We start from the raw sequence: 72,089 nt of genomic DNA, 5'->3' as shown, positions 1-72,089 counted from the left end.
GGAGACTATTTATAGGGCAGGGGGTTTCACACTTTCCGATTAGTTGGGCATGAAACAATCGCATCGCGGTGCATCTGTTCATCATTGTCAAAGAAGATTCTTTTGGGAATCTTAAACACGTTCCATTCCAGATAAACTGATTTCGAGATCCCTTCTCAGATATTACGTAAAATTTGAGAAACGCAAATTGGATTGTACTTTAGATTTTTAGAGAAGTTTATGTTAAAATATTGCAGGTTTCTTGGAACTTGTTTAGTGACGGATATTTGAGAAAAATATTACCATTGAAAGTATTGGTAGGCTTTTTCCATTATTCTTAGCGAATACTTAGGAAGGTCCTTGCTGGAGTTTCGTGAATCATGTAAATTTTACTTTTGACTCTTCGGTACTACTTACACGGAAAAGTGAAAGTACTTATTTTTGGGTTTATCGTTTTTTCCGTGTGCCGTAATCCGGGGTAACATTGATCAAAATTTTAGATATTTCTTGAATAATTCTCTTGTTGAAGCAAACGTTACAATCTTTATATTTTTAAAACAAGTACTGGCCCTGTCAGTATGTGTTAAGCTACTCGAAAAAGTATTGGGAAACATCAAAACATGTTAAAATAGGCCTTTTATTCTAATTTTTGATTTTGCAGATTTGGGGTAACATTGATCATGTCAGGGATCAATGAATGTTCGTTTTTGTTGAAAATACCCTTACTTACTAAATTTGGGGTCTCTCTTTTCAAATATGTTGTTTAAATTATTACAAGTTATGTACTTTTTGAGTTATTTTAGGATTAAAATCCTATAAACCGCGAATAACGTCTCAAGGTAGGCAACGGCTCAAGGAATTGATAGCATACTTTGAATAAATCGTATATTTTATTGCACTTTAATAAAAAAAAATCGTTTATAAAATCTAACTATAGGATTATTATTATTATCTTTATTATCGAGATTTTCAGCCAGGGGCTGGTTCATCTCCGACCAACTCTAGGATACCATATTGAAGTTATATAGTGATTTCTAACTTAATTTTGTATCTAGTTTTCATACCAAGCATGAATGTTTGGCAATGTATCTCATTGCGTTATGAAACGCAGTTATGGAAAAATCGATTTATTTCAATGTTTATGAAATTAAATTTTCAGGAATTCCATGTTATTTAATAGCAGATTACGAAATATCATTGGTGAGCAGATACTGATTCAATTAAAAATGTTTGTTTGAATTTCATGAAGTCGGTCAAGCCGATCAATGTTACCCCGTTGATCAATGATACCCCGTTTTACGGTACATTACTTTCAGTACTGAGCACACATGGTGGTGTAGAGGGCCTAATTGAAAGATCTCCTCTCCATGCTGGCCGCCATCATCAAGTCAAGTTTTTGTTGACTTAATTTATTTCCTTGTTGAGGTTGCGCCGCCTTGAGCCTTTGGGTCTGCTTCTGCTGCGATGTCCAGCTAGGTCCCAATCTAATGCTTGTTTACATATTTCATTTTCGCTCCTGCATAGAGTGTGGCCGACTCACCTCCACTTTCGCTCCCGAATTACATGCATGCCCGTGCACAGGGGGGGGGGGGGGGGGTGTTTGTTAACCGCCCCCCCCCCCCGCTTCACCGATGTCCCATACACTAGGCGCCCCTCCGCCTTTTGCTGAAATCAGGAAAAACCCCTCCCTTTGCCGTCGTTTCTGTGCACGGGTCTGACTGCAGGCATCTATAGAGGCATACAATTAAGTATCCAACCTTGGTTCGTACATTGTTGACTGTTGTAGGGTTCCAATTCCATGGAATGGAAGAAACTTCTAGAACTTTCTACAGCAGCGTTTCTCAAACTATGAGTCGCGACCCACTGGTGGGTCGCGGGCTAATTTTTGGTGGGTCGCGAATTCTTGGGCGATATTGTAATAAACGTCCTAATTATTTTATGTCAAATGATATTGTTAAGCATGTTTTAAATTTATAAATTCTCATGGAGAAGTGGCAGTTATCTCAAAATTATGAGTTTTCAGTCAGAAGGTTTAACCTTCCAGGACGCGCGCCATCATGCAACCGAAACTGCACCGCGCTCGCGCTGTATACGAAAATCGAGGTTTTTTGGTAGTGTTGTACTTTTTACAACAGCGCGCGCACTGAAGGGTTAAGATTCTGATGAACTTTTACATTTTCCTTGTCTTCTGGAAAAAAAATGAGTTCAAATTGTTGCTTTAAGTTTACATTTTCAGTAACTCAGCTAGTTTTACACGGTCAATAGTTAGAGTTTCAGAAAGAAAATTGAAATTCCAAAAAAAATGCAGCAAAAGCAAGCTAATGAACGTTTGGTAACCTCCACCGAATTATCTTTTTATTTTTCAACGTTTGATTGCTTTGAGATTCATACACGAAACAGAAACACGTGTTTGAAGAACAAATTGAGATTTAGTTTATGAAAAAAATGCACGTGCTCCGGTGGGAATCGAACTTACGACTCCCAATTCGCTAGATGGGCGCTTCTTTCCTCCAAGCTACGGAGCCACTTTGACCATCCCCGTCCCCTGAAGGCACAGAACTAAACTCGATTCCACGAATGCACATGGTTTGTTCCTTTTTTTTTTTTGAAAAATTTACTTGATATTTACCCACACGTCGAAAATATACAACAAAGGAAATTTTGAAAGTTCTGCAGAAGCATAAAATTGCCACTATATTTTCAAAGACTTTGTATGAGTTCTATGTTTCCTTTGTTCCTAAGAGAATACCTAAATTCTGTGGTGGTATGTAGCGTTGCATGGAGCCAGACTGATTAAATTAACTTATCTTTAATTCTAGACAAACAGTTTGTCTGATACTGATCGCCAACCTTATTTTGAGTAAAAAAAACTTTAAAACTTGAAAGATGTAAGTGTAAATGCTACGCGAGTTTATAAAAAACAAATAGGAAAAGGATAGAAGGTATTTACGCAAAAAGTCCGAATTTTGCACAAAAGACGTATGATTTGCAAATTTGAGCTGGTGGGTCGCTCAATTCCATGTAAATCAAAAGTGGGTCGCTAGCCGAAAAAGTTTGAGAACCCCTGTTCTACAGGATTGATGCAGAAATGCAACGATGTACCAATGCAACGATGTATTGTCGTCGCGGTTGAAACCCGAAGTTTCCCCACCCCGACAATCGAATTTTCTCAAAATCCATACGTGAAACCTAACGTCGGACGTAGTGCGCTGGACAGCGGACCTGGCCCTCTATCCAGCGCACTGTGCCCGACGTGCGTCCGACACACGGTTTTGGAGAAAAATCGATCTTCGTGTGTCAAAATTTCCGATTTTCAACTGCATGAACAATACCTATTCACGATGGCACGATGCAAAGATAGGTGCATGTACCAATTATGACACTACCTAAGGAAAGCTATTTATACAAAAATAACGAGAAGACCAACGAATGTCATCAATAAGTTGAAAGACAGCTTAGTTTCCATACTTTACAGGAAAAATATAGAAACGGAGCCAAAACTACTTTTAGTATTTATTACAGCGTGTGCCAATGATAGGAACCTTGTACCAGTTATGGTAACATTTTTTAACTTTGGTTCCTTTCGGCACTATTTGCATGCATTCCTTATGGGGTTATCCATAACTGGTACACTATGGCGAAAAAGGGTGCAAGGAAGCCAAAATGTTAAGGAAAATGATTTATTTCTACCAAGATTTGAGCAAAATGTGGAGTTTAAATGAGTGCGACCATCTTTTGTGAACGTGATCTGTTTATTTTATTTTATTTATTTTATTTTATTGATGCACAAGGGGGTCGTAGGGCCAAGTCTCCAATGCAAGTCCGAGAACTTGCATTGTCCATAATACACCTTTGAATTTGGGAGTAGGCATAGCAACCTCTTTAGCTCTGCGGCTTTTAAGTTTTGCGTGGCCTTAAGGATTGGGAAAGGTGGGAAATCGATGTGGTGTATTGAGCTGTAAGAGAATGTGTTGTTAGTTAAATGGTCAACGTAATTTACCTTTGGGTCGCTTGTTTGGGGTAAGCGTTTTGAACATACATACTGGTTTTGCTGGGTTGCTCTTTCCTATTTTCGTTCGATCGTGTTGTTTTTTTGTGGTAGGTAGTTGTGATTAAATTTTGGTTATGTTCTTGGAATGCTACTTCGTCCTCATCGCCATCTCCATCGAAATACGATAAGCCTATGTCATTTGCTGCCTGCGGTTTCTAGCAAATCGTCTTCGTAGTCCAACTTCACCATCTCCTGCTACAATCGCTTCGTCGCTTTCTTAAATTCGGCTGTCATTACCAATGTCCTTCCAATTCCAACGAACATCCGTCCATATCTACATCTTGTCTACCGCTGGATTTCCACGTGAAATAAGGTTTTTCAACTTTTTCCCGGGATTTTGTAGATTAGTGCTTTATGCATGCTTCCTTTCCTGAGACTTCGGAGCACGTCTTAGACATGGCTGAGTACAAACAATGCTCATCTCCAGCGAAATTTTTAACCAGCATCGCACCACCGTCGTACTGCATTACTTCCATTTTTCACTGCTATCCCTGCTTACTGCTATCACTCATGATACTCAGATACATGAAAATATTAAAGAAATGTTAGTAGCGCTTTTGGTGATACTTTCACGACGGCCATTCAGAATGGTTCAACGGATGCAGATGCGAAGATCATCCCTGCTGACTAGCAGCGTTCATGAAACTCAGTTGAAGATGAAACTTAAAATATACGAACACGAAGAGCAACACATAGACGAACGCGAATATTCTAAAAAAAAAGAATGATCATCCATCCGATCTTCAAGTGATCCTCACAAGCAGCATCTTTCGTTCAGGCACTTTTGAATGTCCGTATGCAACTTGTTCTCACATGAAATCTGCCTCGACCAAGTTGGCAGAACGCGCCCATACCCCTTTCTGAACCGAAGGGCAGGGATCTCTTGTGAACGTGATCTGTTGTTCACAAATTTTTTCTTGTTGATTTACATCGGTAAATGGTGAAAATCAACTATGGCGAATAATTGGTACTATGTATAGCCATAATTGGTACACTTACCCTAATGTAATTGTATAACTGTCATACTATGTGAAACATTCAAAGCGTGACAGAGGAAGAGCGAAACGAACGGCGGGTGGTGTTCGCCGCTGCAAAAGCCGCGCTCAAGACTGAGATAAGAGCAAGCTAAAAGGCCTGCTTTGAGGGTATCTGTCAGAGTGCCAATACGAACCCGTGGGGTGACGCCTACAGGATCGTTATGGCCAAGACGAGAGATGTGATGGCTCCTACAGAGCAATCTCCAGAGATGTTGGAGGGGATCATTGGAGGACTTTTTCCGCGTCATGATCCTAGTCCTTGGCCTCCTTTCGTAGGACAGCTGGGGACTGGGGCTGGTGATGAGGAGAGGGTCACCGATGTGGAACTTGCGGGGATAGCTAAGTCCCTTAGCGTAGGTAAGGCCCCAGGTCCGGACGGAGTTCCGAACCTGGCCTTAAAAGTAGCTATTGCAGAGGCTCCCGAGATGTTCAGGTCTGCTATGCAGAAATGCCTGGACGAGGGAGTTTTCCCAGAAGCTTGGAAGAGGCAGAGCCTGGTACTATTGCCAAAGGCGGGGAAACCACCCGGAGACCCGTCGGCATATACATCAATATGCTTGATTGACACGGCGGGGAAGGTGCTCGAAAAGATCATCCTCAATAGAATGTTGCGGTTCACTGAGGGCGTAAATGGTCTTTCGAGCAACCAGTATGGCTTCCGGAAGGGGAGGTCCACCGTAGACGCTATGTTGTCGGTTACAAAAACCGCCGAGAAAGCACTTGAGCCTAAGAGGAGGGGAATTCGCTTCTGCGGGGTAGTGACTCTGGATGTAAGGAATGCATTTAATAGCGCCAGTTGGGCTGCTATTGCTGATGCGCTCTTGCGTCTGGGGATACCGGAGTACTTGTACAAGATTCTCGGAAGCTACTTTCAGAATCGCGTACTAGTTTACGACACGGAGGTGGGTCGGAAGTGCTTTCACATAACCTCAGGAGTCCCGCAAGGTTCCATCCATGGCACAAATTTCCCGAATGGAGGAGAACGTGCCTCTAGAGCCGACCTACTGATACCTGAAGGTTCTGTAACCAGCGGTTACAATTTTTATTTGTCGGCTCCACCGCAATTTGATATTCCCTCTTCCCAATAGAATAATACGCCCTTTAAATAAATACACATCCGACTAACACTAAATGGGTCAGTGGCTGCACACAGTGGCTTGATGTGTGTAGTGATCGCTGCTCCACTCACAACACTCTATCGGTATGGGTGGGTGCTTTTGAGCAATGTAAGCTACTCTCCGTGACAGGATAACATAAAAATCCCGCCCGGATTTGCACTACTGTCCCATAGGTGGAACCAAAATCAATTATGGCTATGTTTAGAGCATAACTGTCAAAAATCGTTCCCGAATGTACGACGGGAACGATTGATGAACAACTTCGGCTCATCCATGATTTGCAATTTTTATAAAAAGGATAAAATCGCAGAGGAAACTCTCTTATTGCCTGGAAATCCTGAAAGTATTAGAAGTGCGCGAAGTTTATTAGAACCGTTTTTGAAAAGGTTAGAGTAAAGTTAAGAAGAAGTGGAAGTGTTAATAATTAGTGTTTTGTTTCTTTTGTTTAGGTGGTAATTGTACAAAAAACAATAGTTATTTTGTTAGTTGTGTTAAAAGCGTGCATTGGTTAGAAATTAGTACGGTTAGTAAAGAGAAATAGTTGTTAATTGTTAATTGTGAGTTAATGTGATTAAAACTGTTTATAGAATGCGTACATCCAAACGTTAGCCGAGATAGTGATAATCTACAACGTTTATATTAGGAAATACAGAAGAAAAAGGTAATTGTTAATTGTTAAGTGAAAATGTGTCAAAATTGTAAGAGGCTAAATCTATGACGTCACAGGGTACTAATTTGGTGGGCAGGTCCACGAAGCGGGCCTTTTTCTGTTTATTCGCTTTTTTCCGGCAGACAACGTTCCGGAGGACCGAGCAAGACACGGTGTGATCGGAAGAGGCTCGATACGCCGCGCATCCAGGTTGAAACAGCCACGTGACCCTTGCTGTTGGAGCGAATCCCGTCTCCCGTCCGGCCATTGCCAAGCCCGGCCAAGAATTGTTAGCCACCGCCGCCATCTTCCAAGCCACTAGCCGCCGTAGTCCACCGCCTCGCCTTCGCCACGTCGCCGATACACCACGCTTTCGTTTCCGTGTCTGGGATACGGTACGACATCGTCATCCGACCCGGGTGGTGATTCCCCGCCATTTTGGAAACCCACCATCAACCTTTCAAGTGCGTCGCGGGATCCAATCCGCCAGCCCCCGGCCAGTCCCGTTGACCATTACGGCCGTCGGTATCCCCATTCCGATTGCTGGTCCGGTAGACCGTAGGAGCCGTCGACGCCTACAACCGCCTGCCACCGAAACCACCACCAAGCCCGCCAGGAATATCCGCCCAAATCACGCAAGTACCCCTGTGACATGACGTCAATAAATTGTAAGAATTATTACCGTAATTAGCCTCAGTAGCTATTCTTTTCAAGGAACATAGCCCTGGTAATTAATAGTTCCACTTCTTGTTGTATTTCCGCGTTGTCGGGTTCATAGAGGAATCAGTTTACTTCCACTTTTGGATTTCCCGTGCAATTTCCTTTTATGATTTGAATTTTCTCGGTGTACAACATTGTGTACAACATTAATTGCCGTTAATTTTGATCCAGGTAAAGCCCAGTGGGTAGAAGTGTAATTCGAGCAGTTGCTTGCTCTTCGTGAGTGCCCTTCCTCTGTGTGGGTGTTGAGGGAACAAGTCAATAAGCGACCTTGAGCATATTAACCCTGAGCTGGCAAGTAACAATTGGCGCCCAACAAAAATTTAAATTTGAATCCTTTTTCATCCCCCGGTAGGGGTGGTAAAAACAGCTTACTGTTTGGAAATTTATCTTCGTCCTCCAAACGAAGGAGAAAGAGTGTTTGAGAACTGTTGAATTTCATTCACATCCAAGATGGATGTGGAATTTGATTTGTTATACACCGGTTTGTCGATTCATCACCTCGATCGTGAGGAGATTGAATATGAATTGAAAATTCGAGGGCTTCCATTCACCGAAACCGAGACGCGCGCGGCACTGATGAGACGTTTGAAAGATCGGTTGAAAGAGGAGAAGGGAGCAAATCGCGATCTAGAGTTCGAACGGTTGAACACTACGGTAGATGATGAGATTAAAATTATCGATACGAGGGTGAAACAGATTAAAGATTTTTTAGTCAATAAATCAAAGTTTGATGGAATTCGAGAAAGCCTCAAAACGCGACTCGTACATTACTTCGCACGTGCGAAGCGGTTGCCAGATAACACGGACAGAGAAGATGATCTCGCGGATATAGACTCGTTGATAGCGAGTATTCGTGGGGCCTTTAATACACACTTTTCGTTATTTTCGGGACAACGAGACGTAATCGAACAACTTAACCAATCGTTTTCGAGAATGCTTTCAGTCAACCAGAACGCTGGTGACAAGCAAAATGAAGAGATAGAATCAGTCGTTTCTTCGAACCGTTCTAGCAAAAGAAATTTAAAATCAGTCGACAATCCCGTCGCGAGTCAAAATTTAGCAACAAATTTCCTTCCATGGATGATGCCACCGTGGATGTTTGGGAACCCCCAGATGCAAATGTGGGCCACTCAACAGATGTTGGGAGCTGGTTCTATGGGTAATTTTTCTAATCAATTGAATGTTCCATTCGGTCCTGGACAGGTAGATAATTCGAACGCGAAACTGCGAAAATCGTCCCGTCGCGTTAGACAGAGGGTCAGAAGTACGAGTTCTGAATCCAAAGATTCGTCCGGTACAGAATCCGGATGGCCATCGGATGAGCCTCCGAAACCGGTCCGCGAAAAGAAACGCGAAAGCAAACCGCGAAATCGTCCAGTGTCTGACTGGAGACTAAAGTACGACGGCGCGGATAATGGTCAGAATTTGATGAAGTTTCTTAAAGAAGTTGAATTCTACGCGAAATCCGAGGACATGTCGCCGAAAGACTTGTTCCGATCGGCCATCCATCTTTTCAGTGGAGCCGCCAAAACTTGGTTTATGACCGGTTTTGAAAACGAAGATTTTACGTCTTGGGAAGAACTCAAGGAGGAGCTGAAGCGCGAGTTCTTAAGCCCCGATCACGACCATACGTCGGAAATACGCGCGATCGCGAGAAAACAAGGTCCACGCGAAACCTTTCAAGATTATTTCATCGAGTTGCAAAAGATTTTCAACTCGTTGACCAAACCGATGACCGAACGTCGAAAATTCGAAATCGTGTTTCGCAACATGAGAGCGGATTACAAAGGCCACGTTGTTTCGTCGGAAATTGACAATCTGGCCGATCTTAAGAAGTTTGGTAGACGGTTAGACGCGACGTATTGGTACAAATATCATACACCCGCCAATGACTCGAATACACGTAGTAAACCTTCGCAAGTGAACGAAATCAATACGGGGACGAAGCCTAAAACGAAGGCCAAGTCAGAGGAGAAACAGAAATCGCGTACGTTCCATAATTCGTCGAGAGATCGACGCGGTTCTGATGAAGAAAACGATTCGCGGCCGCGAAAGTCCAAAAGTCCTGTCCGGCCGAACGAACAACAAGATATTTTACAGGTACTAGTCGAAAAATATAAACCTCTCAAGGATGGATATTGCTTCAATTGTCGTCTTCAAGGTCATCATGCTCGCGACTGCGACAGACCGAAGCACAAATATTGTCAAAAATGTGGATTCCTCAACGTGGACACAGCCTCGTGTCCATGGTGTGCAAAAAACGCGTCGAAAACTGTTCCCGAGGGCAGACAGTTCGACCGACAATAAAGTCCCTCAACTCTGTTGCCGAAGTCAGAGAGGCTTTGCTAAACTTTGGATTAGACAAAGTTTCTCCTACCGAATATGTCCATTCACACAATTTTCAAACGTACGAAACGATAATCAACTTAGCCAATGACGACAGACCGTTTGTGAAAGTCTCCGTTTTCGAAACGCCTATGGTTGGTCTTTTGGATAGCGGAGCCCATCTGAGCATCCTTGGGATCGGTGCTCTGAATTTGATAAGAAAATGTGGATTAAAACTTTTTCCGTCCGAGGTGAGTCTGCGGACCGCCAACGGTGAGGAATTGGAAGTCACTGGTTTAGTATACTTACCTATCACGTTCAATGGGGCTACTAAAATGGTCGATACTTTAGTAGTTCCATCACTCAAAAGAAGAATTCTCTTGGGAATGAACTTCTGGAGAGCATTTAAAATCCGTCCCACGATTGGCCAAATCCAGGTTGAAGAGGTGGCCGCGGGAGAAAATCTAATACCGGAAAATCAGTCCTCCTTGGAAGGCTCGGAGACAGATTTATCCGAAGAACAAACCGCAAGCCTGGATAAAGTTAAAATGCAATTCAAAATTGCCACAGATGGCGTTCTGGATACGACCAACTGGATTGCCCATCGTATAGAGCTTACTGAGGAAGCTAAAAAGCTTGCTCCAGCCCGAATCAACCCATTTCCCACATCACCGAAGAAGCAAGAGCAAGTTAACATAGAACTAGATAAGATGCTCAAGTGTGGAATCATAGAAAAATCCTACAGCGACTGGGCCCTGCGTTTAGTCCCTGTGGATAAAACGGATGGATCGGTCCGCCTTTGTCTAGATGCGCGTAAACTGAATGAGCGTACGGTCAGGGATTCCTATCCCCTCCCACACTCCGACCGAATTTTAAGCCGACTAGGAAAAGCTAACTACATCACCACGTTGGACCTGTCTAAGGCCTTCTTACAAGTTCCCCTTCATCCTAGATCGCGCAAATACACTGCTTTTTCTGTGTTGGGACGGGGATTGTTCCAGTTCACCCGGATGCCCTTCGGTCTGGTGAACAGTCCAGCCACACTATCACGGCTGATGGACCGAGTTCTGGGCAGTGGTGAACTGGAACCAAACGTTTTCGTCTATCTTGACGACATTATAGTCGTCAGCGAAACGTTTGAGGAACACCTGACCATACTTCAGGAGGTTGCATCGAGACTAAAAGCTGCCAATCTGTCCATCAATATGGACAAGTCTCATTTCTGTGTACCAGAGGTTACTTACCTAGGGTACATACTAGGAAGAAACGGGCTGCGACCAAACCCAGATAGAGTAGCTGCCATAGTCAACTATGAGCGACCTACTTCCTTGAGGGCCTTGCGAAGATTCTTGGGGATGTGTAATTATTATAGGAGGTTCTTGGCCAACTATAGTAATTACACACAACATCTCACAGATCTTCTCAAGAATAAGCCGAAGTCTGTGTGTTGGAATGATAAAGCAGAAGCTTCATTCAACAAAATCAAAGAAATATTAATTAGCGCTCCAATCCTAACGAACCCCGATTTTAGTCTTCCATTCACCATTCACTGCGATGCAAGCGACGCCGCTATTGCTGGTGTGCTAACGCAAACGCATGACGGTATAGAAAAACCCATCGCATACTATTCCCAAAAACTGACCACTACCCAACAACGGTACTTCGCAACAGAAAAGGAAGGTCTAGCCGTACTCAATTCTATTGAGAAATTCCGTTGCTACGTAGAGGGCAGTAAATTCACGGTCTACACAGATGCTTCTGCGTTGACCTATATCATGCGAAGTAGTTGGCGTACTTCATCTCGCCTATGCCGTTGGAGCATAGAGCTTCAAAAGTATGACATGACTGTCCTACACCGCCGAGGTGCAGACAACATCGTGGCCGATGCTTTGTCTCGTTCCGTTGAGGAACTAGCCGTGTCCAGCAGTGACCATGGTTGGTATGCTGACATGGTGAAGAAAGTCAAGGCTGACCCTGAAAAGTTTAAAGACTTCCGGTATGAGAACGGACTCCTTAAAAAGTTGGTTTCCTCACAGGACGATCTGCTTGACTATCGATTCTCCTGGAAGACCTGTGTGCCAGAGTCGTTGCGAGAGAAAATCCTCGTGGAAGAGCACGACGATAAAATGCACCTTGGTTGCGAAAAAACCTTAGCTTTCGTTAAGAAGAAATATTTCTGGCCTAAAATGTTAAACGACGTGAAAAATTATATAAGAAAATGTTCAATGTGCCTACAAAACAAACCTTCAAACCAATCTCAGACTCCAGCGCCGGGTCGTCAAAGATTGACTAGTAAACCCTTTCAAATCATAGCGCTAGATTTTATACAATCCCTCCCCCGCAGTAAAAACGGGAATGCCCATTTGCTCGTGGTCATGGACCTCTTTTCAAAGTGGTGCTTGCTCACACCTGTTAGGAAAATTTCGGCTACGTTAGTCACCAAAATTTTAGAAGAATCCTGGTTCCGAAGATACTCAGTCCCAGAATTCGTAATTACCGACAATGCCTCAACATTTCTGTCATCAGAGTTCAATACTCTTCTGACGAAACATAAAATCCAACACTGGAAAAACGCAAGACATCACAGTCAATCAAATCCTGTCGAGCGTCTAAACCGTACGATCAATGCTTGCATTAGATCGTACGTCAAAGAAAATCAAAAGCTCTGGGACACCCGAGTGTCCGAGATTGAATACTGTCTTAATAGCACCCCCCACACAGCCACCGGATTCTCCCCCTACAAGATTCTTTTCGGACATGAGATAGTAGGATCTGGAGAGGAACATAGGATGGATAGGGAGACGGACGAAGTGTCCGACGAGGAGAGGTTGGAAAGGAAGGGAAAAATCGACGAACGTATTTATTCCATAGTGCAACAAAACTTGAGGAAAAGCCACGACAAAAACATCCGCACGTACAATCTCCGCTCTAAAACTTCTGCGCCGGTCTATTCTGTGGGCCAGCGGGTTTTCCGACGGAACTTCCGTCAATCTTCCGCAGCGGACTCGTACAATGCCAAATTGGACGCCTTGTACGTACCCTGCACCGTCCTCGCTCGAGTTGGCACCAGCTCGTACGAACTGGCCGACGAATCAGGAAAACCAATCGGAGTGTTCTCCGTTTGCGACCTGAAGCCAGAAAGCTAGAAAAAACGATTCGATTCACTCTTCAAAACACTCGTTTTATTTGATTCACAACTTACCATTCAGTAAACACGTCCGGACGTTCATTGAAAAACAAAACCGTCGGTAAAATCGCCGAACCCCGTTAACAGCTGAAAACGATTGAAAATCAAAGTCAAGGTCACCGTCGACTAACGAAAACATAAGAAAAACAAACTTACCTGGCTAAACATAATCGCTTCCCCCAAAAGAATCATCTCCTCATCAGTCGATCCCCCCAACAGCAAGTGCCATCACAACCGGTTAATGCACCTTTTGATCGCGGATATTTGCGCACCCCGAGATTCTTCTTTCGCCGGACGAGATTTTGTTGCGAAACAGCCGGAAAACTCGCGAAAACTTCGTGGAAAACCCGCGGAAAAGTTCGACGACTCGCATGCACCGTAGTTCGATTTCGCGTCGGTATGTAAACAAACCAGTCGATGATTTGACAGTTCTCGACACCCAGTGGTGTTGGTTGAGTTACTTTGAGTTCCTTTTCTTTTTCGTGAGAGCGAAAAAGGTGAAAGACTTTCGAAAAGGGCCTATTTTGGTCAATTTGCTTTAATCAAAAAAAATTTGATTATGAATCAGATGAAAATCATAAAAATGAATGAAAATTCTTTTCATTCAAGGAGGATGAGGGGGTAATGTAACCAGCGGTTACAATTTTTATTTGTCGGCTCCACCGCAATTTGATATTCCCTCTTCCCAATAGAATAATACGCCCTTTAAATAAATACACATCCGACTAACACTAAATGGGTCAGTGGCTGCACACAGTGGCTTGATGTGTGTAGTGATCGCTGCTCCACTCACAACACTCTATCGGTATGGGTGGGTGCTTTTGAGCAATGTAAGCTACTCTCCGTGACAGGATAACATAAAAATCCCGCCCGGATTTGCACTACTGTCCCATAGGTGGAACCAAAATCAATTATGGCTATGTTTAGAGCATAACTGTCAAAAATCGTTCCCGAATGTACGACGGGAACGATTGATGAACAACTTCGGCTCATCCATGATTTGCAATTTTTATAAAAAGGATAAAATCGCAGAGGAAACTCTCTTATTGCCTGGAAATCCTGAAAGTATTAGAAGTGCGCGAAGTTTATTAGAACCGTTTTTGAAAAGGTTAGAGTAAAGTTAAGAAGAAGTGGAAGTGTTAATAATTAGTGTTTTGTTTCTTTTGTTTAGGTGGTAATTGTACAAAAAACAATAGTTATTTTGTTAGTTGTGTTAAAAGCGTGCATTGGTTAGAAATTAGTACGGTTAGTAAAGAGAAATAGTTGTTAATTGTTAATTGTGAGTTAATGTGATTAAAACTGTTTATAGAATGCGTACATCCAAACGTTAGCCGAGATAGTGATAATCTACAACGTTTATATTAGGAAATACAGAAGAAAAAGGTAATTGTTAATTGTTAAGTGAAAATGTGTCAAAATTGTAAGAGGCTAAATCTATGACGTCACAGGGTACTAATTTGGTGGGCAGGTCCACGAAGCGGGCCTTTTTCTGTTTATTCGCTTTTTTCCGGCAGACAACGTTCCGGAGGACCGAGCAAGACAAGGTGTGATCGGAAGAGGCTCGATACGCCGCGCATCCAGGTTGAAACAGCCACGTGACCCTTGCTGTTGGAGCGAATCCCGTCTCCCGTCCGGCCATTGCCAAGCCCGGCCAAGAATTGTTAGCCACCGCCGCCATCTTCCAAGCCACTAGCCGCCGTAGTCCACCGCCTCGCCTTCGCCACGTCGCCGATACACCACGCTTTCGTTTCCGTGTCTGGGATACGGTACGACATCGTCATCCGACCCGGGTGGTGATTCCCCGCCATTTTGGAAACCCACCATCAACCTTTCAAGTGCGTCGCGGGATCCAATCCGCCAGCCCCCGGCCAGTCCCGTTGACCATTACGGCCGTCGGTATCCCCATTCCGATTGCTGGTCCGGTAGACCGTAGGAGCCGTCGACGCCTACAACCGCCTGCCACCGAAACCACCACCAAGCCCGCCAGGAATATCCGCCCAAATCACGCAAGTACCCCTGTGACATGACGTCAATAAATTGTAAGAATTATTACCGTAATTAGCCTCAGTAGCTATTCTTTTCAAGGAACATAGCCCTGGTAATTAATAGTTCCACTTCTTGTTGTATTTCCGCGTTGTCGGGTTCATAGAGGAATCAGTTTACTTCCACTTTTGGATTTCCCGTGCAATTTCCTTTTATGATTTGAATTTTCTCGGTGTACAACATTGTGTACAACATTAATTGCCGTTAATTTTGATCCAGGTAAAGCCCAGTGGGTAGAAGTGTAATTCGAGCAGTTGCTTGCTCTTCGTGAGTGCCCTTCCTCTGTGTGGGTGTTGAGGGAACAAGTCAATAAGCGACCTTGAGCATATTAACCCTGAGCTGGCAAGTAACAGTTCCATCCTGGGCCCGGTGTTATGGAATGTCATGTACGAAGAGGTGTTGAGGTTGGAGTACCCAGTGGGAGTGGTGATTGTCGGATTCGCCGACGATATTACACTCGAAGTCTACGGTGAAACGATCGAGTAGGTAAAGTTGACTACCAACCACTCGATCAAGGTTGTGGAGGCGTGGATGCGGTCCAGGAAACTGGAGCTGGCTCACCACAAGACAGAGGTGACGGTTGTTAACAACATGCAATCGGCGCAGCAGACGGAGATCAGTGTAGGAGAGTGCACTATCATGTCTAAGCGCTCTGTCAAACACTTGGGCGTGATGATCGACGACAAGCTTACCTTCGGTAGCCACGTCGATTATGCCTGTAAAAGAGCCTCCACAGCTTTAGGACGCAATCAGAAAGTACTAGATTTGTAGTAATGAGCTGAATTTTTGTATGGTGAGAAGGTGAATTCTCCTTTTCTGCAAGGAAATGGTGCAAAAAGCGTGGGTATTATGAATCATTGCCTAATTTGATGCTGTTTGAGCAAAACTTTGGGCAACATTGTTGTTGTTGTCTCCATTTCTTGCAATTTAAAGAATACAGTTACCCAAAGTTTTGCTCAAATAGCATTAAATTAGACAAGGAATCATAATACCCACGCTTTTTGCACCATTTCCTTGTAGAAACGGAGAATTCACCTTCTCACCATACAAAAATTCAGCTCATTACTACAATTCTAGTACTACACCGAACGTGTCCTATTGCGGCACTGTCCCGGATGATGTCCAATAGCTCTGCGGTGTACGCCAGTAAGCGCAAGCTTCTGGCTAGTGTTGCTACGTCCATACTTAGGTATGGCGGCCCGGCGTGGGGCACGCGTTAAGTACTGAATGCTAGCGACGGAAGCTAGAAAGTACTTACAGGCTTATGTGCCTGCGGGTTGCGAGCGCACCGTACCGTGTCACACGACGCTCTCTGCGTCATTACTGGTATGGTGCCTATCAGCATTCTTATCAGTGAGGACATGGAGTGCTTCGAAATGCGCGGCACAAGAGGCATACGCAGGACTGCCAGGATGGCCTCTATGGTCAAATGGCAGCGCGCGTGGGACAGTTCCACCAAAGGAAGGTGGACCCATAGGCTGATACCGAGGGTAGATAGTTGGATTAATAGGCGCCATGGGGAAGTTACATTCCACCTGACACAGGTCCTTACAGGTCATGGTTGCTTCCGACAGTATCTACACCGTTTCGGGCATGCGGATTCTCTTGAATGCCCAGTGTGCAATGGTTTAGAGGAAACGGCGGAACACGTTTTGTTCGTGTGCCCGCGTTTTCGCACAATGCGTGACCGCATGCTTGCCACATGCGGGGAGGACACAACTCCGGACAATTTGGTCCAGAGGATGTTTAGGGATGAGTTTGGCTGGAACGCCGTTTCAACGGCTATTACCCATATCGTCTGGGAGCTACTACCTACCTTACGGGCAGGTCAGATCGGGTTGCATGTGGTCATCAGTTCCTGATGGCCGCTCAGCAGTAGGGCGCGGGCGGGGTTGACCCTGCCCACCTTCCGAGGACAAAGGGAGTGGTGAGGACCACTCGGGAAACTGGCTAAGCGCCAGCATGTTACCGTGATGGACTCTCCAAAGCGAGTCATCGATGTTCGTTGCTGCAGGCTACGCAGCTAACCTTGAGGGTGCAATATGCACTAGCCCCTCTCTGAAGCAATACCTTCTTGGTGGTTCCGGAGAGACGTAGGGTTTGGCGACCATAGGAATGTGTTTAGTGGGTCGAGGAGAGAGTAGTCCTGGCTTCTACTATTGTAGTAGAAGACGGCCTCAGCCCCACACTATCCTAACCTTCCTGTTAGGGTGTCTGTTTGCAGATTATCCCCCTATGGTTTAGAAGGAAAAAAAAGCGTGACGGAAGGACAAGCAGACAACTCTGGAATTTCATATTTATGATGTAATATATATAGATTGGTGAGCTCGTTTTATGCAATTTATGATGTTTTCACTAAGGGCCAAATTTGTTAAAATAAGTACAACAACGGTTCTGTCACCAACGTCGACAATTTTCCACGTAGAAAATGAAAATTCATCACATTCTCCTCTTTTGCTGTGAAGTGAAAACCGAAATATAAAGGTATAAAGGTATAACAGTATTTGCGATCGCCTTTGCTCATATTCCACAATGTGCAACGTTCATCCAGTAATGTGCTCTTCCGGTTTTGAACGAATATCATAGGAGTTAAATTTGCATTTTACAACACAATCAAGCGTATAGGCAATAATTTTGCCTCCTCCGCATCCATTAGGCATAGCAGCACATTCCATACTACTTGGAGGGAAAGATCCGTACGTCTACTGCATTGTATATACATAGTTCATGCATAAATATGGATGCCAAGAGACAAATCGACGCGACGTCAGGCTATGCAATGAGTTTACGGCAACATAATGCAAAATGAGGCGTAAATTGTGACAGTATGCGACGATACAGTGCACATTGGGCAAAATCAAGCCCAAAGGTGGAAAAAATTAATAACTTTCTTAATACAAGACCTTATGTGATCATCAATGGCTTATTCGAAAGAAAATTTTCTCAAGAATTGGTTGGTGGATGATTCCTGTACGGGCAACTTCTCTGAAGCGAGTTATAGAGCCCGTTTTACCCCAGTTCCCCCAAAAATTTGTGAATTTCTGTTATTTTACGGCACTTGTTATGATTTTAATGATTATTTCGCTGGGATACCATCGCCCCACTCCCATTGAGTAACGTTACATACAAAAAGTTATTAAAATGTTGGAATTTTAGGGTGTTGTGGGGTCAATTAGGCAATGATATATTTTCAAGGTAGAAATTCATTTTTTATTTTTATTTATAATTTTTTACGTGACAATAACTAAATAAATGATCGAATACACATGGTTTATTCCTAAAGAAACCATTTTTGGCGAGTTCGATCTCAAATTATTGGTTATATTTAAGTTTTCCCGCATACAAATATGAGTAGTTCCCATCCTTATACCACCGATTCCAAACATTTCCAAACGATGAGCCATTGCTTATATACTCCAAAAATATCCTAAATGTTGTTTGCGCATAGCCCCATAGACGGGAGGTGACGGCAGCATATAGTTTTAGAGCTTAGTTTACCCAAACTCCCCTATAAACTTATTTTTTTATTGTTTTTAAATTAAACAACTTTAACTTAAAACTTCTATGCATGATATGCATGAATATTGATGAAGAGCTAACCAGTAATATCTCTGCATCCTATGAAATTTGGAAATCAAGGGTACAATGGGGTTAAATGAGAAAAAAAAACATTCAAAAAGCTTGAATGACCATATAAGTTGACAAATAGCTTGTTTGGCAGATAATTTCTATACGAATGATTCTTGTACTTACGACATTGCTTCAGCGGGGTGTAAAGCCTGTTTCACCCCGATTTCCCTAAAAGTATAATCAAATTGTTCCATTGCAGTTAATATAATATATCATTCATATTATAACATTTTGATTTCAATGAGTATACATGAAAGATGTTTTAAATATGACGTTTGGGGGATAATGGGGCAATATATGCTGCTACTTATTTCTCGGAATTTTGGTATTGAAGAAAAAGAAATTTATAATCAATACGTGAAATAATATTTATAATCCATGTCGCACACTTCCAGTATTCACCATTCCAAGAATTTCATGATGAGGAGCTGTAGCGTGAATAGCATAGCATAGCATAGCATAGCATAGCATAGCATAGCATAGCCGACCGTACACATCCTGGGGTGGCTGTCGATAGAGACGTTCAATGCGCCAGAAAAGTTGCCTGGGACTTGACAAACCTTCCATTGAACGATCGACACCTGGCCAGGTCCTTACGATCAGCGGGGATGGGGAGGAAATGTTGATTAGATATCTACTCAGAATATGTCCAAGAACTTGGCCCACTTCATAGATATCTGGAGTTGGATTTTGGATAGGAATTTATGGGACGCTTTTCTTGGCGAAAAAGCAGAATTTTGGCATATTTACAAATATAGTAGGATATTGAAATTTTCATTTACCTGAATTGATCTGAAAGCAACAATAATTCAGTTATACATAAATAATGGATAGATCTCACCAAACTGGATTTTTTTCTGCTGATTGCTTCCGAAAATTCCCTTTTCTTATAATTTGGAGAGATCTTCCTCAACAGGCCATGTCGTCTCAGCAGGGGGAAGTGCCGGTCTCAACCAGAAAATGTCCTTCCAGGAATCGAGATTTTTGAACTTCAGCGTTGGAAAGCTTGCAGCTTGACGCTGACGCCAATTCGCAGCAGACCGGATAGAAGGAAGTCCATCTTCTTCATATGCAACTGGTTTACCGGTGGGGTCCTCTTCTTACCGCTTGAATTTACCGACATCGAATCGTTTTTCTTTGTTAAACAATCCATAGCTATATGCCGTTTCGTGTGACGAATTTTGCAAACGTCTTTCAATGGGCTTAGGTGGAATATTTATGTTAAAAATAAAACTTTTAATTCAGCTGAATCTAGTATCTACGAAACAGGTGGAAAATCACGAACGCGAAAAAACTGGCAGCCGAAATTTTCGATACGTCAACACGCGCGCCTTTCATGATGAGGAGCTGTAGCGTGAATTTGAGAATATCCAAACTGCTGCTTGCCGATAGACCTTATAGGGGTTGTAGTAACACATTGTAGGAGTAGTCTCCAAAATGCATTCGTTATATTTTTGTTAACGAAATAGCAACTTAAACATCAAATAGGTATTTATTTTGTTTTGCTATACACTTATAATATGACAGTCTTATCCCACTTAGCCAAGTACACTACTCGTCATAAGTATATACTCAAAAAAATGTATTGCAACAATATTGTATCGCATTTACTCACCTTGATATCTCCAATACCTACCTTACAAAGATGCTGTCTTCATCAATGTTATTCAGAAGCCCAAAAGCAACAACTTTTCTTAAAGCGGAATTTTTGTAGGTGTTCTGGTTTTAGAGATATCGAGGTGAGTTAGGGTGATGTCAATATTATTGCAATACTTTTTGTGAGTCTCTACTTATGACAGATAGTGTATGTCGTTTAGTAATAGATAATAGATTTCCTAAGCACATCTCTTTGCACATCTGATCATAATCGAAGTCACCTTCATCTGGTGTTGCGTTCATTGGAGCAGAATCTTCCCGTTTGTGGCGGTAGTACAATTTCATCGTTTTTATAAAGACATACTGCTATTATATTTGACGAATTTTGCTCTGGGGATGATTTCCTTGCCCGATGTTCTCGAACAAACTTATGTCGTATTTGCAGTCTTTCGCCTGCTTGTTCACTAACGAAGATCAGTGGTGGATATGGTCAATGCAAAAGAAATGTTTAGTAATTAATCAAGTTCAATTGTACAAAAAACAAAACTCTTCAGGTTAGATATAAATTACTCAAGATGTTGGTATTGACTTTATTTTTTTTCTATTCGGCTAGATACTTTGCTGTACGTACTGTGCAAAATCGGACACCCTGTCCAAAAAGTCTTGCACCCTACATTACATACACTCAATTCTTTCTTTGCATGGGTTGTTTTTCGACATAACTCAATCAATTTTTAATCGATCCACATTAAAATTGACGGTCAGTACTATCCGTATACGAAAAATGAAGTCAATATGTTGATACACACATCAATTCTGAGGAAATGCTGTCGTTCATTTGACATTATGTCAAGGGAATTTCAATAATGCAAATCCCCGGACCGACAAAAAATCGAACCCAACAATCTCAGCATGGTTTGCTGAATACTCGCGCGTTTAGCGCTTCGGCTATATGTCTTCTACCTGTGCATCAATCAGTCAAACGAGTTATTTGTCAACTTATATGGTCATTCAAGCTTTTTGATTGTTTTTTTTTTCATTTAACCCCATTGTTCCCTAAATTTCCAAACTTCATAGGATGTAGCGATATTACTGGTTAGCTTCTCATCAATATTAACTCATATCATGCATAGAAGTTTCAAGTTAAAGTTGTTTTAATTTAAAAACAATAAAAAATAAGTTTATAGGGGAGTTTGGGTAAACTAAACTCTAAAACTATATGCTGCCGTCACCTCCCGTCTATGGGGCTATGCGCAAACAACATTTAGGATATTTTTGGAGTATATAAGCAATGGCTCATTGTTTGGAAATGTTTGGAATCGGTGGTATAAGGATTGGAACTACTCATATTTGTATGCGGGAAAACTTAAATATAACCAATAATTTGAGATCGAACTCGCCAAAAATGGTTTCTTTAGGAATAAACCATGTGTATTCGATCATTTATTTAGTTATTGTCACGTAAAAAATCATAAATAAAAATAAAAAATGAATTTCTACCTTGAAAATATAACATTGCCTAATTGACCCCACAACACCCTAAAATTCCAACATTTTAATAACTTTTTGTATGTAACGTTACTCAATGGGAGTGGGGCGATGGTATCCCAGCAAAATAATCATTAAAATCATAACAAGTGCCGTAAAATAACAGAAATTCACAAATTTTTGGGGGAACTGGGGTAAAACGGGCTCTATAACTCGCTTCAGTGAAGTTGACCGTACATGAATCATCCACCAACCAATTCTTGAGAAAATTTTCTTTCGAATAAGCCATTGATGATCACATAAAGTCTTGTATTAAGAAAGTTATTAATTTTTTCCACCTTTGGGCTTGATTTTGCCCAATGTGCAGTGGCGCCAGGCTATTACTCAGCTAGAATTGCATATAGCACTCTAGAGTTTTCATGCTTATTAGAAGAAATATGCAAAAAACTATGTATACTAGAAAGCTGAGATTTTATCGTCGGTTCCCTGCAATTGGGGCACAACTCAAAAAAAAAAATTGAAAAGTACTACTTTTTGACACTTGTGCTGAAAAGTAGCACTTTTCGGGAATTTTGCTAACATCCTTTTTTATTAATTTTCGTGTGTGTAATCAATAGTAGAACGAATTGCATGTTAAATCAGGTTGATTGACCATGATACTCCAGCCGTACCTCATTCTGCAGACGTGTGTAAACTAGAAAAAAATCCTGTTCAAACCTCATTTTTCGTAATGCCAAAAAAATGTGTGTGCAACTCGTTGCAAAACTCATCATTTGGCAACCAGATGCATAAATTACTATTTCTGCATTAGTGTTATAAATTGATTATTATAATAAATTGACACTGACTAATCTGATCAACCAGTGAAAGATTTTCGTTGTCTATCACTATCGATTTGTTTGGAAATCGCTTGCATCAGATACAGAACTATAAAAGGAACCCGAATCCGGTTGACAGGGTATCGATCTTCTAATCCGATTTCGAAGCTCGTCTACAAATTTTGCTCAATGGTGCACTTGACTTCTTTTACGACTTTTCTCAAATTTGCCGCTTTTATTTTCTACTTTCCAGCAATGTGCTAACTGTTTTTCTCGTGTTGGTTCTGAAAGCGGATTTTATCTTTATCGGATTATTTTTAGTCATTGGGTATTTTTTTTCCGTACCGGTCGAGAATCTGGGGAGGGGTATGTTCAATTTGGTAACATATGTGAGTGTATTCATTATTGCGATTATAAAGAAGGGGAAGAGTTTTAACGGTGTTGTAGGGTAACGAGCTATTTGGGAAGTGGCCGGTATTTTGGGCTCTTTTTGCTATAATCCAGTCAATTCCTAACCAATTGACTTGAAATTTTGTACCAACTGGTTCAAAATTTGGGAATTCAGCAAAGTTTGCTGATTTGTTCAGTATAATCTGATGATCACCAGAAACCAGATCAGCAAAAAAAGCTAAACCCTTCAGCCCGGCAAAACTCAGCAAAATTTTGCTGAAAGTGTCTTGGTGTGTACTATTTGGAGGGAAGAACATGGGTCTAGCCAAAGTCTACGCTCTATACGAATTTCCAAATTTCAGAAAATATGAATAAGAACGAAAATAGAAATGGAAATAGGAAAGAAATAGAAAGAGGAAGATTCACATGATATCCTACTTTTTGTATTAAATTCATATAAGTTGTTTATTTTTTTTTGCAAAACCATTATTCAAGAAAGTGAATTTCATGCAACATCTCTCAAAGTTAAGCAAACCATCGCATCATTGAAATTCAAATTCAAATTACATTGATTTGACAAAGGCCATCAAGCGTGGCCAACATAACGCTCCAAGCATACAAATGAAGTACTTTATTGATAACACACAGGCTGTCGGTGCTACCAGTCAACATACCAATTGACAACGTACATATATGAAACTCCCCATGAGATCCTACAAAATGGAATACATTTCGTCACGCCCAGGACACCCTTCAATATACACATAACTAGACTACAACCCGCACCAGCACGTTTCGGGAAACCCGGAACTAGGGTCAAGTGGGGTAAGATGCCATTTTTCAAACTTTCATCGTTTTCAATGATAATTAGCCTCATTTGTTAGGCTTTTAAAGTGGTAACAGCAACTGGACAATGGTTGCTCGATACTTCAGCAAAACTATTCACTAAACTATTGCATTTTCATTGATTTTTATCGATTTTAAAAACTGATTCGTTAAACGGAAGTGGTGCAAAACGACCATCTGCCATGGGGTAAAATGCTACTTCATGAAAACATTCAAAAATTACGTCCATCAGTTTTCGGGTATTTCCGACTCCTTTGCCTCTCTCTGTCACGCTTTTTTCATATACTCAATAAATGGAGTGTTACCCCCTCCCCGCAAAACGATGATCGTAATATTTGAATGACCCCTAACATGAAAAGTGTAGACATCAACAACCATGCGTCTCCATATGTGCCTCAATCTCGTTGGAAACACTTGGCAAAATCACCAGAAAACCTTAATTGCAAGCACGACAAACCGGAAGTTGCCAATTTTCATTGGGAAATCAAAAGATTCTTCGTGGGTTTGGTGGCCCAGCTTCTAGAAGAATGTTCGATGCAAACATATTTTGACACCATTCACCTATAGTAATGATCAAATCCCATTCAGGAATGATTTTATGAGTTGGGCCATTTTGCCCCATCTTGTCATTTTGGGCTTTGTTCCCCTACATCTCGGACTGATGAACTGGGACATTGAATTCTCTCGATGAAGACGACGACGCGACGCGACAATACGATGTAGACGCGCTTCCCCACTCGAGTGAGAGCTGAATGCTTAAGTAGCAAAGAAAAAGAAAATAATGTACGGGGATGTAGGGTCTAAGAGCCATTAGTAATCTTACGCTTTCGCATTAATCGTAGGCGCTGTCCATAAACTACGTAGACTCAAATTTGAAAATTTCAGAACCGCCCCCCCCCTTGTAGACTTTTGTCCATACACAATTTTCGAAATTTGTATGGACCGTAGACTTTGACCAGGTCCCTCCCTCCCCTCTCAGAGTCTACGTAGTTTATGTACAGGCCCTTATTTGAAAATAAAGCGGTTACGGCACCGATTCAATCTGGCGCTTCAATCCTTTGTTTTGACGAACATAGGATAAATATGCCTATGCTTAGTATGGAAGCCGATACCCTCTATCTCGAGTCGGAAATTTGCACGCGAGCGTTTTCACTCGTTCTACCACAGTAATGTATGTCGTTGCAATTCGATCCAGATTCAAGGTCCAGACAGACAGAAAGAAAGCTGCTGGGAAAATTGTTTATTTTCCCTTTGTTGGAACGATAATAAATCAAATCAGCGTGTCTGTATTGAGATGACTCATATCGCCAACCAGCTTCTCGCATCGTAGAAACATTTCAGAGACGATTTTGAGAGTTGAAGCAATACCAAAGTGGGGATACACTAGATTTGCCCGAAAAAGACCAAATTTGGAATTTCAAACCTCACTCTCCAAAGATAATGTTTTGGATGCTCAATCCCGAGTAACATTTTCGAGTCAAACCAACTAGAAGAAGAGGTTCTGAGAACCACCATAAAACCAATATTAAAGGTGTTAGGTGTTATGACGGTTCACAAAACCACTACAAGACTAATTTGGCCATTGAAATGTTACTTGGGGTTATCCTCTGGAAATTTGAATTTTTGTAATGTTATGATGAGCAGTACAAATCGAGAAGGGAAAATCGACTGTATGCAGGTAAGGTTTTGGGCTGCAAAACGGTGAGTCGATAAGGAGAGCGTCCAATATAGCTCTGGTCCTCACAAGTTCCTACCTCATGCTTCCACGGGTCAAGCGATGACAAAGACCGCCAGCTAAGAGTTGTGTGCTTAGCTGGTAGTGCAGCCTGGGCACTGTTGTCCTTCTGACTTCAGCTAGATTGAGGAGGTACGATCCGAGTGTCTGTTCACCAAGGAGGTGCGGCTCAAACAGCGTCTGTTCTGGCATCCAGCGGCTGAGTAAGAAACGCTGCACCACGCCCAGCTAGATCCAAGGTGGTAGCCCCATCAGCGTGGTCGTCCCAGTGTTGGTTGGGACGTTAAACAGAACTGGCACGATGGCCCTCCGGCGAGACAAAAGTGTTGGCGTAGGCCCAATAAGCCACCCGTAAAAATCCCCATTGCGAATAACATGGGAGAAAATACGACGCGATACAATCGGCAAAGACCCACGCGACGAAATAAGGACTACGATTGGAAACTTGGAACATGGAATTGCAAGTCAATAGGTTTCGCAGGATGTGACAGGATAATCTACGACGACTTCGACATCGTGGCGTTGCAGGAACTTTGTTGGAATGGACAGAAAGTGTGGAAAAGCGGGCATCCTGCGGCTACCTTCTACCAAAGCTGTGGCACCACCAATGAACTGGGAACAGGATTTATAGTGTTGGGCAAGATGCGACAACGTGTGATCGGGTGGCAGCAGATCAACGCAAGGATGTGCATGTTGAGAGTTAAGGGCCGTTTCTTCAACTACAGCATCATCAAGCAGTTAGAGCAAACATACGATGGTTGCATGCCGCGTGACGTGAAAATCGTTGTCGGCGACATGAACGCGCAGGTAGGAAAGGAGGAAATGTACAGACCGTTAATCGGCCGAAACAGCCTTCACGCCGTATCGAATGATAACGGCCAGCGATGCGTAAACTTTGCAGCCTCCCGTGGTATGGTAGTCCGAAGCACCTTCTTCCCCCGCAAAGATATCCACAAAGCCACCTGGAGATCACCCGACCATCAAACAGAAAACCAAATCGACCACGTTCTAATCGACGGTAAATTCTTCTCGGATATAACCAACGTCCGCACATACCGCAGTGCGAATATAGATTTGGATCACTACTTAGTCGCTGTATGCATGCGCTCAAAACTTTCGACAGTTATCACCACGCGTCGAAGTCGAACGCCGCGGCAACTTCGTAACGTAGAAGTGGCTCAAGACTACGTGCAGCAGTTAGCAGTGGCCCTACCAACGGAAGAGCAGCTTGGCGCAGCTACACTTGAAGATGGCTGGAGGGACATCCGATCTGCCATAGGTAGTACCTCGGCTACAGCACTAGGCTTCGCGACTCCGAATCACCGAAACGACTGGTACGACGGCGAATGTGAACAGTTGAAAAACGAGAAGAATGCAGCATGGGCGAGAATGCTGCAACACCGTACGAGAGCGAATGAGGCACGTTACAAACAGGCGCGGAACAGGCAGAACTCAGCCTTCCGGATGAAGAAGCGCCAGCAGGAAGAACGAGATCGTGAAGCGATGGAAGAGCTGTACCGCGCTAAGGACACACGAAAGTTCTACGAGAAGCTGAACCACTCGCGCAGAGGCTTTGTGCCACAAGCCGACATGTGCCGAGATAATCACGGGAATATTCTCACGAGCGAGAGTGAGGTGGTCGAGAGGTAGCGGCAGCATTACGATGAGCACCTCAATGGCAACGTTGCAAGTACCGAAGGTGGCGTGGTAACAGATCTAGGAGTATGTGCACAGGACGAAAGACTTCTGGCCCATGACTTTCAAGAGATTGAGGAGGAGGTTGGCTGGTTGAAAAACAACAAAGCCGCTGGAGCAGATCAACTACCAAGCGAGCTTCTAAAATACGGTGGAGAAGCACTGGTGAGAGCACTACACTGGGTCATTACCAAGATTTGGGAGGAGGAAGTATTACCGGAGGAATGGATGGAAGGTATCGTGTGTCCCATCTACAAAAAGGGCGACAAGTTGGATTGCGGAAACTACCGCGCGATCACACTACTGAGCGCTGCCTAAAAGATACTCTCTCAAATTTTATGCCACCGTCTATCATCGATTGCAAGAGAGTTCATGGGGCAATATCAGGCTGGATTTATGGGTGAACGCGCTACAATGGACCAGATGTTCGCCATCCGCCAGGTGTTGCAGAAATGCCGCGAATACAACGTGCCCACACATCACTTGTTCATCGATTTCAAATCGGCGTATGATACAATCGATCGAGAACAGCTATAGCAGATTATGCACGAATACGGATTCCCGGATAAACTGATACGATTGATCAAGGCGACGATGGATCGAGTGATGTGCGTAGTTCGAGTATCAGGGACACTCTCGAGTCCCTTCGAATCTCGCAGAGGATTACGGCAAGGTGATGGTCTTTCGTGCTTGCTGTTCAACATTGCGTTAGAAGGTGTAATATGGAGAGCGGGGATTAACACGAGTGGTACGATTTTCACGAATTCCGTTCAGCTGCTTGGTTTCGCTGATGATATTGATATTATAGCTCGTAAATTTGAGACGATGGCGGAGACGTACATCCGACTAAAGAGTGAAGCCAGGCGAATCGGATTAGTCATTAATGTGTCGAAGACAAAGTACATGATGGCAAAAGGCTCCAGGGAGGAATCACCGCGCCCTCCACCCCGAATTTATATCGTCGGTGATGAAATCGAGTCGGTTGAAGAATTCGTGTACTTGGGCTCACTGGTGACCGCCGACAACGACACCAGCAGAGAAATTCAGAGGTGCATTGTGGCAGGAAATCGTGCTTACTTTAGACTCCGCAGAACTCTACGATCGAATAAAGTTCGCCGTAATACGAAGTTAACTATCTACAAAACGCTGATTAGACCGGTCGTCCTCTATGGGCACGAAACATGGACCCTACGTGCAGAGGACCAACGCGCCCTTGGAGTTTTCGAACGGAAGGTGTTGCGTACCATCTACGGCGGAGTACAGACGGGACTTGGAGAAGGCGAATGAACCACGAGTTGCATAAGCTGCTGAGAGAACCAACCATCGTCCACACCGCCAAAAACGGGAGGCTACGGTGGGCGGGTCACGTCATCAGGATATCGGATTGCAACCCGACTAAAATGATTCTCGAGAGTCATCCGACCGGTACAAGAAGACGTGGTGCGCAGCGAGCTAGGTGGGTCGACCAAGTGGAGGACGATCTGCGGACCCTACGCAGAGTGCGGAACTGGAGACAAACAGCCATGGACCGAGTGGAATGGAGAAGGCTACTATGTACAGCAGAGGCCATTAGCCTGATCGGTAAGGTAAGTGCCCAACTAACACTAATAGCTGAATAACAGTTTATTCAGACAAAATTTTCAAAATCAAGCCGAAGAGAAGATTGTTCAGCTATTGTACAGCAACGATGTTTGTTGGGTGGTGCGTTGCATTGCATCATGGCACAGGTTTCGAACCCCTGTTCTGAATCTGGTCACAATCATCCTCTCATTAATAGATTTCCACTTTATAAGCGTGGCGTGGGTGTCGGTACTGAGCAGGAAACCAACTCCACGGTGACGAGCAGCGTGTGCGCCTCGTAGGCCAGGGTATATCAGAATTCGAGCCGGTGCCTATCTGTGTTCTCTAAAGTTCGGTCAACGAACTCCACTTATTCCTAGAATCCCAAGCTTCATGCGGCATGCGAGTTAGCTAGTTGTACCAGTTACCCTGCTGGGCTATGGTTAGTACATTCCAAGTTCCAATTCTTGTCCGTTGTTTTGTGCTAAAAGCCGTAACCGTCAAACTAGTTCGTAATCTTTCATTTTCGGCTTCTGTAATGTTTTTTTTGAGGTTTCGGGAACAGTAGCATGTTGGTGTAAGGTCCCCTCCATTTCGCTGTGGTGGAGCTGCCACCTTAGGTATAGTTCCCGATAGAGGAGCATTTCATACTAATCCACTGGATGTCAGAAACGACGCTGTTTGAGCCGCACCTCCTTGGTACATACCTCCACAATCTAGCTGAAGTCAGAAGGACAACAATGCCCAGGCTGCACTACCAGCTAAGCACAAACTCTTAGATGGCGGTCTTTGTTATTGATTGACCCATCGAAGCACGAGGTAGGAACTTGTGAGTACCCGAGGTATGTTGGACGCTTCTTGTCGACACATTATTTTGCAGCTATAGAACGTAAGGTTCCGTACAAATGCATGAAAGCTATACCGTGGTGTTTACATTAAAAACTCGAAGAGTTTGACCTTGAGCTTGAGCATGATTGACCGCACGTGGCCGCTAACTCCAGCATCGCCAGATCAGCTAAGTACACACACAAACACCCATAAGGAAACCCATGTGATGTTGCAATCACTGTATCACTTGACTGTGGCATATCACATTTAGCAGGGCGTCTGCGCAAGTTCATACGGATGTCGGATGTGTTTTGGAAATCGCTGATTTGTGGTGGAATGTTGTTTGGCGAGCACGAAAAAAAAAATTACTCTTTAGTAAATTGGAAATTACAATCTGTACCATCCCACAATCGGGCCGAGACACTTTCAGAGCGTTTTTGTTGAATAACGGTAAATTTCCTGAATAATCTTCATCAGTACAGGACGCGATACAATCCTTCTGCTTCTATATAGGAAAATTAAGTAAGTAATGCTCGTAAAACCCCCAACCTAACAATTTTATGACCAAAAACATGAAAACCAAGAATTTCAGGGTGCGATATTAGGTACACGTCCTTCCGGAAAAATAGCCGTACGTGATGCATTTCACAACCGCTATATAAACCACGTGTGAACGACGAAAAAGTATGTTACATCGAATTTACGAGGTGTAGGAGTGTTTCACTATTCGCAAACGGGAAAAGAAATTGCTCTCTGATAGGCAATTACAGCAGTGTGTGTTGGCGAGACGGGACTGCTTTAACGACGTACGTGCCTGTCCTAAAATCTTCTGTCTCATATTTGCTTGAATGTGTTTACTTCCGGTCAACAAATTCCTGATGCCAATTCATCACATTCTGATTCAGGATTTCAGGAAGGCGTGTTAAACATATTCATTCTACTCGACACGTCGGCATCGAAGTAGATTACATTGCAAGTAACTTTCCTCAAATGGGAGTATCTCTCTTTATTATTATCAAATCCACCTGGAGGATGCGTCTATTTAATGCTTCTCTTCTCGTACCGCAATCCGTAATGTCGATTTCATTAGACTTCCGAAAGCACTCCCCCTCGTGACAGATATTTCTCGGGAGTATCGTAATTAAATTTTGTATTTTGTTTGCCTGCTCCCCACGAACGATGATGCTACTATACCGCCAGTCATGGCGGGTTGCTTCAGAAATAATGCGAACGAAGAGGACCCACGTTTTTTGTCGTTCACCATAGATTCGAGAGAAAAGTTGTCAGCCAAACTGTCGTCAACGTCTGGTACGCTTTGCTACTTATATACTGTCATCAGGCCGATGACTACATCGACCGTTTTCCACTGTGCTGTAATTAGATTTGTATCCTCTACGTGCTTATCCAAATGCGGGGGTCGTCAGTGTTTTACCTTCTGTATGGCAATCGGTAGATGAAAATAGAGTATCATGCGTTTATCGAGGGTCCTAGTTGGATTGCCAGTTGGATTAGAGGATGCTATGCTACGCCCGTAAATAAGTTCATGTTATGTAGGTCACATTTGCTGATGTTGATTATTAGGTAAATAATTTCCTCTAACTTTGAGTGTCGCGTGCTAAGAACGATCTTTGCAGGTGTATGGCAGCAAACGATATCATTGAACTCCTCAGCCAGCATCCAGATGGTTGTCAAAGCCAGAAGAATACGCTGGACAGAACATGTTGCAAGAATGACGTAGAACAACCCTGCAAGGTAGATGTTTGCTACTGATTGAGAGGAGCGCAAAGTGAACGTATCAGGTGGCAAGTGATCTGGCGAACTAATGTTTCAAAGTTGCTGTCGCAAACTGATGGTGGCAAATTGTTGATTATGTTTTGGCGCGTTATTGTGTAGGTATTACTAATGAACAAAAATAAAAATAAATTGCTTAACTACATTAGCGATATTTAATTCTTGTACATCATTTACCTAATTCCTGCAAAATTTTAAACTAATGCTTTCATTTGGTTTAATTCATCGAAGTATAAACAACGCATACCTTGCCAGAAACTCTGTAAAATAGATTGCACCAGCTGCCTGATTCATGGAACATTCTAACTGGAGGCTGCACAAATGGGATAACCACATCGTAAATTTGGTCCTCCCACCTTAGTTATTCATCAGAAAAGGTGTTACGCTGGTGTAAGCATCTACACCATGCAGTAGCGATATAAATAATGATGCTGGTTGTTTGTTATTTGAGGCACCGTCAGTAGGTATGAGATAAGAAAGTTTGCCTTTGGCGAGTTAAAGGGTACGGAGCTTCAATTGCCATTTCTGAATTAAATATAAAGGGTCGGCTACTCTATGCAAGATGCCAAGTGTGGGAGGAAAATGTAATAGCTATTTGCGGTATGATTTTAATGGCATATAATTATGCTTAACGTACATAGTTATAATGAGACTGGGATCACTCCGTTTTGTCCAACGATTCAAAATATGTTTCAGGTTTAGGCCGGGTTTCGCAGGGTTTACAGTAAACTTTACACAGTGCACTCTGATGGTTCGGGCTGCAAAATGATGTGTCGGCAATCTGGATAGAACGTCAATCGATGACAAAAGTCACCATGTAAGAATTGCATGTTTAATTGTTTACATAGCTGGTAGCGAAGCCTGGGCACTGTTGCCCTTATGACTTCAACTAGATTGAGGAGGTACGATCCGAGATCCGAGTCACCAAGGTGGTGCGGCTCAAACAGCGTCTGTCCCGACCCCCCAGGAGGGTCGCCGGATTTCATCTAGGGGGTCGCGAGGGACAGTAAAATATTCTACTGTAACAGACAACAAATCAAGGAATTTCTATGGGGGGTCGCGAAAACTACGTCTGCTGGCAAAAGGGGGTCGCGCTACCTGAAAGTTTGGGAACCTGTGCCCTAGAACGTTGATTTCGACCTCTCATTGGAACGGAAAGTCTTCAATCTGTTATCAACGATAATGGTCTGCTGCTTGCGATATTCACACACTTATTTCAGAGTCACTTGTTCGGCTGTTCTATTTTCGGTAAAAGTACGGATTACCGAAGTTCAGCACAGTTGACCGAAGTTCGACTATTTTTTACCGAACGTTCGTTAAACATTACCGATGATTCAGTAGAGTTTACCGAACGTTCGTTAATTTTTTGACGAGCTTAGGTAATATGTTGCTGAACATTCGGTAATCTGAACTTTTACCGAAAATAGAACAGCTGAATACGGTACTTTGTTTTAAGTGTGCACTGCTGTTAGGGGGATGGATATCAACAGTACCATTTACGCACGAAGAAACACACACCTGGCGACTCATGCTCCCAGATAGACCAACCGGCTGCGATGCGGTCATGTTTTTGAAGTCATCATCTGTTTCAGATCAAACATTTGATTTAGGCGTAGTTTACGAATGATATTTTTTCTTTAACAAAAAAGTTCTTTACGTCCCCAATTGCGGCCTAATTTCAACACATTTTTATTTATTGTAACATATTTCAGCTAAGAGAATTAAATTTTTTCATGATTCTCCTAGTATTTTCGAAAATTTTCTTTTTTGTTGTGGAAAATATTACGCGCTTTTCAAGTGTTGGTCCAGAAAAGTGTACTGTTTACAAACTTTTGCTGTCAAAATGGGGTTCAACGTACAATGGGGGTCAGAGATGTTGGCTCGCTTTTTTACTGTGGGGTAGTATTCGGATGACAAGTGGCTGAGATAGACCACGTGCTGGTTAAATATTTATTGAACGTCATAGAAGTGATGTCCTAGTACACAGGTCCGAAGATTGATTCGGATCATTATCTTATTATCGCAAAAAATTGCGCACGGTTATCCAGCGTCACGTGATCAAGAAATAACAGAACCATACGTTTCAATGTTTAACGCTTGTCTGCCGTCCAGAGGTCCAATTTTGAGAAAAGCTGGCAGAAACTCAATTTTTGAACGGGATACAGTATATTGAGCATCCATCCATAATACCAGGAGCACTAACTGGCATTTACAAAAATTGGAAATATTGATTTTGTATCTTGTTACAGCACTGAATAGCTGCTGATAGAAAAAAGCGCTGAATTTTTGATAAAGAACACAAACAAGTTCAACCACTACAAAAGTCTATTGATATAAGTAATACAATTGCTTCCAAAAGTTTATTTGTAATTTCTTGTGTATATCAGACATCTGCAATGGAGCAAAAGATCAAAATAACACTTTTTGCTTCACAATTGACATTACATGTCATTAGTACGAGAAATTCTTACAGTTCGACTTCAAAGTGTCTTTCAAATCGCTGGAGTGTCAACGAGTGATAAACAAAAAAATTACCACCAGAAGTCGAATGCTAGTGGCCGATACTCGGTTAAACGGGGAGCAGAAGAGAAACCACAAATGTCCCAAATGGAGGATAACGTGCCTCTGGAGCCGGCCTTCTGATACCTGAGAAACCAATCCACCGCACCAAGAAACGGTAGCAAGAAAAGAATTGGAAGTGTAAGAAAGTATGGACAGGAACGATATGCGGTGGTTTTATGCAACTAAAAAAGGATTATTCTTTCAAATTCGGCGTACTGATAAGACCTCTTGAGCAGTCCTTCGTCGGAGAATAACAGGCTGACGCTTTTTAATGAATTTATTGAAAGACAACAGATTAATTGTGGCATTGGTATAAAGAATTCCGACTGTAGCCTACGTCTAAATTGCGGATATGTCTCAGACATAACCCACCTCGAGTTTTTCAAATATTCACTTATAGTTTTCTAACAATACGAATGTTGTATTTTTGATGCTGTATTGAAGAGATTTTCTCTTTCATAAAAAAAACGAGGATATCCAAGTACCTATATCTGCTTTTGCAATACTAAGAAGCATGCCTAGCTTCGATATGTAACTCATCATTCGCCTCTTCTTCCAGACACAGACCTCATCAGCCGTCAGCAGTTTCGTGCTGATTAGATCTCGTCCCCATAATCTCATCGTGTTTCAATTCCGGCTAATTATTACCAAAAGAATAAACAAGATTAATTTCTTGCACGATTGCCGAGCAGAATGCCCCAGAGGTGTGTAAACCTACTGAGCGCTGGCTGGATGGTTGCTGCGAAAATCTGTTTTATTTCCTGGAGCAATTTTCCGCCCTTTCAGCATTAAATCGTTGCCTTCTCCGCTGTAGGCAAGCAGTCTGGTGATGGAAACTTACGACGACGACGTGACGACGGGTTGTCGTGATTGGGGTAGCAGACAAACGTAGGGTCCACTTGAGCGTAAGAAAACAGAACACATTCATTCTTTCTGTTGTCCACCATTTGGTGGTTCTCGAGCTCAGGAAGTAATGGCGATGATGATTGTAAGGATTATGTTAGTCGTATTCTTTTTTATTGTGTGAGGAAATAAAACTTTACTAGTTTGCTTTCAAGAAAACATTCAATGATTACCACAGAATGTGCCCCATTTTAAACCAGCTAGATTTAACGAAATAAGGGGCCAAGTAGCTGCAGTGATAAACGCGTCAGCATGAGCATTGCCATGCTGAGGGTGATGGGTTCAATTTCCGGTCGGTACTGGAACTTTTCGTCATAGAAATTTCCTTGAAGCCTTGGCCTTAGATGCATCTTCGTCCCTGCCACACAATGTGCACATGCAAAATGGTCATTGGAAGAGGAGGCTCTCAGTTAATAACCGTAGGAGTGCTCATAGAACACTAAACTGAGAATCGGGCTTTGTCCCAGTGAGAATAAGCGTAACTAGGTCACAGCTCTAGGGGAGGCCAAGGCCATGTCGATATAGATTTTTTATACTAAAAAAATACTTTTCGCCTGAATTGCGTGATTTTTTTTCTGAAATGGATTTTTCTAGAGGGGGCCAGGCCCCCTGGCCACCCCCTATTTACGCCAATGCCAGTGAGGATGTTACGTCAAGAAAATGTGAGATGATTTAACCCTAGTATAGTATATATGTATGTACCCGAGCAGGGAATGAGAACTAATTGAAAACAAATTGAGTTATTTAGATATCGCGAATTTTGATAACAAAGTGAGTTTTCATTTTGTATGACTTAAGTGTTAACATAACAAAAATGATAACAAAATAATGTACTGGAATATCTAATTGAAATCAGAAAGAGTTCTCATTGATAACAAATTGATATCTCATTTTGTTATCTACATTTTACGACTTGATATCATACGCAGTTCTCAGGGAGTCATCAAATCTAAATGGTAATAACTAAACATTAATTACAAATTTACTAATAATTTGATATTTTATTAGGCATTAATTTACATGAATAAGTATAAATTTAAATGAGATTTTATTTTAAATTTAAAAGAATCTCGTGATTGAAAACTTGTTTTGTTTGATACGATATCGTCAGAATATGGCACCTATTGATGGCGTAGTATTATTGATTGTAATGTAACATTAACATTTCATAAACAGTCATTCCAAACTTGGAGCCTAAACGAAGAAATATTGTTTGGAAATCGGATATGATATCCTCATAGATATGCAGCACAACTATACCGATTGTATAACATTTCGCGGTAAACCATTTCGCGGTAACCCATTTCGCGGTGTCCCATTTGGCGGTATTACATTTCGCGGTTTGTACCATTTTGCGGTACGTCATTTCGCGGTTTGGACCATTTCGCGGTTAACATTTTCGCGGTCGGTACCATTTTGCGGTACGTATCATTTCGCCGTTTTTCCCACAAAAGGACGTATATTTCAGAATTCATAACGAATCTAAACCCATATAGAAATATATATATATAAAAAAAATACGTACCAATAATAGAATTTCTGATTTCAAAAACAAACAAACTCACCCATTTATTTCAAACGACATTTTTTGGTTTATTGCAACAAAATTCAATAACAGCTTGTTATTTATAAATAGTTTGCTAGTATTATAGTTTGCAATTCAACAAACGTGTTAGTTGTTTCAAACTACACCGTGGTGTGTTTGAAAGGGTTGTGCTACTTTTCCCCGAATGTCGGTTCCCCAAATGTCGTTTCCCCAAATGTCGTTTCCCGAATAACCCGTTACCCCGGAAACCATTCTTCATTCAGTTCAGCAGTGTTTCAGCAGGTCGGAGGAGCGATAGAACTTGAAAGAACCGCCTATAAAATAAAGAAGGGTGTGATTCGGGGAAATTGGTAATATGGGGAAAAGTGCCATTCGGGGAAACGGTATTCGGGGAAAAGCAGCACGACCGTTTGAAAGAAGGTAAATTATTGTTCGATGAAAAATTCAACAGCTTGATGTCAATTTGCTTTTGTTAAATGTAATTCGAAAGAACGGCCTATGCGTTAAAGAAGGGAAAATATACCATGAAAATATTAACAGCCAAATGCCAACAACTATTTGACCAGTATAACTAGAAAGAATAGCCTATGTTTGAAAGAAGAGAAAATACCTGATGAAAACATCAGATTGATTGTGCCACCAATTGTTTCGAAAAAACTCGAAAGAATAACCTAGATATTAAGAAGGAAGAATATACTATTTGTCAAAAAATCCTTACATTGAAAAAATCCAAGAATGTCATTTAAATTTAAAATTCAGTCAAATATGTATTACATACAGCAGATAAACAAAATGATCGGGACAGGCAAAATTTTTACTTTTCCAAAAATGTTCAATTAGCTGTAACTTTTCGATAAAAGCATCAAATATTCTTTTTACTGTGAGTTCATCAACTAATTGTGTATCAGTGGACAAAATTTAGAAAATATCGGGCTATTCTACACGAAGTTATAAAGATTCTAGAAATAGGTATAATTGTCCGATAGCCAACTTTGAGCTGTTATATCTCCGGATTCAATGAACCGAATGCTATGAAATTTTGATCATTTATGACTTATATAATGAACTCTGAAAAAAGTTTGAAACAACCTTAAATTATTAACAAGAAAAAAAAAATTATAGCGATTTTATTTGTTTTATGATTTTTTAGTAAATTGGTCTATTTTTAAAATGCATCCCAATACTTTTTCTATTAATTGAAGGCTATGTCGTTACTTTCCTTCAAAACATATTTAAATAAAAGACAATTAGAGGGAATTTAAACAAACTATAATTAGCATCTTGAATTTGGAAACGATGTTGAAGTTTTAAAAAAAAATTGGTTTTTTATTAGGAAAATAAACTAATCGTAATAATTTTCTTCCGTATTAAAAATTTTAAGTTTTGTCAAAAGTTTTTCAAAGTTTTATATGAGTCATAAATAATCAAAATATCATTGCATTCGGTTTATTAAATCCGGAGATATAACAGCTCAAAGTTGGCTATGGGATAATTATACCTTTTTCTATAACCTTTCTAACTTCGTGCAGAATAGCCCGATCTTTTCCAAATTTTGTCCACTGATACACAACTAGTTGATCAACTTACAGTGAAAATTTGAGAATATTTGATGCACGTTTCGAAAAGCTATACATAGCTAGTTGAACATTTTTTGAAAAGTAATAAATTTGCCTGTCCCGATCATTTTGTCTATCTCCTGTACATATTATATAGATATAATTATCTATCATTATGCTATTGCCACACATGAATGATGGATTGAAAACTGTAAGGTATCTTTCGAGATATGATGTATTCTGGGAAGTGAATTTCCCTGAAATTCGGCATTTTGGGAATTGGTTTTCCCGGAAATGACGGGACAACCGTAAATATTTGATAAAATAAATTAATCCTTCTGCGGCCTTATTGTTTGTGTATCCATTTGTTTAAAAGAGCAAATATGAAAAGTGCTGGTAGGTAAATAGTATATGAGTGTATAAGAAAGCTTCAAAAATAATCAAGTTGTTAAAAGACAAAATGACACCGCCGAAAGTAAAACCGCAAAACGGTAAACCGCGAAACAGTACAGACCGCGAAATGCCTCACCGCGAAATGGGTCGCCGCGAAATGGTTTACCGCGAAATGTCGGACAACCCAACTGCCCTTAATATGTTTGTATTGGTAATTATATTTCAGATTTTCCTTCTGATTATACTGCAGCAAAACAAATGTGGGAGATATTCACGACATCCCAGAGCCACAGGCATCGGGACTCAAATTGAATGACATCGAGCAACGAATTGAGTCGCATTCGGCTTCTCAGCTTTTCCCTCGTTACCCGGGGAAAATGATGACATTGAAAAAGTAAGGCATCCGATAGGAAAAATATTTTACTACAATAATTCTATCGGGTATGGCATAATGTCATTTGGCATAATGGCCAAATGGCATAATCTGGCATAATAGCCGATTGGTAAAATGGCCGTTTGGCATAACAATAAGTGAAATGGCATTCATCATTTTCATGCATGATAAATATCTGTGTTATTTTCAAAACTTCAAACATCACGAGATTCATCATTTTGGTACGGAGCTACAATGAATCCTTTTTCGCGCGAGACTACTTTATAAAAGTAAAATATGTGACCTTCAACAGTAGAATGACCGTGAATTACTTCGGTTGGCCATATCTAACTTCATTTGCCTTTAATATAGAATTTGAAAATTTAAAAATATTTGGCAATATGTTTAGATTGAAATAACTGATATCTGGAAACTTTTGTATTCTGGGTGGTTTTGTTCTCTTCGTCATGGAAGGCTTTTTGAAACCTGTTGAATTCAAAGTTGGCCTCAAATCTTTCCCAACCATGCTGAGCTATACAACCAAGTTTCAGGCAACTTGGCCGATGAATACCCCCTCATAACAAAGAGAACAAACCTGTCGATAATATTCAGTCACCCAAAAAAGACTTGCTAAAGTTCAAGCCAATTTAAATCAATAGCATGACCATTGCCCAGAATCAGCAAATTATAAATTTTGTGTCAATATGTAAGTAAAATACTCTGGTAAATTTAACAAATATTTTGTGAATATAATTAATATTAACAGTGGCGTCTCGTGACCCGTAAAGCTGACTGTGCACTTGAATAGTTTTCACATGGGAGTAGTATGAATGGAAAACAGCAGGAACCTGAACTCCGCTAGACAAGTGAATCTATCGACGATTTCGTCGAGAAAACTGCCATGATGTTTCAATTGATGAAACAGAGGGTTTTCTACTGCCATCAGTTTAAGCCTCTTTAGTCTTTGCTCGCTCATTGTAACTGAAGATAGGTTCTTATTCTTTTGAGATGGAAAAGCTCCTTCCAACGGCATCAGTTGTAGACGTAAGTGTTATTATTATCGGAGGAATAAGCAGATACCTACGTTTCTGAGAAGACGTCTTCCAAATTGTTCTTAGTAAGCACCTTAGCTATCTCTGCGACTTTTTTCGTGTAAAACATTTTCAGCTCATTGGTCAGCTGGACTTTATCGAAATTTGGGAAGCGAGAGAAGACATTGCCCACCAATTTTTAAGGGTTTTTTTTTCGGAATAACTTTTGAGCTTCGAAGAATCCACTCAGAAGTGGATAACTGACACTAAAGAAGTGGAACACCCATTGCACAATTATGGGTCACTTTGTAACTATTACTAGCCTGTCTGTTCTCTATGCTATTCAAATAGAGTTTAAATGAAATTGACCCATGTGAGTAACCCATCATTATGCTATGACTGTAGTCTAAACAAGCGTATCTGTTTAAGGGCTTCAAGGGTAAGCATTAGAGGGCGGAATTGAAAGCACAAATGTGAGTACTCAATCGAAGAGGGTATTCTACTTAGATGATTCGAGAAGCGGTACAATCTTTTCCTCAATCGACCGCCTGGCAAACGAATTGCGGGAGTAGATTGTCTACGATATCCCGCTCCATTTTCCTTTGAATGTTGCTAGAAAATGAAACCGTACGCGACGTGCAAACTAGTAGTGAATGAAAATGCCACCCATTCAGGTCCACCCAAAGGCATGCACGCATGCCAAAAGAGTGGATGGGCGGCCTCCGTTGAATGGTACAAGTTCTCTCGCTTTGCTCTTTCACCTCGCTCTCTTGCTGAAGCAAACAGTAGAGCAAATGCGACGTTGCCAAACTTAGCAGCTTCCCCGCGAGCGCAAGCTTGGTGTAAGCAAACAAACTTTCCTTTCCCCGGCCCCCGCTGAGGCCCACGTCCATTGGAAGAAGTGCACAACAATTTTACTAATACATTGCCAAAGCAGCACAGAACAGTCGAACACAAGTAAACACAGTTCTTGCATGCATATACAGCGCTCCCGTGTACTTCTGGAAGTGAACTGACGTTGAGCACATAGTGGGTAAGGTGCGATGCAAAGAGATAAGAGATCGGATAAGCGTCGAAGCACACTCTGTGGAAACTATATGCAGAACGCATGAACCGTTCATAGTAGATGAGTTGCGATGAGTGCGGAGATGCGATGGAGCTGCTTCGACGCATGTGATCGCAAGAGAACGCAAGAGAATGCTTGCCGGGTATGGATTTTATGATTGCGCTCGTTGTGTATGAAAAGCAATGCGGATTTAATGTGTTGGGAATGCTAGTAGGTAATATAAAATGCGTTAATATGTTGTTGTTTTTAAATATAACTCAATGCTTTTTCACGTGACTTGCATTTTGATGAACCAGACGTAAAAAAAATTTATCATACTGTCTATCGATCGCCATGTAAAATAACATATTTCATTGCATATAAAATAGTATTCCATCAAATCGTTTTTTACAGCATATTTTTGTTATTATATGTGTATAAACAAACATTTTATTTTCTATGTTCGGGATTTAAATGAAGTGATCAATGTTTGCTATGGTCGTTTCATGTGCAAGTTAGAAAGTTTAAGGGTTTTATGGTATTCAACTCAATTGCTAAAAGGATTCTGATTGAAAGGTTCTGCTTTTTTCTTTGTCAAACTAGAAAAGAGTGTGACATCGATTTCGATTGATACTCTTTTACCTAATATATGATGAATATTGTGTACCTGGGTGTCTACTCATAACTCAAAATAAAATTCCCTGAGTTTTCCAGGTTTTTCCAGATGAAATTTTGAAAATTTATAATTAAAAAAATAACCCAAATTTTCTAAAAATTATAAAGGGTGACTTAGGGTATCATCGTCAGGTTTGTTCTCTTCGTCATGAGGGATTTATGCCGGTCAAATTGCCTGATACTTGATCATATTCAATTTGGTTGGGAAGGATTTGATGCCAACTCTGAGTTCAACAGGTTTCAAAAAACCCCCCATGACGAAGAGAACAAAACTGCTGAAAATACGTAAGTTCCCCTACTCTTCAGAAATTCTTTCAATATTTCTGAGCATTATTCCTGGAATTTCTTCCAATGTATCTTCCTGGCTTTCCGCAAGATTCTTTCACACGAGGTATCTGTTTGAGTACGTCCCGATATTTCTTGCAAAGGTTTTCCGATATACTAGAGATTCTCGCTGGATTCTTCCTGAAGATCCATCCAAAACTATTCAAAGTTTCTTCAAGAATGTCGTAGCCATGCGGTTAGAGTCCGGGTGGATGAGGGTTCGATTCCCGCTCCGACCGATGAAAATTTTCACGAGAATAGCTTCTTATCCGTAGCCAGTCTGTGTTAAGTTTCGTTCAATCGGTACAGCCGCCGGCTGAAGCCAGTGTCCATGCCTTTTATAACGGTTTTTCGGGACAGCTATCCATAAACTTTTGGATTTTTACCGATAGTTTTCCGATATTCCTCTTGTTTTCCTCGCGGAACTTCGTCCGCAGCTGCTTTCAAGATGTCATTAATATTTTTTTCTCGGGATTACTATTATCTCGAACTTTTTTGGAGATGTCTCATTTTTTCTCAGGTTTTTCCTGAAGTTCCTGTCGAGATTTCTTCAATAACACTTTGCGGAGTTTCTCGCAAGATTTTATTTGAATTCCCTCGAATATTTCTCCATGAATTTCCTATAAGGTATTTCGTAAGTTATCTCAGGAGATATTCTGAGGAAAACCCGTAGAAGAATCCCTGCAATTACTTTGTGAGAAATTCCTGAAGGAATATCCAGAATCTCGGGACAATTTCTGGTAAAGATTCCGGGAAGAATTTTGGGAATAATGCACAGAATATCTGTAAAAACTCTCAGGTGGATCACTATAAGAAATCCGGTACAACTACAAGAAACAGCCTGGCTCTGAAAATATGCAAGAGAAGAATTCAATGAGAAATATCAGCAATAACTCCTGTAGAAATCCCAGAAGGCACTCTGGAAAAAAATCTTAGGGGAAAATCCAGGGTATTTTAATTAAGAAAAGCTCTGAGAGACATCTCATGACCAACATCGGAAGGAATCTTCTGAGAGAAGTTCCAGGAGATACTCCGAGAAAAATCTCAGGTAAAACATCAAAATAAACATCGCAAAAACTTTTAACAAATTCCTGTAGGAGACCAGGAAGAACATCTCGAAGAAAGCCCAAAGCAATGGTTTGAAGATATCACAGGAAAAAATAAAAGAAATCTCTTGAGGTACTCTTGCAGTAAATTCGTGAAAACTCCTTAAGAAATCTTTGGAGAAACTTTAGTAGGAACCCCAGGAATAACTTCTTTAGCAACTCTGAAAAACGTTCTGTGAAGATCTTCTGGGGAAGTCCCAAGAGGAACACCGGAAGGAATCGGGTAAAATTTTCGTGAGGAGTGCCGAAAGAAATTCCTCGATTTATCCCGACAGACATTCTTATAGAGTATTCGGAATAAATTCTGGTAGAAATCCTACGAAGATTTCTTTGAGCAAAACACTGGAGGAACTCTGAGAAGAAATAGCATCCCCGTGAAAAACTCCAGGAGAAATCGGTTGGAATTCAGGAATCCTGGAAGGAATCCGGAAGTATACCTTTCCGGAAAAAAATCAAAAAGGAATACCAAGAAAAATGCGGAATGGAATTTTATAAGAAATCCTGGGAGATAATGTTAAAGAAGTTCCAGAAAGAAATTCTGACGGAATTTCTGGAAAAAAATTCTTGTAGCGAAATTTCTATATGGATTTTTACTACCAGGTTCATACGACCCAATGATTTTTTTTTTTGGAGTAAAATTTCCCTGAGTACTCAAGAAATTCCCTGAATATTCCAGGTTTTTTCCTGTTAAATAAAATTCCCTGAGGATTTCCGGTTTTGCAGGTTTTTCCAGGTAGTAGACACCCTGTATAGAGACATCTTTTCTCGTCGATGTCGCCGAAAATTTTGTAATAAAAAAAAAATCTATACCCTTAAATAATACATACTTGCCGAATTTTTGTTTCTTTTTGCCGAGATCAGCACAATAAAGTAATGTTTTAATGCCGAAAATCAGTATAACAGTCTCATATTGATTTAAATTGAAATCAACACTCAGATAGCTCAGTCTGGAAAATAAAAATATGTGTATACATAAAGACATCCCTCACGCGGATATAATTACATTTTATACATTCTCTTATCAAATAATTATTTCAATAATCTCAATCTTGTACAGTTACACCAGATTTGTTTTTTGAACTGGTCGGTTTTTGCTATTGCAGCAGGATCAAAACTGACTAAGTTATAGCAAAAAAACGGCCCGCGCAAAACAAGAAGCAGGTGCATTTTATCTTTCCGCTCTTACAGATGAAACGATCATTTCACTACCCACATCCAAAGAAGCGCTTCAACATACAAGCGACTTCATCGATCAAATCACGCGAGTCGTTGATGCGCACGAAATAGGCGAAAAAGGATGTGAAAACAACATGCGCACCCCCATTGAAAACCTCATGCACTATGGCCTATCAAACTTCCCTCTTCTCATCTCATAACTTATCGCATCCGATCGCATCTCACCTTACCCACTATGGTCACAGCCTGAGGCGAGAGATTTTTGGCGATGCTGTCACATGGATGTTTCGCATGCTTCGGCGTGGAGCACTCTGGCAGCGGCAGAGTGGTGGCATAGTGAAATTAAGTTGGAAAATTTACTTGATTCCTATTGGATACGCACTAGTATTTCATAGTGGTTTGTTCACTTGAAGTTGTGAACATCAAAAGGATCGCATGAGTAGTTCGTTTGTAGCAAAATGTTGACATTATAGTGATTTATTTTAGTTTTTATCAACTGTGTAGTGAACGCAGTGGACCTATGGACGAGACGCCACTGAATATTAATAAAGCAAATTAAACCTTTTTTGAATTTTTGAAATCAAATCTTGTTATCATTGAGTTTTTGAAATGATAACAAAATTATATCTCAATTTGATGTTAAATAAAAACAATTCGGAAAGAAAACTTATTTTGATTTCATTTTGTTATCAATAACAAAATGAGTTATCAATTTGTTATAGGTTTGTTCTCATTCCCTGCTCGGGTATAGTGTAAGATGTTGGGATCACTACTTGGATCACTATGAGACAGGTTAGGACGCTGAACGTGTAGTATGCAAACCATCAAAAATCTTGCATCTTAAGATAGTTAGCGAAGCATCTTACACAGAATTCAAGCAAAGGTTGTGTCAAATAGGTCGAAGACTCAGCAGATAGCTCAAGCTCATCCTAATCTATTATTAATATTTCAATTTTTCCTCGTAGGCTTGCGGCATCACCAACCATAGCTGAGAGGGCAATTTGACACAAATCTGTCGCCACAGGAACGAAAACAAAGCCGATGAGATAACTTTTTTTCTCTTACCAAGCGTGTCAAGTTCAAGCTGGGTATATCAGTCTTCTCTGTTGGTATAGAAATCCACAACAGCCGTTAAATCTAGGTATTTAGGTGCATAGTATAAAGCGTAATTAAATTGTGCTTTTGGACCGATGAAATTTCAGTTTGCTTGATTCACCAAAAAAGATATAGTTATTTTTAGTGGAAAAAATAAAATAAATAAAACATTCCTACCATTTTGTTTTAGTTGTCATAATGTTCATAATGGCGATTATTTCATTCAACAACTTAAAACAAAAGGCAATGTGAACGCCTCAGAAATCGTATAGCAGCTGCAAACCTTGGGAGTGGCCTACGATCGCCAGATTATTTTCATCATCGTTCATCGTTGCTTTGATCAGTCCGGTGACCTACCGTGATTTCGGGTGAAATTGATCAGTGGGGTGAAATTGATCGACGTGAGGGCAATTTTTATTTGTCAAAAATAAAGGTTTGAACTTAAAACAATTTGTAGAAAATGACCATCACCTGGCACAAGGGTTATTGAACGATGAGTTTACATGTTTTACAGATAATTAGTCACATATTTCTGTATAAAATTTAATATTTTCCGAAGCTGCGTGTTTGGCGATTTTTAAAGACACTTCTAAACTTTTGTTACCGTAGCGGTATCGCACATGGAATAAATATTCGAATGAATGTTCATAGCTCCCGAGTGTTCGCTAAACCCGATTTCGCCATCAAAAGTTCTCTAAATATTGATATTTATGCATAAAATTGTACTTTTTCTAAGGTAATGACTTGTCTAGTATGAAAATTGCATACTTTTAGGCGTTTTCGTTAGATTTATTAAACTTTAAATTTAAATAATTAAGAAATTACTAAACTTGTATAAGTTTTACAAAGCTTTTCGCATTCTGGGGTGGATAATTCAGATGGAAAATTTATTTCCAGCACTTACAAAGGCATTTCATTGACTGATCAATTTCACCCCGAAACTAAAATGTTTGATTTTTTATTTTAAATGATATTTATTGCAATAAAATTATTTACAGTAAAAGTTACAACCTCGTTAACTGATGAAACCCGCGGTCGTACTTGTTTTAAAGCATTGAGTTAGATAATATTGATTACTATTAAAAAAATTAGAAGCCAAAAACTGTGAAAAGTGATCAATTTCACCCGAAATCACGGTACTCAGGTATGTTCTCGTCAATGTTTTGCCATAGCTCCGTGCGGTCGATACTGTCGTATGCTGCCTTGAAGTTCATCGACTTGATCGAGGTAATGCGGTATTCACGGCTTTTCTAGAGGATTCACAGTACGGTGATGATCTGATCCGTTGTCGACCGACCGTCGGTGGAGCCGGCTTGATAACTTCTCACGAACTTATTCATTTAAGATGACACAGAGGACGTAAGATGATATAGGGTAGAACTGTGTAAGTTTGAATGACACGTCACTCGCAAGTGCTCGCATTCCAGATTGTCGCTTTTCTTGTGAATAGAACAGATCACCCCATTCTTCCTCTTCTTCGGAACCTATTCGGTTTCCCAAATCCTGACTTTCAACCGATGCAGGCAAGTGACAAACTTTTGCTGGTTTTTTCTTGGACTTAATTGATTGATGAGTTCTGCTGCTATACTGAATACTGAACTTAACAGCTACTCTGTTGGTTTCGAGTTCCTCAACGTCCCTCAGCGTGAAAGTTGGATCATTTCCTTCGCTTCCTTGTTCTCCGGGTTCATCATCCGTACATATCGTCGGTTTCCTGCAATAGGGGCACAACTCAAAATTTGTCATTTTTGAGATTTTGATGGCAAATGATGAAAAACTATGTAAAATTTCATCTCACAAAGACCCGTTCCAAAATTCGTTGTGAAACGCGAGATTTGGGCATTTTCACCAATTTTCCGCAGTAAGAGCACAACTCAAAATCAGTCAACTTTTTCAATAGTCGTTGAAAAATAGTTGTCAAAAATTCATGAAACAGATAGTCCTTCAGCCATTTTCAATGATACAACAATCAAAATTTGTTTACTTTTGTCAAATGATGAGAGAAATAAGTGAATTTGCAGGAGGTGCTTCATGATTGCCAATTTTGAAACGCTTATTCTGAAAATTCACGTCCGTTCCTCGAGAGGCTTCTATCCTTATCTTATCAGTGCACATCTTGAAGTCGTTGCAAGATGCGTTGAGCTTCTGGTAGAACCTGTGTCATTCTTGATAACAGCACAGCAGTCCAAACCGATGATATTGACGTCTTGGCTTGGGCAGCGGTCGTACTCCCGTTCGAGCTGCGCGCAGAATGCGTCCATGTCATTCTAAGGGCTTCAGAATGGCGTTGATTATGCCGAAGTTCGGCCCTTGATCCTCAACCTGCACATTCATTCATACATCGGCCATCAACCAACATATCACACATAACGATCAACGCTGTTTTCAGCTCGTGTGTGTTGCCGCAGCTCTGGTAGTGGTAATGATTTACATCTACCATGCAAGTTCCATGGATCCTGCATTGTCTTGCAGCGCTAGATGCCAAACCCGCGGTGAGTATGGTGAGTATACGAGCGCCTTCAATGAAGTTGAGAGAATTTCTGTTCCGCATACCGACCTTCATGTCGCAATTCCAGTATTGCCGCCATTATTGGTTCTTATACTTAACATTGAGGGCCGGCTATCAAATTTCTAAATTTCCGGATGATCGTAATTAATTAATAATCAGAAGTCATTAGACAGTTTTAACGTTGTGCTCTTTCACAGTTTAATTGAGAGAAAAAAGGCTTAAGTCTTATTCAATGATATAGGTTGAACATGGTCGAAGTTACTGCATCCTGCTCTTACCCGTTTGTTGAAAGATTTTTCTCTGCGAATCATTGCATTGATTTGTACATTGCTGTGTGAGATGAATGATACATAATGCCTAGGAAGTCGAGAAAATTTCCCTGACCGGCACGGGAATCGAACCCGCCGTCTCCGGGTTGGCAATCCCAAGCATTATCCGCTAGCCTAACTTGAAACGTCAAAGGCATCCCTATGTTTCGCCTTGTTATGTTGCTCTAATTCCATTGAAACAGACTCGGCTCAGAGTGGCAACAATTGCGACTACACATTTCAAGTCGGGAATTCTGCTGATAATTGTAATCAAAATATGCTTCCCAACGATCGTAGCCATAAATCAGCACCCTTCTTTGCGGTGAGATTTTGAAATTGCAGCAATACAGATGCTGAAATTCAACGGTTCTAAATACGCAACGAACGTCCTGAAATTGTTCTTCACAACCGCGACTTTTTATAGCCTTCTAAACACCTTAATGTTTTCTTTCTCCCCGCCGCTACCACCCAGGCAGGAAGAGCTGTAAAGTTGATATCGCAGGACCGAAAATTAAACGAAGTGGAAAATTCTGTTCTTTCAGGAACATTTAAAAACCGTACGTACCATGGATCGGTTGATGCAGGCATAACCTTATGCGCGCAGAGGGTGTTAACAGCGCAAGAAGACAGTCAACGGATGAAATGAGGAAAGATCTCGCGATTTTTAAAACCAAGTCATCTCATTGTAAAGTGGATTTTATGTTTTAGGAAGGAAAAATTGGCAGCTGGAAAGGCGCTAAAGCTTACTGTTTCGTATTGTTGTGCAATTTTTGGTGAAGCTATTTTTTTTAATCGTGTGGCAATAAATGATATTATTGAAAATTTTCTACAATTGAAAACTAGACTATGATTACAAAACGTCTTATGCTATAGTAAAAATGCTACGAATATGGAATTTTCTGGTCTACGTTCATATACTGCCGTGAATCGCAAGTCAGTCCCATATGTAAAAAGTAGGCATTGAGAAAATGGCCTCTGAAGTTTTCAAATTCGATTTATATGTGAAACTTTAAAAAATCTCCATGAACTGAAAACTTCTGCTATCATCATGAAACTTTCACATATTGATTCAAACATGAAGACGTACCAGTGAAAAATATAAAACTTGCTATAATAGTGTTAGGTTTTGTACTGGAGGGTGCACAAGTTCGTAATGGGACTGACTTGCGGTTACATTTCATTATGGGACAACATGAGTTGGTGTTGTTTTTCAATTTCACTGAACAAACTATATATTGTTTTGCGCGCAGCTGAAAGATCAACCGATGAATGTTCGAAAACGGCCATTAACACATTTTTGCCCAAAATGCAGATGGGACTGACTTGTGATTCACGGCAGTATAATACCGTTAACCGAAAACCATTTAGTGAGTGAAATGTTTCGCGGAACATAGTTAATCAAATTCAAAATCAAGCTATAACTATTCGGCATATCATTCTTACTTATTTTGCGCTCACCTAGGCTGCTTGCTGCTTAAACTATGTCAAAGATTTTAATGGATATTTCCGATCCAACAACGGCAACACAGCTGAACGGAACGACAAAATAATCGACACGGAAGCTAAATTTGAGTGGCAGACCGAGCAAATTGGAATTTAGAGTACAAACATGATTGGAGGAAAAAATGCATCAACACTTTTACTTTCCACGGCCCGAGGGGAGGAAGTCTGGTAGGTAGAAGCTAAACATGCCAACCCGCCAATGTGGCTTGCTGCTGCCGATGACATGGAATCCTGACGAGTGCTGTTTACCGGAGGGGCTTTGATGGAAGGGAATTAAATTATCATTTATATTCATTTATTCCCCAAAACAAAGGTAGATGGATGCTGGATGCTGTCTGGAATTTTCAGTCATCCTTTTCCGGGGGGTCGGAAAGAACTGGTAAAAACGTGATTGGACTGACAAACTTTTTCCCATTGACGAATTTGTTCATGGGCCGGGCGTATGCGTACGACTTTCTAAAACGTGGTGGTACAATCATTTAGGATAGGACAGATTTTCCTTATGCTCGAGATGATGATGAAATATGATTTAGTGGAATATTTTTTCAGCACACGTGAAAGCCACACTCTATAGCATTCGTATTGATTAGTCACTCAAATCTGTGTAACGCCTGAAGGAACCCTCCTGGTTCTGGCTACTCATTTCCGCTTTTGTAAGTTTTCCTTTTATGGCGCCTGGACGCCGCGACTGTTTGTCGTAATGGCTGGGAATTACCAGCCATTCGTTTCAATCTACGAAGCAGCAGGATGCTGTTGTGGTTGCATTCGGCGGCTTTGTTTACTACAAGCGACTACACTTCTATTATGCTTTAATTTTGCCAGTATGTTCATATTCTGATGTTATTACAATAAATGTTACGAGACTCAAATGACGAAATTCATAACTGATCTTTATTTATCGGAATTGCTTTATAAATAAGAAAAAAAAAACTGCCCGGTATGCCCGGTAGGCGGAAATAAAAAAGGAAGATCACATTTTGGTCGTTAAATTGAATGGCAAAATTTTCCAGATTTGTTTGAAATAAGAACTGAAAAAAAAAACAAAAATAATAATTGAATTTGTACCACAAAATAACCTGAACTACATACATTTATTTGCACAATATCACAACTAGGATAACGCATAACCAACGATAGTACGCCACAATAGGGTAGTGGAGGTATTTTGGACCGGGCAGGTATTTTGGCCCACCTAGGGAGTTTTATAATATTTATCACATAATCTCTACTAAATCTTGGTAAATTTTTATTGGAACACGAAAAGTATTCAACAGTGTGATGACCTTTATTTTGGATGTCAGTTAAATATGCTGTTCAGTATCAAAAATAGTGAAAATGTTTTCACTTCCAATGAAACGCACCGAAAAGCACCAAAAACAAAGAAGGCGACAAATTTGTAGTCGGCTTCGAAGAGGTATTAAATTTTACAAATAAATATTTATTTCGTGTGAATGTAGTTAGGGCCATGTAAGCACTCAAAAAAAAAAAAAAAACTATCCTTAACCTCGGTGGAGCGATAATATTTACTAAAATGGTGGTTTGAGGTATGGCCAAAATATGTTCAACATAATCAGATGTGAACATATTTTGGACCACCTGTCAGATCCATATCTCCAGTTCCTTCTAAAGGGAGAAAACATTCATGCCAATGTAATGTACTCTGAAAACATATAAATAGAATAAGTTTGGACCTCCGGTAATCTGGGTTGTTATACGTTTATTTCACAATGAGACTGTTGTGGCACAGACAAACAGACGTAACACTTGCGAAATTTCCATCGACCACGCTTTTAACGATCATTTTAAATTTTCATAGTTGTGGCGTTCATATGCGTTTGACGTTTCACACTAGTGCCTTCTGTTAACGATATTGCACAACACAGTGATTCGTGCAACTTTTCCACCAGGTGATGGTAGTGTGAACTGGGCGATGGATTTCCATGAATATCGTTCAAGGTGTTACGTCTGTTTGTCTGTGGTTGTGGGTTCGATTTGTTCTAACAACTTTTCGCCAAATTATTTCGTTTCGATTCGATTTGTGCCCTAACAACTTTTCGACAAGCTGAAGTTTTCAGGTTTTCAGTCACCCAGTTTAGAAAAGTTGTCCTTCTCGGCAATTAGTTGATGACTGGAACAATGTATTATCTAATGTATGTTTGACAAATTACGTATCATTCAAATTACTTTATTTTTGATGGCCTTTCCACTCATTACAATTTGTGTGGAACGCCTTTATATTTAGCAAAATCACTATACTTTCACACTTAATATGAAGCGTTACGTTATTTATACATGGTGACTTACGTCATGCAATAGTTAATAAATACACGTTTTGCGTAACATTTTTTTATGAAACATAATACTACAATGCGTAAAAACTGGCAATAGCAACAAAATTTTATCTTTTTATACCGTTACGTAATTTTTAAACGTTCCCTGTCTCAAAAAATTAATAGAAAAGATGTAAACTTCACGTAGTTTTAACTATGTTTAAATTTTTGCTGAGGTGACTTTCATTTCATCAACCAATTGAAGTTTAATTTGGTGGGCCAAAATATGTGCACTTGGTGGTCCAAAATAAAGTCAGGTGGTCCAAAATAGAAGCCCGAGATCCTTCAGGAGTTTTGATATTTCTTGTATTTACTACAACAATTTTGAGTTCTGTTTGGCCTTTTTTGGACAGAAAACATGTTGCTCTACTTAATGCCTACTGAAATTATCCATATTGTGAGAACCTTCTTTTTACGCTGAATTGTTCATCCACTTCCTAAAGCGGTCCAAAATACCTCCCTTACCCTACTCGGTTTGTGGTTGCCGCTCTCCATCCTCGGTTACGCCCAATGCTCGGCAGATCACGCTCCACCTGATCCGCCCATTGTGCCAACCGGATCAATAGCGAACACCAACTTTGCAGGGTTTATTTATTTTAATTTATTTCGTATAGGTACATCAAATTCAAGATAAAACTGAACCTAGAATATTTCTTCATAATACACCCGTCGTGTTTTCTGCGCTCCACGCCTTCTTGTACCAACCGGATCTGACGCTAACACTAACTTTGCAGAGTTGCTGTCCGGCATTCATGTGTCATGCCCTACCCACCGTATCGTTCCGGCCTTGGCCACCTTCTGGATCCTTCGCCGCCATACGCCGTTCTCCTCCACACCGCCGAAAATCGTCCTTAACATGCTTCGCTCGAAAACTCCGAGTCCTTGCAGGTCCTCGTTGAGCATGGTCCATGTCTCGTGTCCGTAGAGGACCACTGGTCTTATCAGCGTCTTGTACATGGTGCATTTGGTGTGTGGGTGAATCTTTTTAGACCGCAGCTTCTTCTGGAGCCCGTAGTAGGCACGACATCCACTGATGATGCGCCTTCGCATTTCACGGCTACCATTGTTGTCAGCCGTCAGTAAAGATATGAGGTAGACGAATTCCTCCAGCACCTCAAAGGTATTCCCGTCTATCGTCACATTACTATACCTAAGCGGACCCGGTCGTGTTCGGTTCCGCCTACCAGCATGTACTTTGTTTTGTACGCATTCAACAACAGTCCGACCTTTGCTTCTGCGCGTTTCAGGGTGTACAGTTTTGCCACCGTTTCAAATGTTCTGGCGATAATGTCCATGTCGTCCGCAAAGCACACAAATTGACCGGATTTTGTGGAAATCGTAGCCCGGCTGATGAGTATTTATTTATTGTTTGCCCGGCTCGTCGCATCACACTTTCCAGAGCGATGTTGAAGAGTAGGCATGAGAGTCCGTCACCTTGTCGCAGTCCCCGGCGAGATTCGAATGAACTGGATAGTTCACCCGAAACTTTTCGCAATTTTGCACACCGTCCACCGTTGGCGTTGCTTTGATCAGTCTACTCAGCTTCCCAGGAAAGCCGTTTTCGTCCATGATTTTCCATAGCTCTGTGCGGTCGATACTGCCATATACTGCTCTGACGTCGATTAAAAGGTTATGCGTTGGGGTCTGGTATTCACGGCATTTCTGGAGTATTTGCCGTACGGTGAAGATCTGGTCCGTTGTTGACCGGCCGTCGATGCAGCCGGCTTCAGAGCTTCCCACGAACGCATTTGTTTTGGGTGACAGACGACGGAAGATTATCTGGGATAGAACTTTGAAGGCAGCATTCAAAATAGTGATCGCTCTGAAGTTCTCACTCCTTCCAAATGGTCGCCTTTGGGAGCGTCCACAAATTACGTCACGCAAAAATTTTCCATTCTCAACACCCGCTCCCCTCTGTGTCACACATTTTGTATGAGACCTTTAAATTTTTGTATAGGTTGTCACACTTTGCTGAACCCCCCTCCCCCCTCAAAGCGTGACATAATTTATGGACGTTCCCTTTCTTGTGAATGAGGCAGAATATCCATTCTTTCCACTCCTCCGGTAGCTGTTCGCTTTCTCAGATCCTGACTATCAACCGGGGCAGACAGTTGGTCAACTTTTCTGGGCCCATATTGATGAGTTCAGCTGCGATACCATTCTTACCAGCGGCTTTGTTGGTTTTGAGCTGATGAATAGCATCCTTAACTTCCCTCAGCGTGGGAGTTGGTTCATTTCCGTCCTCCGCTGGACTGGCGTCGTCATTTCCTCCGTTGTCGTGGTCTACCGTGTCAGGGACGCGTTGAGGTTCTGGTAGAACTTCCGTGTTTCATGGGAACGGTACAGCAGTTCCATTTCTTCGCACTCCGCTTATTCAGGCGGCCTTTTCCCCCCAAAACAGGCAGGCTGCTGTTCGTTTAGTCGTCTCCCTCCCAAGTACCCGGTGGTGTTCTCAGCTGCGTCGTTGATGGCTGCTTTCAGTGTTCTCCAGCAGTTCTCTAGAGGGGCCACATCAAGCTCGCCCTCGTCTGATAACGCTGCCTCGAGTTTCTGCGCTTATGCTCGGCGACACTCGGTTGCTTCAATTGCTCTAGGTTGTACCGTGGCGGCCTCCGCTACCGTACATTGTTGATGACGAAAAGTTTTGGGCGCAGTTTGACCATCACCAGATAGTGGTCGGAGTTAATGTTAGCACCACGATGCGATGAGCGTCACTAATTGTCGGTCTGAATTACTCCTCCCGGCCTACATGAGCGTTTAGGTCTCCTATGATCATCTTTACGTCGTGGCATGGGCAGCAGTCGTACTCGCGTTCGAACTGCGAGTTAAATGTGTCTTTGTCATCATTAGTGCTTCCGGAGTGAGGGTTGTGCACGTTCATTATGCTAAAGAACCTCATCCGGCATATTCTTTCGTCGATCGGCTACCAACCGATTACGTGCTTCTGCAAGTCGCCCATCTAAAAAAAGCTGTTCCCAGCTCGCGTGTGTTGCCGCTACTTTGGTAGATGGTATCGCACCATGAATCCTGTCCAACACACCTTCTGCAGCGCTACGATGCTGAACCCGCGGTCCGGCATCAGTAGATAGACGAGTATGCGGGTGCTCCCAGTGAAGTTGAGAGATCGGCAGCTCCACGTACCAAGTGTTCGCTGGGGTCGTTGCCATTGGTCTCGGTTCGTATTATTCAGTTACTGATTTTTTGTTACAATGGTTTTTGTGGCTGGCTTGTGAGGCCCCTACTTTCCGGAGGACCATAGTGCACAGTTGAGCTTAGAGTCCTTTTCTGGCACTCGGACGTCGATCAGCCGCCCCAAAAATATGGAAACGGACGTTGTTGTGAGCCGCTCCTCCTAGAGAACAGACGCTCAGGTTTGCAGGAGTAACCCCACCCTCCCCCCTAAGGTTGCTTGTGGCCAGGCCAGCCGGTGCCACGTGGAGGTAGAGATAGGAGTTGCTGGGTCGAGGCTAATGATCTCAATGGGATCTGTATTGGACGAATTACCCAGCCTTTACAGCTAGCGTATCTTCTGGATTTACTTCGACATACTGTAGTTCACGAGCCACAATATTTATTCCATTCCTTTTTTGTTTTCTGTTGTGCCCTTTTTACAGAGTAACGAAGATATAATGAATATTTCAAAAAAATGGGGTATCAAATATGATTATTATCACCCGGAATAATGGTACTCATAGACCAATAGACAACGTTGGCGACCACTTGATTATCATATAAATCATAGAATTTCAACGACTATTTAAAGCGCCCCCTTTATTCATTATAATTCAAAGGTATCATCTAAAACATACTTAATCTTCCACTTGAATATTTATTGATTACGCCAGTCTGCAGATTTATGTGTCATAATAATAATAGGCATTAAACTTGCACAGCAGAAACCACACTGACTGGTTCAGCATGCACAGGTCTCCCTTCCATGTAGGTATGATGAAGCCATCGAGCTTGTAAAATTATAACGTATTTAGTGATGGCCGAATGAATAACGCAGCACGGCCACCGTGGTTATACTTTACGACCGGCCGATAAGAGACATCATCATGAGGAGGTTCAGGCGTAAAATCGGTATTCAAGGATGATGCAAGCCCTGAAATTTACGATAGAATGTACCTAATAGCTGCTAGCCACTGTAACATGTGGTCCGGTGCTAGGACGGGAAAAACGATCCCGTTTTATTAAAGGGTAATTTAGCACATAGGATTTTGATGCATGGATTAAAATTAATTGAGAGCATTATTCATGCAGCACCGGTTTCAGATGTGTCTGCGTCTCGTGGACATTAGTCATTCCATCCATTTGGGGGGACGCGATGACAGGTTTTCCAGTATGTTGGTTATTTTAAAACCATTTTCCAATCGCTTTAATTGTCGCATGCCTTTCATAGCTCATTCGTATATCGCGCAGCTTCAAAGCAAAACTATGCAGCGGAAGTCTGGATTCGATTCCTAGTGGAGTCCTGGATGTTATGTTAACCCTAAAAGGGATACCTGGGGTCCATTGGACCCCACGTGCCTTTCAAAGCTCGTCTTTGATGGAACACACTCAGCGAGGTGACGAAACTGAGGCCATGAAGGTATCCCTTTTAGGGTTAATTTCCTTGACCCTCGGGAGCAGTGTCTTCGTGCCTGCCACATGATATACGAATGGAAAAATGATGAATTTTGCTGAGTAAGATCTCATTCCTCATTCCTCCCATTTTCATTATCAAAATGATTGCTGTGTTCGCTAGAGCACTTATAGCTATATGAAGTTGTTTAATGTATTCACATTCATGTAACATTTTGATGACCAATTAGTCTTGTAGTGGTTTTAGGAACCGTCATAAACCCTAAAATCTTTGACTTTGATATTATTATGGTTCTAAGAACCGCTTCTAGTCAATTTCATTCAAAAATGTTATTTGGGATATGATACTGATATAATTGAATTCAATGTTTGTTGCTTCCATAGAGTCGAAAAGAATATATCAACATAAACGCATATAAGTTTTCTGCGTTGCTCTAGGACGGCATAATGAGTACGTTCCAGTCAGGTTTATGATATTGCTCTTTTCATAATATTTACTAGTGACGTGCCACACTAGCTATAGATATTACCCTTCCTCCACGGCTGATGGCTTAATTGCGGAATGCTTTTAAATCAACGCTACAAGTCTGTTAGTAGCACAAGGACCGGAGAAGATGACAGTTTTTGCACGTCTTGGTGTTTAAATGGCGCGTGAAGCATCAAGATGTCATTTGTCGGACGGCTTTATACGATCCTTTAGGAAATTATCCATTTTGAAGGGAAGGCTGCGTCTGTGTGAATGAACAACCCTTTCAGACCGTGGAACGTTGGTTTCTGTTTTGGAGAAATTCATCCACAACTAGAGAAGAGCTTTCCCGTTCCACTGAGGAAAATGATGGTGGATGACTGAAGGTAGAGCATCATCTTCATCATTATCTTAGCCAGATTATTACGGTTGTCGTCTTTTGGGCATCAGCATCATGCAATTTGGGAAGGTAAGAGAACTTCATCCAATTTTCATGTTGTTTATTCTACTTGTCTACCCCTAAGCCGCACATGAAATTAAGTGAGAGTTTCTTGTCACCAGCTGTTGTTGGGTTAAATATACTATTGAATATGCAAATTTGAAACAATGTGGAAAATACAGCCGAATTGGTAAAAGCGCGGGTATTCAACAAGACTATGCAAAGGGGGTGGCGACAAAAGATCTAAATACTGGTCGCAGTGGCTCACCCGAACAGAAAAAAAGGGGGTGGATTGGATTCCCGATCGGTTCAGGAAGTTTTTATAATGGAAACTTCCTTGCCTTCCTTAGGAACAGCTTATCTTCGAGCTTGTCACACGTTGTACAAATGGATGCTCCCAACTGATAGCTGTGGAACTGTTTACTGAGATGCAGGCTTTGTTCCAGTTGGGACTTTACGCCAAGACGAAAACTTTGGTAAATTTTTAAATAACAATGTTTCAAGTCTGACAGACATTGGAGAAGCAGAGATGATCTTGGGCTCTAGTAACAACCAAAGTGACGTTTTTTAGTCAAATAGACTAGCAGAGGTTCTGTAAACCACTATAAAACCAAAATAAGAGATACGAGATTTTATGACGGTATTCAAAACCTCTATAAGACTAATTGGTCATCGAAATGTTACTTGGGAACGAACGTCACTAGCATTTCTTTTCTTCCCTGATGATCGTAACGAAGTGTCCGGTGCCGTTAATAACTTGACAAGCTTGGATTTCTCGAAGATGCGCATTGAGGATGAAAAGCCGCTCCCTGGCTCCGTTTGTTGGTTCCTTGTGCAACCTCGATTGTTCTGGTCAATCACAGTGTGGCAACTACAACTTGTACGGTCATTTATTCTCATGCTCAATCTAATAAGGTGCTCAGTACCCTTTTTGTTATTAGGGATTTTCAGGATTTTCGCTCGATGTCATTAGCAGCTTCTTTCTTTGACCAATTTTTAGTATTATGAGGCAATATTTTATTAACTGAGAAAGTTTGCCTGAGAAAGCATTCACCGGCTAGAAGGGAGTGTTAAAAGAATTTCAAAATGATTTATTCCGCTGGTGGTAGTGTCAGTGATTTTCCCTATTCCTACCCCATGTCCGTGTAATAAATTTCGAAAGAAATCGTCCACGCCCACTCCACTGCAAGAAGCAATTGTTTTAAATGGCATTCGGTTGCAATTGTCCATGGCGAAAACCTTGCAGGCTTCTCAGGAAACGGCACAGAACAAAAATCGCCGGAAGAAAATTTATGGCAACGAAATTCCTGTGATGAATTTGGTTGGAAGTAAAAAGAGAACCATTGCGTTGCTTTCTCCCGAACAGATTATCTGCACAGAAGAAAAGCTTCCAAAACCGACCGACATTGTTTCTGCTTACTGGTGGAATTCGAGTTCGTCATAAACATATTTTATGGCGGAAACAAACAAGCAACCAAAGTTTCGAATCCCGATGCCTGGGGCAGCTTGTTACTTTGAAATAAATTCATATTCATTTACACTGAACTAAGTACAAACTGTTTGGCAAAGTATGTACCCAGTGCTACTGTACAGCTGACTATGTTTGCCCGTTACACAGCATCCATTTAACTTTATATCGATTATTCGTTTTCTCGACTCGGCGCGTCAGCCTGGCGCCTTTTGTAGCATTTGGGTTCGTCTGATTTTTTCCATTGTATCCTCCGTTGAAAATGTAGCATAGAAAGTTTAGTTTCGTTCAGTGTTTGTATGTATGTTATGTTTTATGTTCTTAGACAGAATACACAAGTAACTCGTAGTTTGGAATAAAGGTACTGCATAAACTTAGCAGCTTGTTGGAGATTGATCTGTAGCCTTACAATCAACTTCATTTTAAGAAATCCTCATCTTCATAAACTCCTCTATCATTCATAAGTTAAATTTAAATTTTCATTCTATTCACCTCTTCTTATGAAGTTTGACAATGGTGTCAGGCCATTAGGTCAAATGGCTGAAGGACGAAAGATTTCGAGCCCCTAACCTCCAAGAGATTGAGGAAGAGGTTGGCCGGTTGAAAACACCAAAGCCGCTGGAGCAGATCAACTACCAATCTAGCTTCTAAAATACGGTGGAGAAGCACTGGTGAGAGCAATATACTGGGTCATTACCAAGATTTGAGAGGAGGAAGCATTACCGGAGGAGTGGATGGAAGGTATGGTGTGTCCCACCTACAAAAAAGGCGACAGGTTGGATTGCGGGAACTATCACGTGATCACACTACTGAGCGCTGCCTACAAGATACGCTCTCAAATTTTATACCGCCGTCTATCAACGATTGCAAGAGAGTTCGTGGAGCAATATCATGCTGGATCCATGGGTGAACGTGCTACTACGGACCAGATGTTCACCATTCGCCAGGTGTTGCAGAAATGCCGCGAATACAACGTGCCCATACATCACTAGTTCATCGATTTTAAATCGGCGTATGAAACAATCGATCGAGATCAGCTATGGTAGATTGTGCACGAAGACGGATTCCTGTGGAACGATTTTTACGAGGTCCGTTAAACTGCTTGGTTTTATTGATGATATTGATTTAATAGATCGCAAATTTGATACGGTGGTGGAAACGTACATTCGATTAAATCATTAAACCAGGCGAATCGGATTAGTCATTAATTTGTCGAAGCCAATGTACACGATGGCAAAGGGCTCAAGAGAGGAATTAGGAAAGCGGTTGAAGTTTTCGTGAGCTTGGGCTCACTGGTGACCAATGGCAACGGCATCAGCAGAGAAATAGAGAGACGCCTTGTGGCAGGAAATCGAGCTTACTTTGGACTCCGCAGAACTCTACCATCGAAAAAAGTTCGCCGTCACACGAAGTTAACTTATCTACAAAACGTTGATTAGACCGGTAGTCCTCTATGGACACGAAACATGGACTCTACGTGTAGAGGACTAACGTGCCCTAGGAGTTTTCGAACGGAAGGTATTGCGTACCATCTACGGCGGAGTGCAGATGGAAGACGATATTTGGAGAAGACGAATGAACCACGATCTGCATTAGCTGCTGAGAGAGCCAACCATCGTCCACACCGCGAAAATCGGGAGGCTACGGTGGGTGGGTCAAGTCATCAGGATGTCGTATAGCAACCCGATTAAAATGGTTCTCGACAGCTATCCTACTGGTACAAGAAGACGTGTTGCGAAGCGAGCTAGGTGGGTCGATCAAGTGGATGTTTTAAAAATCAGTGCTACTTAAAAAAGGCAAAACCTGCAATGATGTTTGGTGACTTTTAGGAAATTCATGTAAAAAAATGAAAAGTCAATTCCAACACTCTAAAAAAAATTTGAAAATTCAAACTCTTATTGCAAAAGTGATCATTGTTTTTAATTTAGCACTTTTTTCCAAAGGCAATATTGAGCTTCTCGAGAATTTTTAGCATTTCGACAAGTTTCTCTTCGACCTCTAGGTTGCGCGCCAGGGTATAATGTGTGTTGGGCACTTTGCGACGATTAACTCAAATCCGCAAACCAGCGCACAATTTGCGCGCTGATTGCCTATGCGTCAAGTTTTCCACTAGCCAAATCACTATTAATCAGTGGTTTAATGAAGTAAATGCGTTGCTACCGTCAATAATATCTTTGTTAAACATTATTTCCAGACATAAGGAATTTCAATGTTTTAGACAAAAAATGGAACCGAACCCCTCTTGGCGCGAACCATTTTGACACTTGTTTATTTACATTTTGTATGGCGCGCAACCCGGCGCATGGGCTGTCGGTGCACGAGTTGTTGGCCGGTATGCGGATTTCAGAAAAGATTCGCAATATGATTGTCCAAAAGTTCTAACAACAAACTTTTCGTGTCATCTTTTTTCAGCGTGTTTATTGTAAACTTATACAGTGATGGTTCCATCATTCCCTCAGAATCCGATTAAATTTGACTGGCATGGTTAATTTGACTATTTTTGCAATAAAAAAACATCTAGACTAACATTTGAAAAGGGTCAAAGTCATTCTAGTTCCATTTTCAGATACATAATAGAATTATTCTTAATAATATAAAAATGAGTTTGAAGTTCCTTTGAGGCAACAAAACTCAAGAACGGATGAAACGATCAACATGACTCCTGCACGGTTCGGTTCGTATTCGTGATGGCTGTGTTTATATGTACAAAAAGTTACGAAAATCAACTAGAAAAGTAAGAAAATTGATAAAGTTTTGATTTATTATGACCGGGGAAGAAAATCAACACGATCGAAATGAAACCGATCTAGAGTGCCATGTTGCAATGACCTTCTTAACAATTGAGCGGTTCCATATCATTTCAGCAACGAGTAATTTTCATATATCTTTATTTGGATGAAACCTTGCATACAAGTCTTTGGGGGAGAAAAACGCTGTTTTGCATACTTGGTTCGCCATTTTAAATCTAGCCTTACTTATGAGAAGGGCCTATGAAAAATGCACATGATATCTTCAAAAAATTGTATCTCGAAAACGGTTTGTCCGATCGGTTTGGTGTCTTCGGCGAAGTTTTAGACAATTGTTGGTGCTATATGGAGAAAATATGCACGGTAAAAAATATGTTTGGTTTTTGTGATTTGAACTAAAATATAGATTTTCCCTCAAAAGTGACATGTCAATATTTTTTTTATTATCCTTATGTTATAGCTGACTGAAAATGCTACCTAGTGCACAGTGGGTTGTTCTGGAGAAAAATAGGTTACAATGAAAAAAAAATGTTTTAAAAAATTACGGTTTTCAAAAAAAGCTATTAAGTAAAGTCAAAAAAGTTTGTCGCCCTAATTTTATGAAAGTACATCAAATTTGCAAGAAAAAAGTACTTCGGTAACATTTTTCTAAGATGCACCGTTTAGAAGATATTACTAATTAACTTGATGATTTTGTGGCTATATCGGTCTCTTTCTACTCATAAGTATAAGGGAGTAGAGATCAAAGTGGATAATGAAATGATAGATATTATAGAATTCGCTAGGTAGCGAACAAGTGTGAAAATTTTATAGAAGGTGAAATTAGGCAAGTAGGCCATGTATTGAACGAATACATCGATGTATTCGTTCAATACATGGCCTAGTAGATTATGGCGATCGGAGAGAGAATTCAACATGTGGTCCTGGAATAACGCGTCATCTGGAGGAAGGCGGAGGTGCGTGCACCTCCGTCAGAGGCGAGTACTTGCTCATCGAAGATCTCGGAACCGAATCACTTCCCGCTAAATCGTTTCAGCCCTCGCAGTCCATTCGTGAGATGCATGTATATTTTCAAAACGTTAGAGGATTACGGACGAAGGTCGACGAACTATTTTTAGCCGTAAACGAATGCGAGTATGAAATCATCGTTCTTGTGGAAACGAATTTCGACGAAACTGTGACGTCGGCACAATTATTTGGCGAAAACTACGTGGTTTACCGGAATGATCGTGACACAACGAACAGCAACAAAAAGTCTGGAGGTGGCGTCCTGGTTGCCGTACATCGCAAACTCCTCTCATCGCCAGTTATATGTATCGCGGAAGATCTAGAGCTCGTTTTGGCTCGTATCCGAGCAGCAGATTCGTCCTGGTTTGTCTGTGCTGGATATATTCCTCCAGAACTGCGCTCCAATGCCCCGTTCGTTCAATATTTCGCCAATGCTATCAGTGATAGCCTCGATTGTGCCAGTGACGGTGATTCGATAATCGTTTGTGGAGATTTCAACCAAGCTAATCTTGTTTGGCAACCGACTGAGCAAAACCATGTTATCGCGGATCCCAGCAGCGTGGGGTCAGCTAGCGCCTACCTACTAGACAACATGGCGTCGATGAATCTGAAGCAGTATAGCCGCGTGATGAATCCCTGGAGCAACACCCTGGATTTGGTGTTCGCCAACGTCGACTCTTGCGTTGTCACTGAAGCTGCTGTCTCTCTGGTGAATATCGATCGCCCCCACCCTCCATTGGATATTGCGCTCATCATGACCGACATTGAGCCTTTATACGATCACGAAGACTGTCCCCAATTAGATTTCAAATGCATCGATTTCGTCTCGCTACACGGCTTCCTGGAACAGGTAGACTGGACATGTATCCTAGCATGTTCTGATGTGGACAACGCTGTGCATAGGTTTTCACAAATTGTATCGAGCTGGCTCTCTTCGAACGTTCCGAAAAAGCGCCTACCCGCAAAGCCACCCTGGGGGAACGGCCAACTCCGATCGCTAAAGCGCGAGAAGAATGCATGCCAGCGTCACTATCGCCGCCTTCGAACTCCATTGCATAAACGCCGGTTTCAAGCTGCAAGTGATGCGTACAAATCGCTAAACAAGTATTTATACGTGCGATATGTCGACAAAACGCAGAAAAGTCTCCGTCGACATCCTAAACGTTTCTGGAATTTCATCAACTCCAAACGCAAGCAAAATGACGGTGTTCCTGCCACGGTTACTTTAGTCGGTGAAGTGGCATCAACTGCCTCTGATAAATGCGAACTATTTGCAAAGCATTTTTCCAGCGTCTTCAATGTCGAGTGCGCAACCAGTGATGATGCAATGCGTGCTGCCTCCGTTGTGCCTGAAGATCTCTGCGACATTGGTATACCAATTGTGACTGAAGCTGAGCTACGGCATGCTGCGAAGAAGATGAAACCGTCTATAACGCCTGGGCCTGATGGGATTCCTGCCATCGTCTTCAAGAAATGCATTGACGCACTCGCAATACCTTTGTGTTACATCTTCAACCTGTCGCTGCAGAAGAAGAAGTTTCCTGCGCAGTGGAAAAAATCCTTCATGTTTCCAATCTACAAAAATGGTAACAAAAGTGATGTTCGGAACTACAGGGGTATTACATCATTGTGTGCTGGCTCCAAGCTATTCGAGACGATAATCAACAACTACCTTTTTGCGCGGACAAAGACGACAATTTCCAGCATGGGTTCTATCCTGGCAGGTCAGTTACGACTAATCTTCTTTGCTTCACCTCAACCTGCATCAACCAGCTAGAAAATGGAAAACAAGTTGACGCAATCTACACCGATTTGAAGGCAGCTTTCGACAAAATCGACCATCGTATTTTATTATGCAAGTTGGCGAAGCTGGGTGCGTCGGACGACATGGTAAAGTGGCTGGAGTCATACCTTTGCGGCAGAAAGCTTTGCGTCAGGATCGGATCGTACACTTCTACCTGGTTTACTAATTCCTCGGGCGTACCACAAGGGAGTAATCTTGGGCCGCTTCTCTTCGCACTTTACTTCAACGATGTCGCTGTTTTACTGGGCGTTGGATGCAGACTGATTTACGCTGACGATCTCAAGATCTATGTTGTCGTTGAAAGTCTAGCCGATTGTGAACGATTGCAAGAACTACTAAACGCCTTCGCACGTTGGTGTGAAGTCAATCGCATGACGCTCAGCATCAACAAATGCTTCGTGATAACCTTCCATCGTTGTACTGCTCCGATTCGCATGGATTACAAAATTGGCGACACATCTATTCAGCGTGTTAGTCAAGTAAAAGACTTGGGTGTACTGCTCGATTCTAGACTTTCCTTTAATGAGCATCGCTCGGAAATCATCGATCGGGCAAATCGACAGCTGGGGTTCATTATGCGAACAGCCAAAGATTTTGATGACATCCGGTGCCTAAAAACACTCTACACGTCGCTTGTTCGGTCTATTTTGGAAACGTCATCCGTTGTATGGTGTCCATATCAAGCAAGCTGGGTGGACAGGTTGGAACGAATTCAAAAACGGTTTGTGCGTTATGCCCTACGACGACTTCCTTGGAGGGACCGTACCAATCTGCCACCATACGTTGACAGGTGTTGCTTACTCGGAATTGAAACACTTGAGCAACGCCGGATCATTCAACAAGCTGTTACCGCTGCGAAGATATTAAATGGTGAAATAGACTGTCCGAATCTTCTCGCAAGGCTATCTCTGAACGCTCCCAACAGAATTCAACGCAGAAGTCTTGAACGGATGCTGGCTACACAATTTCATCGTTCAGTGTATGGCTATAACGAACCAATGTCCTCTATTATAAGTGCCTTTAATAATGTAGCCTATTTGTTCGAATTTGGAATGTCTTCAACGCTGTTCAGAAGCCACGTCAAACGTTCAATGCACCCAAATAATGTTTAAATTAGTATAAGTAACATTCATTAAGACTTATGTCAGATGGATTAATCTATATAAATAAAAATGAGTTTGAAGTTCCTTTGAGGCAACAAAACTCATGAACGGATGAACCGATCAGCATGACCCTTGAACGGTTCGGTTCGTATTCGTGGTGGCTGTGTTTATATGTACAAAAAGTTACGAAAATCAACTAGAAAAGTAAGAAAATTGATAAAGTACTGATTTTTCATTAATTGGGAAGGAAATCAACACGATCGAAATGAAACCAATCTAGAGTGCGGTGCTATTTTGAGCTCAACAGTTGTCAAACCACCACAAGATTGGCAAGACAAAGCTAGTAACAAATAAATAAATAAATAAATAAATAAATAAATCAAGAACAATGATTTCTTCCAGTGATTTTTTATTGCCTTCTGCTGAAAACGTGCTAATAAGTATTAGATACAGGTAATTAGATACCAGTTAGCTGTACTACGTACAGTTGGTGATTGTAAACATGGTCTTTGTTGGAACTAGTCCACCATGGCCACGCTGGCCCAGGCTTGTAAACATTCGACACTTTTCACTGCCTTCGTTTCGTTGTCGCGGTCGGGTGTCAGCTTGCTTTATTTCATTCAAACGCGACCGCTACCTCTTACACACAACACAAGCGGCAGAACAAAGATCAATAAACAAAAAAGTGGATCAAATCAACGTAGTCTGACACGATGACATTAGTATAATTCCAGCTTTTCGCAAGATTTCAGCCAATTTTGATTAAAATTGGTATAATATTAGTATAATATTAGTCACCTTCCATCAAACTAGACGGCTGCCGACTGATACCTCAATCAACAACCACCGCACTCTTTATTCATTCCAGGTATATACAATTTACAATCTTCTTCAATAACAATATACCTACGCCAGCAAATCTACCTCGCTCCAACTCTCCAAACTCGTACCTGACGATACCTGAGCGTTCAACTCTACCCATCTTCCAGCAGTCTTTACCCAGCATTCTATGATTTATACCCGTGAGCTGTATAATAATGTCTGACTCGGTTCTGAATTCATCCAGTATCTACTAGGGAAAACCAAACAGTAAATGCAGAAAGGTTGCTAGAAGCATAGTGATTTCATAGTAATTTCAGCTAATAATCCAGTGTTTTTGAACTAGATCCAGTGTTGTTTGATAACATAATAATTGTAAAGGAAAGTGTAACACGTTTTGGTGCAAAGGTAAGTTTTAAATACACATTTTAATTATATGTGTTGTGATATTTTCGTTCAAAACTAACAATTTGAAAATATTTTCTATGTTACAGATTACAAAATGAGTAAAATCAGATGTATTCGTCCATTCAAAGACATTCAGTGTTCGAAAGAGCTGCGATATCTCACGGATGGTATCATCCAAAAACTGAAGTCAATTGGATTTTCCAAGGTATCCACACTGAACACCAAGGATTTTCGTATTTGTTCGTCTTGCCGTCTACATATTGATTCAAGAGCTCACCTCACCCAAAACGAAGAACAAAGCGTAGTCGGTGGCTCAAGGATGCCAACTGTTCAGACCATACCTGTTGTACCTGATTCGCAAAGCTATGAAAGTTTGGTCACGATACCATCAGCGTCAACGCTAAGCACAATTCAATCAAATGAAGACTTCACGATGCCTGTAGACGTCGAAATATTCAACCGAGGAATAGCAGCTATTCGTGTTTCGCCTATAGATTTAGGTAAGGTTAAAAATGTTCACTATCCTGATAAAAAGTGCGCTGAAATCGTCGAAGGTGTACGAAGAAATCTTTTTAAATTAGACGCTAAAACAGAAAAAGCAAACGAGTTTAATGAAGTCATAGAAAATATGAAAATTAAATTTTTAAATTCAGCCACAAGGCAAGAAAAACTATCAATTTTATCATTGTTACCAAAATCATGGTCAGTACAAAAAATTGTAGACGAATTTAAAACTAGTAGAAATATGGCAACAGATGCAAGAAAGGAAAAAAATAATGTATTAGATTCATCTCAAGGTTCAAGCTCTGGAAAAGCTTTGAGTAATGAAATAAAAGAACTGGTTTTGAATTTTTTTGAGGACGATGATATAAGCCGTGCAATGCCAGGCCAAAGAGATTTTGTTAGCGTAAAGACAGGAAATAAGAGATTAGCTGTTCAGAAAAGATTGTTAATGATGACATTAAGAGAAGCTTTTAATCGCTTTAATGAAGTGTACGTCAATGTAAAAATAGGGTTTTCATCATTTGCAAGCCTCCGGCCAAGGCAATGTAAACTATTGACTATCACAGGAACACATAATGTTTGCGTTTGCACTACGCATGAAAATGTCAATTTAATTCTACATAGCTTAAAAAAAATACAATGTCTTGAATGATCTAAAAACATTAACGAATAGATTACTTTGCGAAAATAAGACAACTCATTGCCATCTACGAAGATGTAAAAACTGCCCAGATACCTCAGTTTTAGAAGACAGTTTATTGAAACTGGAAGAAAACTTTGTTGAAAAGCTTTCATTCGAACAATGGGTTACCACTGACAGATGTGATTTAGAAACTATTGTAAAGCAAACCGATGACTTTGTTACATTTTTCAGCTCAAAATTAGAAAGTTTGATTCCGCATGATTTTGTAAAAACCGAACAATCCAATTTTTTGAAAACTACAAAACAAAACTTGCAAGATGGTGAATTTTTGGCTATTTGTGACTTTTCTGAAAATTACAGCTTTGTTTTGCAGGATGAAGTTCAATCACACCATTGGAACGTGCAACAGGCCACAATCCATCCTTTCGTAATACATTATACTGAAAATAGGCAAATTAAACATTTTAGCTTCATTATAATTTCAGAAGAACTAAGACATGATTCAGTCGCTGTTAATTTTTTTATTGATAAAATGATGAACTTTTTACAAATTGATCAAAATAAAAACATGAAAAAAAATAATTTTATGTCAGATGGTGCTGCTTCACAGTATAAAAACCGAAAAAACTTTTCTAGCCTTTGTAAGTTTAAGTCAAAGTATGGTATTGACGCTGAATGGCATTTCTTCGCAACATCGCACGGAAAAGGTCCATGCGATGCTATTGGAGGTACGATAAAACGCATGGCTACCAGAGCAAGTTTAGCCAAAGAACGCGAACACCCGATAAAGACTGCAAGAGAGTTGTTTAATTGGGCAAACAAACGAAAACAAGAAGAACTTACAAAGTTGTCATTTTGTTATTCTACTACAGAAGAATACGAAAATATGTCTTTGCAGCTAAATAATCAATATAATAATGCAAAAACAATTCAAGGAACTCAAAAATTCCACTCATTTCTTCCTCTATCAGAAAATACAATAAAGGCAAAGCTTTATTCAAACTGCCCTGACAATGATGCCAAAATATTCGATATTGTTAAGAAAGTTGTGTAAACAATAATTTGATAAAAATACAGGAATAAAAATAAACTGATGTACAAAGTATAATGTTATTTTTTATTGCGCACAAATACCACCCCTGAAAAATAAGCCTTATTCGCTCTTTTGAATCTTGCTAATTGAGGAGCTTGCGATATGCAAGAGTTGAATGCACATTTTCAACACAATACACCAAAAACCACTGGAAGAAATCATTGTTCCTGATAGTGGGATTTTGTAACTTGTTTTTCAAAATACTTTTAAGGCAGAGAATTTCACTCAAATCTTTAAGCTGTCAGTGTCATTTTAACTCAAAATTTTCCAATCTTTCCGAAAAAAATACTTTTGAAACTGGAGAAACACGGAGTACATTCGAAAAGGGCTAAAACTTATTAAGTTATCAAAAAAATCAATATTAAATTAGTAATATCTTCTAAACGGTGCATCTTAGAAAAATGTTACCGAAGTACTTTTTTCTTGCAAATTTGATGTACTTTCATAAAATTAGGGCGACAAACTTTTTTGACTTTACTTAATAGCTTTTTTTGAAAACCGTAATTTTTTAAAACATTTTTTTTCATTGTAACCTATTTTTCTCCAGAACAACCCACTGTGCACTAGGTAGCATTTTCAGTCAGCTATAACATAAGGATAATAAAAAAAATATTGACATGTCACTTTTGAGGAAAAAACTATATTTTAGTTCAAATCACAAAAACCAAACATATTTTTTTACCGTGCATATTTTCTCCATATAGCACTAACAATTGTCTAAAACTTCGCCGAAGACACCAAACCGATCGGACAAACCGTTTTCGAGATACAATTTTTTGAAGATATCATGTGCATTTTTCATAGGCCCTTCTCATAAGTAAGGCTAGATTCAAAATGGCGAACCAAGTATGAAAAACGGCGTTTTTGTTCCCCAAAAACTTGTATGCAAGGTTCCATGCAAATCAAAAAATACAAAAAATAAAAACTGGAAAAATTTCCCACTTGTTCGTGGAATCGCTCAATTGTCAAACCACCACATCTTGGCAAGACAAAGTTTGCCGGGACAGCTAGTTCTTAATAATATCTATTACTGCAATGAAACATTTAGTTCAGCTGTAAATAAGAAATGTTTTATTAACTAAATGAAGACAAGTATCAAGAAATTTCTTTGTTAATCAAATTGAATTCCGAGTTTCGAACGATACCGAAAAGCCGGATCAACCCATTATGTACATGCTGGCAGGAAGATTCACATGGTTTGCATTACCACGGGATTATCCTACTGAGAACCATCCATCTATTGGAAGCCATGCCATACGGTAGGTACTCAAAATTTGTCTGTCGTTTGAAATTCACATTCTGGGGATGATGATGAAACGTATCCTAGTCATACGTGTATACCTTATAGCAAGAGAATTTTCGCATCTAATGTAAACATGATAGGATCAGTGGGGAACGGTATGCTTTGTATCACTCGAACAAGAAACATGAATTATCTTTCGCTTTATGAAATTGTTGCTGGATGTACTTTCACTATACTGGATTAACCATCGTAAAAAGTATTTCATAATTTTAAATGCTTTCTATAGAATGTTCCGATCTGTAAAATTTCAATTTTATCTCGAGAGTGAAGATAAACAAAAAACTCTTCTAGTTTCACTAAAAGAAATCTCTCTTTCCAATTTTGCTTGCAAACTGAATTTAGAGGCTAAATTGTGACATTGTCTGCCAAATGGTGTAAATTCCATTTGACCCACATTAATAAATCGTATTTCTGGCATTTAGTTTAGCCTAGCCGCCCACCACTACAGTAGAGTAATTTTCGTTTCGTTCCCTCTTCATGAAAAACTCGTCAAGAATACAAATCTAATTACAACGCAATGCCACTGGCTTCCTCCGGATGCGAGGAGAAATCCTGTTGTGATGGATGTGTTCCGAGGGATCTCTGAAACAGGGATGTTCTGAATCAGCGGGAAAATAACTTTGGGAAAAGAAACTGGTAGGAGAAAAGCCACATTATTTTCAACTTAGTAGAGCACAGTACATCCTTAGTTTGTTGTAACGACCCCAAAAGATAACGTTGGGGCAGAATGATGAATTTAATTATGGATGGCCTAAGGCCTAGCTAGAGGAAAACAACCCGAATAGCAATATGAATATGCAACACTGGAATAATATCTGACATCTTGGATGCCAGGATAACTTTATGCAGTAAAAGTTCGATGAAATTAATACAGATAAACATATCTGCATACATTTACTAGACAAGTTCTAGAAATTGCAGCGAAAGTTACAAGTTTCAGACTGTTGTCATTGATAGCAGAGTGAAGGCTATCATTACCAACTATCGGACTATTGATCTGGGCGTTGACGATCCTGATAATAGATTTCACATCATGTTTTGAACACTCTCCGTAAGTTTTGTTGAGATATTCGCACCATAGATTAATTTCAAGACCTCGATGTACCAAAATAAACCATTAAATTTTCTGTGTCCAGTCCGGTACCCAATAAATTTTCATTACCGTGTATTTTTTTCCGTGTAAATTGCCTTTTTGTAAATTATATTTAGCGTGTTACACCGATCTTACAGCTCTGACATTAAGGGACTAAACATAAATTACGTAAGTGGGTACTGAGGATTGTTCACAATCTGCGAACTTGACGGCGGAAAAAATCGTGACCATGACGCCGCTGTTCGTACTCTTAGAAAAAATCATGTAAATTTAAGTTCTCTTGTATGCACATAAAAAGAGCGGCCCGTTTGACACAAATTTACGTCTTCTATCACAAATAAAGTCGAGCTAGTAATCGCTAAAACCTAATCGACAGATGAAACATACGAAAGTAAAATAATGAACTGGATTCGAACACTGGTTCGCTGATTGAGAGTCATGGACTATATCGTCGGTTTCCTGCAATAGGGGCACAACTCAAAATTTGTCATTTTTGAGATTTTGATGGCAAATGATGAAAAACTATGTAGAATTTCATCTCACAAAGACCCGTTCCAAAATTCGTTGTGAAACGCGAGATTTGAGCATTTTCACCAATTTTCCGCAGTAAGGGCACAACTCAAAATCAGTCAACTTTTTCAATAGTCGTTGAAAACAGATAGTCCTTCAGCCCCTTTCAATGA

The 72,089-nt window shown here is 40.9% G+C and overlaps 2 protein-coding genes across 2 annotated transcripts; both read left to right on the top strand.

The window, feature by feature from the left end:
- The first annotated feature begins 38,516 nt into the window (after positions 1–38,516).
- Positions 38,517–64,413, top strand: LOC134290499 (uncharacterized). The gene is made up of 2 exons (XM_062857652.1): positions 38,517–38,660; positions 62,665–64,413. The coding sequence occupies exons 1-2, from the start codon at positions 38,517–38,519 to the stop codon at positions 64,411–64,413; spliced, it is 1,893 nt and encodes a 630-aa protein (XP_062713636.1).
- Positions 64,414–66,529: 2,116 nt separating this feature from the next.
- On the top strand, positions 66,530–68,344 carry LOC134292237 (uncharacterized). The gene is made up of 2 exons (XM_062861224.1): positions 66,530–66,770; positions 66,857–68,344. Exon 2 carries the CDS (start codon positions 66,865–66,867, stop codon positions 67,924–67,926), a length of 1,062 nt encoding a protein of 353 aa, XP_062717208.1. The 5' UTR covers positions 66,530–66,770; positions 66,857–66,864; the 3' UTR covers positions 67,927–68,344.
- The last annotated feature ends 3,745 nt before the right edge of the window (positions 68,345–72,089 follow it).

Source organism: Aedes albopictus, chromosome 3 (assembly GCF_035046485.1).
Source record: "Aedes albopictus strain Foshan chromosome 3, AalbF5, whole genome shotgun sequence".
NCBI classification, from domain to species: domain Eukaryota; kingdom Metazoa; phylum Arthropoda; class Insecta; order Diptera; family Culicidae; genus Aedes; species Aedes albopictus.
Note: the sequence above shows the minus strand (reverse complement) of the source record. Positions and strands in the feature narration are given on the sequence as shown.

Coding starts and splice junctions, on each gene's coding strand:
- LOC134290499 (XM_062857652.1), top strand. CDS start 38,517: ATGACACCGCCGAAAGTAAAACCGCAAAACGGTAAACCGCGAAACAGT. Junction 38,661..62,664: donor CCCTTAATATGTTTGTATTG/GTAATTATATTT, acceptor AAATCGTTTCAG/CCCTCGCAGTCCATTCGTGA.
- LOC134292237 (XM_062861224.1), top strand. CDS start 66,865: ATGAGTAAAATCAGATGTATTCGTCCATTCAAAGACATTCAGTGTTCG.